Source organism: Aotus nancymaae, unplaced genomic scaffold, assembly GCF_030222135.1.
Source record: "Aotus nancymaae isolate 86718 unplaced genomic scaffold, 86718_ANA_hifiasm-v0.15.2.pri h1tg000001l, whole genome shotgun sequence".
In the NCBI taxonomy this organism is placed as follows: Eukaryota; Metazoa; Chordata; class Mammalia; order Primates; family Aotidae; genus Aotus; species Aotus nancymaae.
In genome coordinates this window covers 2248730-2320286 of record NW_026988412.1, presented here as the reverse complement: position 1 = coordinate 2320286, position 71557 = coordinate 2248730, and the positions used below count along the sequence as shown (strand labels likewise).

The window sequence follows — 71557 nt, the reverse complement described above, 5'->3', positions numbered from 1 at the left end:
GAGAGGACTCAGGGAGAAGGACCGGCCTCATGGCCTGGATCTCATCCTGAGCAGCACCAAGCGTCAGCACAGTCCCCATCCACACCTGCTGGACCCTGGGGAATGACACGGTCATGGCACAGACACAACACAAAGGCTCCTGCAGTTAAAGGAGGCCGAGGGGACAGGACAGAGCTGGGCTCATGCGCTCAAGGAGGAGGAGCGTCCTTGGACATGAAGGCCATCAGCGGACAGTCAGGGAAAGCTGAATGAGTCTGAGAATTAGATCATAAATGTGTCAGTGCTGATTTTCAAAATGGAATCGTGGTTATGTGAGATATCGCCCTTGTAATTTTAGGAAAGACACATGGAAGCGCTTACTCTCAAAAGAGTCAGGCAAAAAATGCATATACAGTACATATACACACATCCAGATTGACACGCAGAGAGTGAGCTGTGGTACCGAACAGCAAAACGCTAACATTCCCGTTAACATCTGAGGCATCTGGGTGAGGGATGTACAGGGATGCCCTGTACTATTTTTGCAGCTACTCTGTTAAGTCTGAAATTAAGTGAGAATAAAAAGTTAAGAAAAGAAAGTGCTTAAAAATTATTTGGTGAAAGAACCAGGAGGCAGCCAGATGAGGGACTGTTTTTCCCTCTCCTGCGTACTCAGCAGCGCGCCCTCAGCCCCGCGTCCCAGGAGGCCGGGACCGAGCCGCTGGCGCCGGGAAGCAGATCTCAGGCGCTGGGCGCGGACCTGGCGTGTCCGTGCGGTTCCAGGCCAGGCCAGGGTCGGGGCATCCCCGGACACGCCCGCCAAGGGCGCCGGGGTGACAGCCAAGGCCCGGAACGGAGTCCGGGTGAGAAGCCCAGGCGCCGGGGCGGGGGAGCGGCGCGGGGCGGTCGGGGGCTCGGGACCCTGGGGGCGGGACGCACCTGCTTGCGGGCGCGCACCACCTGCAGCGCGCGGCTGTGGTACATGTCGTTGCTGGCCTTGTTGTACTCGCTGACGGCGAAGTCCAGCGCGCGCCGCACGCCTTCCTCCTCCACGCTAGCGTCCATGGGGCCGCCCAACAGGTGCGGCTGCCTCCCGGGACTCGCGCCGGCCGCGGGGCTCACGGCCAGGGCCACGGCCAGGATGGCCAGCAGGAGCAGCGGGGCGCGGAGGGGCCCGGCCATGGTCGGCTCGGACGCGGGACGCGGGCGCAGGCAAGAGACTGAAGCTGCAAGGAGAGAACCCGCAGCGATCCCGAAGCCTTGAGTCTCGCGGGGCCGGCGGCTGCGCTTTTATCCCTTCCGGCCTCCCCCGCCCCTCTTGCCCGCCCAGCTTTTCCTTTTCCGGAACGCCTAGTCCCTCCCCACCTTCCCCGCCCCTCCCGCCCGTCCCTCCCGTCTCCCCGCCTTCCCCGCCCCTCCCGCCTCTCCCCCGTCTCCTCGCCCCTCTCCACGCCTCCTCGCCCCTCCCCACGCCTCTCCGCCCCCTCCCCACGCCTCTCCGCCCCCTCCCCACGCCTCACCCGCTCCTTCCCCTGTCCCCTCCCCGCCTCCCCGCCCCTCCCCACGCCTCCCCCACCCCGTCCCCTGTCCCCTCCCCGCCTCCCCTGCCCCCCAGGCCTCCCTTCCCCTCCCCACGCCTCCCCCGCCCCCTGCACGCCTCCCCCGCCCCTCCCCTGTCCCCTCCCCGCCTCCTCTGCCCCTCCCCCCGCCTCCCTGCTCTTCCCCCGCCTTCCCTTCCCCTCCCCCGACCTCCCCTGCCCCTCCCGCGCCTCCCTTGTCCCTCCCCCGTCCCCTGCCCCTCCCCATCCTTCCCAGTCCTTCCCCATCCTAACCAGTCCTTCCCTGTCCTTCCTCTCCCCCTCCATCCCTCCCCCCTCTCATTCCCCCCTCCCATTCCTACCCCCGCCTCCCCTCTCCCTCCCCTCCTCCCAGCCTCTCCTAGCCTCCCCATTCTTCCCTACCATTCCCTCCCCTCTGCTCTCCCTCCCTGTCTACTCTCTGCCTCCCTGCCTTCTCTGCCCCGCCTATCTTTTCCATTCCTCCCCATACATCCCAGACTCTTCCAGCCTCCCGACTCTAGGCCCCTCCATTCCTCCCCTCTCCAGGCTCTTTCTCCTCTATCCCTTTCCCCTTTCAATTCCCAACACCGGCACCCCAGCCCCTCTTCTCCCTTCTACCCACTCCTGTCCTTGCTCTCAATTCTCCCCTAAGCTCTGCCCCTACTCATCGCCCCTCCCCCATCCCAACCCTCCTCTGTCTTCCCTTTCTACTCTCTCTTGTCCTCTCCCTGTCCCTGTACGTCCTATCCTCTTTCCCCTCTTCTAACGCCACTCCTGGCCCCTCTCCCCCAACCCTTTCCTCACCCACGACCACCTGCACCCCCTCAGCTCCATCTCTCCCCAAAGACCTGTCACTCCTCCCACTCTTGGGTGACCCTGGTTTCCAGAGAGTTGTCAGGGCCTCTGGGCCCTAAAAGCATGCGACCCCTTAGCCTCATTTCCTCAGAAAAGGGAAAAATAGAGGTCTTGGCCTCCCGGAATCCTCAGAGGTCCTGAGCATCCTCGAGCATTTGGTCAAGGTCTGGAAATCACCGAGGCAGAGGTGTGATTCCAGAGGCAGCGGGAGCCTCAGGCTGTGCCCTGTGCTAGGGAACTTTTCAAACAGGAGAATTAATTTGAGTAAAAAAACTCTCGGTTCTCCTTTCACAATTCCTCATTATTCAATAAACAGACTTGTCGCCAGCTTCCTCCTGCACCAGGTGGCCTAGGAGCTAGAGGCAGAGCCTGGGTGACTCAGCCGTGGACATGACATTGCAGGGCTGCTGCCAGACAGAGAGGTGACACCACCCAGGAGCAATTTAAAACTTTCTAGGAGACACCTTTCAAAAAATAAGAAAGAGGCCGGGCGCGGTGGCTCAAGCCTGTAATCCCAGCACTTTGGGAGGCCGAGGCGGGTGGATCACGAGGTCAAGAGATCGAGACCATCCTGGTCAACATGGTGAAACCCCGTCTCTACTAATACAAAAAATTAGCTGGGCACGGTGGCGCGTGCCTGTAATCCCAGCTACTCAGGAGGCTGAGGTAGGAGAATTGCCTGAACCCAGGAGGCGGAGGTTGTGGTGAGCCGAGATTGCGCCATTGCACTCCAGCCTGGGTATCAAGAGCGAAACTCCGTCTCAAAAAAAAAAAAAAAAAAAGAAAAAGAAAAAATAAGAAAGAAACAGGTGAAGGTAATGTTTATAATATTTCTTACTTAACCTAATATATCCAAAATATTATTTAAACACATAAGAAGAATCATTAATAACATAGGTTATTTTCTTTCGGGTGTGGGTACTGAGTCTCTGAAATTCCCTGTGTATTTTTTACACTTAGAGGGGGTGTCAACTGTACTGGCCCCATTTCGAGTGCCCTGTGGCCACATGTGGCTTGTGGCTGTGGCACTGCACAGCCCAGTATTAGGGTGTGTGGGAGGATGGCGAATAGTGATCAATAATTACCATGAGGAAATGAGTCTCCCTGTTGGAAGTGAGAGTATGCCGTAGGGACAGATGGTGCCACTGGACCTGGTCAGGGAATCTCTGTGAGGCTGGAAAGGTACGAAGCCCTGCTGAGACAGGAAACAGCCCCAGGCAGCTGGAACAGCCAGTGCAAAGGCCCTGAGATGGGGCCGGGCATGCCTGCTCCAGGAAGAGGAAGCTCCTGGAGGGGATGTGAGCAGGGAAGGGGACAACCTGGAGTCTCACAGTGACTGTGGGTGGGGCTGCGTGGAAGGTGCAGGGAGACCCTCATGGGGTGTCAGGAGAGGGAGCGGCAGCTGCAGGATGAATGTGGGAGCCCACGGGCCTCTCTTGCTCCTCCCCGCTGAGAGCCATGCTGCCAGCGCTGATCCTCTGTGCACTGCTTGGAAAACTCACCTGATTTTAGAACATTGCTGTGAATGAGGTAGAATTTATGGACAACAAAATGCCTAATATGGGGAATTTCATTAATACATACACCCATGTTACCACTTTATTCAGACCTGTGACATCTGCCTTGCCCCAGACTGGGTGTCCTCCTTCCTCTGCAGCCCACCCTCGTGCCCACCCCGCCCTGGCAGACCCCATCCGGCCCTGTAGACTGCTTTGTCGCCTGTCCTTAGCTTCCCAGGAATGAGTCCTGCAGTCCGAGCCCTGGTGTGTCTTTGTTCTTTGCTCAGCGTGGCTTTCCAGCAGCCCCCGAGTTGCTTCATTGCCAGGATTGTGCTCCTTCTCCCCAGACTGAGGACGTGGACAGCTGGGTACCCTGTGGGCTGTCAGAGCCCCCAGCTCGGCAGGCTGCAGTCCTGGGCTGGAATGTGACTCCAGGAATGGAGAGTGAGGGGGCTCTGAACAGACAGCTGCTCCCCGTGTTCTCTCTACCCCACCCTGCAGGTCTGAAGGTGACCCTGTGGCAAATGCCCTTATGGTGAGGCGGCAGACTTGCCCAGAAACACCCGGAAACCATGGGCCTTTGCAGGGCACCCAGAGGACTCTCCTGGGAGTGGGGGAGGTGAGGGTTGGCCAGCGTCAGCCCCGACCCTCTGTGATCCTTGGGCTCGGCCATGGCTGGGCTGGATCGGCAGGAACTCAACAGTGGAAACAATATTACTGATGGGTTCATGTTCAGTGTTAGAATTGGGGACCTTGTTACCCGAGGCCCAGTGGTCTTCTCACCCCACTGTGAATCCAGCACCCCTAGAAAAGCCGTATACCCCACCAGACACAGCAGGTGTCCCAGGCATGGTGTTTACTGCTGGGAGAGGGAGGGAAGGTCTTCAAACAGGGCTGCACATGATGCCTCCTAGTTAAACAGAAAAGTGGGGAGAGATCCCCAGACAGGGAAAGAGAGGGAAGTCCCTGGCCAGGTGCTTGTGAGCAGAATGGTCACCTCCCAAGTGTGGGAGTTGGGTCTCCTCTGTAGCTCCCACCTTCCCTGGCCACTGGGGCTGGAGTCTCAGGAGGATGTGTTGTGCAGAGGGTAAGCTGAAAGACACACAAATCCCTTGTCTTTTGTCATTAGGAGGGAGGTGTAGGTCACTCAGATAGCAGGACCATGGTGGTGGGTGGAGTGTGGGGTGGGAGCTGGAATGCTGGCCTGTTTCCTGTGTGTGATGCCACCGCCGGTGGTCATCCTCTGTCAGGACGCTGGCACATGCTGCAGGCTTGGTCAGCAACCTCTCTAATCCTTCTAGGACAGACATCAGTGTAGGGTGCTGTCAGGAGCTGCAGGAGCCATGTCCAGTGTGCTGTAACAGGAAGTGAAAGGTTACAGTCGCTGGGCAGCTGCTCCTGATATATGGTGACCTTGAGCAAATGCTTTCCCTTTTCTGTGGTCATGCATCTGGAGAGGTGGGCTGCCTTGTAAACTGTGGTGTCTGGGCATCGGTGGTGATATTTAAACACGATTAAAAGTGACAGAGCAGCCTATAGCTTCAAAGATGTGCTAGCAGAGACACAGACCCAGGAGAGCCTGGAACCTCCAGCAGCCAGGTAACCTGGAGGAGTCCAGCTGCCCAGGAGGGGGCATGTTTCCCTTCTGCCAGGTGATGAAAGAGAAAGCCGTGTTCTCCCAGGCTGCCTTTTTGACTACTAATCCCATGATCTGAATTAGTAGAGTGAGAAATTAGGTGAATGGCAGAAATTCTCTATAATAGATAAGCAATAATAACACTAAACAATGCTATAATAAATAAATGACCAAACGTATAAACATCACCTAAAGGTACAAGTGGTTAAATCCAGTTGGCCAAGAGTTGAGATTCTGCATTTTGGATTTTGAGCAATTAGCACTTGGTGTCTACAGTAGGAGCTTGGACTGAGCAGCCACAGGATTTGGTAGCTTCTCAGAGACGAAGTCCAGGAGCCTTCTTTATGGAGTGCCTGGAGTTCTCTGGGGTCAAGCCTGTCCCTTACACACAGCCTCCCTCCTTCTCACCTCCCTATCCCCAGTGATGAAGGATGGAGGACATGCAGATGCTTCTAGACCATAGGCCAAAGTTGGTAACACATTTGGCTCCAGTAGAGATGATGCCACGCCATTGGGAAACTGATACACATGGAAAAGCCTGCTGGCAGCCTTGCAGACAGAGGCTAGAGGAGCAGAACCCAGTGTCTGTGGTCTGTTTCGCACCTCATGGGGCAATGAGAATCCTTCGGACATTTCTGCTCAGGGACCGATGTGTGCATGGCGCTCATCATTTTGGATTACAAGGCTAACATTTATTTTCTCAAGGAGTGCATCCACCAGAACAGAGGCAGTGACAGAAACCACATCTGAGTGGAAGGGACACAGAGAGGCCTCCAGGGACACAGGCTACCGGCTGGTGCTTCGGGGGTTCTCCCTGACTCCCTGGGGCTCAGCTTGCAGAGGCCTGGCCATGAGGAAAGCAGATGGCTCTGAGGGGTTTGAGCAATCCCCTTGGCATCTCTGAGTGGTCAGTTTCCTTTCTAGATCCACGTTCTTATAACACTCCCCGCTTAGTGTTTCTGCAACCTTGAATATTAGTTCCTTTAGCAGAGTTCAGTGATCTGGAAGAGTGGTTCCTTTTCCTGCCCAGGATCCTGCTACACTGGCTCACTGGGTGCCGGAGCTGGAGCCCTAGGCCCCGGCTGCATCTTGTCAGAACCCTGCTAGGTGAGTTTAGCCAGCAGTCCTTTCCTTTGATGTCTGCTTACTAACTTTCCACCTGTCAACACCACCCCCCCCACGCTGTGTTCCTTGGCTGAAAATCCCACTTCTTCTTCTTGTGTTCAGGGTTATTGCAATAGCGTTGACCCCTACTGTGACAGTCTTGAATAAGTCTTCCTTACCATTTTATTAAGTGTCTACAGAATCTATTTTTAACAGTAGAAGCCAGTCAGGACACAACTCTGTCCTACCAGAAAATCCTGTTTCCAGATAAGAGTAAAAGATTTGGGAGACTAGAAGAATGGGAGAGTGCGGATGGAGGGGCGGGGGATGGGAAAGGTGGGGCTGTGGGGGTGTGGCATGCGTTTCCCCCTGATATTTTATTATGAAAATATTTAAACATTCATCAAAGAGTAATTATTCAGCAAACACCTATCTACCCCCCACCGTGATTCTGTCATTAATATTAGACTTTACTTTTTTCTCACCTGTCTACTGCTCTGTCCCTCTAAGCATCCTCAATCTGTCGTTTTAAAAGTGCATTTTATAGTAGGTTGCAGACATTAGTATACTCCACTCCTAAACACGTGTTAGTATGCATATCATTAACTAGAACTCATCATTTATTTATACCCTTTTCATTTGTTATGAAATTCACCTACAGTGAAATGCACAAATCTGATGCGTGCATTCACTAAATTTTGGCAAAGTCACACGCTGTCGGATACAGAGCATGATCACCCCCCAGAAAGTTCCCTCGTCCCCTTTTCCAGTCAGTTGGGGGCCTCACTCCTGAGACAGCCACTGCACCAAGGCTTTATTCACTGTTGATGAGTTTTGTTTGTTGCAGAAGTGCATGCAGTCAGATTTTTACATCAAGTAGACCTTTATGCTTACCGTTTTTCACTCAGCATGATGTTTTTGAGATGTATCCACATTAAACTGTGGATTCAGACATCAGTCTTCGATTGCCGCATGTGAGGCTGCTGATACTCTCGGCAGCCCTGGATTGTAGACAGTCTTTGCCGTAGTGAGGAGGCAGCTCTTGAGCAGGAAAAGTTTTTGCCTTTCTACTGCCCTGCCTTATCCCCACTCTCCCTGCTCCCTTTCCTTCATCTCTCTCTTTCTCCTAAGGTTACTTTGACTTTTTGCTCCAAGCAGAATCTAGAAGGGGGAAAATGTGTCACCATCAATGGAGCAAAATCCGATTTTCTTTTTTTTTTTTTTTTTTTTTGAGACGGAGTCTCGCTCTTGTTACCCAGGCTGGAGTGCAATGGCACGATCTCGGCTCACCGCAACCTCCGCCTCCTGGGTTCAGGCAATTCTCCTGCCTCAGCCTCCTGAGTAGCTGGGATTACAGGCACGCGCCACCGTGCCCAGCTAATTTTTTTGTATTAATAGAGACGGGGTTTCACAATGTTGACCAGGATAGTCTCGATCTCTCGACCTCGTGATCCACCCGCCTCGGCCTCCCAAAGTGCTGGGATTACAGGCTTGAGCCACCGCGCCCGGCCCAAAATCCGATTTTCTAAGACAATGAACAGATTTCTCCAACTCTTCTCATATTTGAAAATGAAAGTTCTGAGGCAGGAGAATTGCTTGAACCCAGAAGGCGGAGGTTGTGGTGAGCTGAGATCGCGCCATTGCACTCCAGCCTGGGTAACAAGAGCAAAACTCGGTCTCAAAAAAAAAAAAAAAAAAAAAAAAATGAAAGTTCTTGGGGCCGGGCGCGGTGGCTCACGCCTGTAATCCCAGCACTTTGGGAGGCCGAGGCGGGCGGATCACGAGGTCAAGAGATCGAGACCATCCCGGTCAACATGGTGAAACCCCGTCTCTACTAAAAATACAAAAAATTAGCTGGGCACGGTGGCGCTTGCCTGTAATCCCAGCTACTCAGGAGGCTGAGGCAGGAGAATTGCCTGAACCCGGGAGGCGGAGGTTGCGGTGAGCCGAGATCGCGCCATTGCACTCCAGCCTGGGTAACAAGAGCGAAACTCCGTCTCAAAAAAAAAAAAAAAAAGAAAGAAAATGAAAGTTCTTACATTTTTAGAATCAAATTAGTACATGCTCCTTATAAAAACGAATAAGAAAGTGAATACACGTGTAAGAAAAATAAGTGACATGTATGCATGTGAATTTGTGTGCACATGCTTTTGTGCATGTGCCTGCGTGTGTACACATGTGTACATGAGTGCATGTGTCCATTTTCACCAAACTGAGATCATGTGGTGATTATAATTTCATGTTGCTTTTCTATTTAACTTTTACTATGTCATGAACATTTTTCATGTTGTTAAATTGTCTTTGAAAGTTTTATTTCCTATTCTGAGTATACCATAGTTCAGTTTTAATTTTTTTTCTTTTTTTTTTTTTTGCTAATGGTAGATTTTTAGGCTATTTCAGTTTTTTTTTTCTAGAATGAATAGTTCTGTGATACACAGAACTGTATTTCTTTCTTTTATAGAAAGAAAATATTGATGCATAGGTTGTTTTCTTTCTAAAGAGGTGAAAATTTTGAGTCCGGGGCTACAAAGTCTTTTTTTAGAATCTTGAAAAAGGATTGCCAATAGCTCTTCAGAGAGTTCAGAGAGATACACGTGCCTCAGTCAGGTCCAGCTAGCCACGAGGCAGTTCTAGTGGTCAACTGCAGCATTCTGCGCTTTCTCTTAGATGTGAATGTTGGTTGAGTGTAACTGTCCTCAGTTGTCATCCTGGGTCTGAGACCATGGGTGGTCCCACCTAAGGGCAGTGCTGTCTTTTCTAGTCAACATTTGCACCTGAATCACATCATGGTAGACCCATCTTGTTCTTACTGATCCTTTATAAAATGTGTTACCAATTCCAAGTGCATGCTATTCGTTTTTTCACTTAGTTGAGTAAATATTCCTTGAACACCTATGATGTGAGATTCTGACGTTAATGAAGGAAAAGTTCAGTTCGTGCCATCAAGAAGTCCTGGGTCTGTGAAGAGAAAGACATCTAAATGGAGATTTCAACATAGCGTGGTGCAGGTCATCACAGGACACTGAAAGCATGTAGCCAGTGCTACGGCTCCAACCCCGGGGGTCTCCCGAGGCACATCTGGGGGTTTAACAGCAACTGTGCACCCACGTCTCCCACATGGATGTCTGCAGCACAAACCCCTGATGAACCTCCAAGCCCATCTCAGTGCCCTTCTCTTGGATGGCTCCAGACACCTGAGACCACCCAGGCCTTAAGCTGCACATGGGGTCCACCCCTCCACCTCCCTCACTCCTGGCCTCTCCTGCTCAGTAAGGGCTGCTCCACCTTTCTGGTTGCTCAAGCCAAAACTTAGAATCCACCTTTCCCAACTTCTCTTCTTCCCACATCTGATTTATCAGGGAATCCTGCTGGTTCCACCTTCAAAATGTCCAGAATCTGTTCACTGCCTCTACTTCATGGCCACCACTGGGCCAGACCACCGCCAGCTGTAGGCAGCTCCTGACGGATAGCCCAGCAGCCCATGCTCACCTCTGAAGCCCAGGGCTCCTTTAACAACCTAAATCGAATCATACCACTCTTCTGTTCAAAATTCTCAGACCACACATGGCTCTTGAGCACTGAGATGTGGCTGGCACATTTGTGATTTTATTGAATATTCGTTAGCTTAAGTTTAAAATAGCCATATGAGGTCTGTGGCTGCTATGCTGAATGGTGAAGTTCTAATGGTTTCCATCTCACTCAGAGTAAAAGCCAAATACCTCCCAGTGGGTCCACAAAGCCCTCATGATGTGCCTGCCATATTCTGACCTCCTCTCTTTTTTTTTTTTGAGACAGAGTCTTGCTCTGTCGCTAGGCGCCAGGCTGGAGTGCAGTGGTGCAATCTCAGCTCACTGCAGTCTCCGCCTCCTGGGTTCAAACAATTCTCCTGCCTCAGCCTCCCATGAAGCTGGGACCACAGGCGCGCACCACCACGCCCAGCTAATTTTTGTATTTGTTTTAGTAGAGACAGGGTTTCACCATGTTGGCCAGGATGGTCTCAATCTCTTGACCTTATGATCTGCCCACCTTGGCCTCCAAAGTGCTGGGATTACAGGCGTGAGCCACCGCGCCCGGCCTCCTCTCTTACTGCTCTTCTTGCTCCTTCTGGAAGGTACAAAGCTTCCTCAGGCCTTTGCACTCACCGACTCCTATTCCCTCAGATCCGTGGTTCTCTTCCTTACCTCCTTCACTCTTTTTATAAAGCTCAGCCTCAAAACAAGGAAACATAGCACCAGTGGAAGTAGCACCGAAAGTCTCCAATGTCAAGCAGGTACTTATTAATTTATATCTAATTTAGCCAGGAAGAAGGATTTTATGAAAAGTAGAATGAGTGTTAGCTTGAGTCCCCTCCTAGACCGTGACTCTTTGCCTGTGGGGGTCCCTAAGTGGGTCAAACACCCTTGACCACAACAGTATAACACCTGCATGCTTGTGACAGGAGCAGTGGTGGCCACGTGCCTGGGCACAAAGCACTTGTGGTGATTTTCAAGGTAAAGAGGAAGTAAGTGGAAAATAGCTATTTGAGAAGGCTGAAATATGGGTCAAAGAAAACAGTATAAAATTAAAACATAGAGAAATTTTATCTGCGGGAAGAAAATGAATGTAGCATGCTAACATACGTGTCCAGTGCATTAACCTGGTTCAGATTAGCTTGCAGGAGTGAAAGAAAAATAAATGATAAAAATGAAAAATGTTATTTTACCATCATTTCTTCCTTCTCTAATGCTCTTGTTTTCTTCATGGGGAGCTAATTTTTGACTTACATTGTTTTCCTTCTTGAAGAACAACACCCACGAGTGACTCATAGGCAAGTTTGAGAAGCACTGTGTCAGGTGCCTGAGGCATGGCACTTGGTCATAAAGACTGGTAGAGAAAAATAATTCTGTTCCCTAAATTGCAGTTGTGGTAACTACAGGGACAGAATTCTGGAACAACAAGACATGGGTGGTTGGGATCCTTGCAATGTCCTTTGCTTGAGAAAGAAATGTGGTAGCAGAGTGTTCCAGACTGCATTTCTTATTTTTACCTTTTGAGACAGGATCTCACTCTGTCACCCAGGCTGGAGTGTAATGGGACCATCTCAACTCACTGCAGTCTCTACCTCCAGAACTCCAGTGATCCTCCCGCCTCAGCCTCCTGAGTAGCTGGGACTACAAGTTCACACCATCTTATCCAGCTGATTTTGTATTTTTTTGTAGAGAAGGGGTTTTTGCCATGTTGCCCAAGCTGCTCTCAGACTCCTAGGCTCAAGCAATTCACCTGCCTCAAAGTGCTGGGATTATAGGCGGGAGCCACCATGCCTGGACCCAAGACTGTATTTTGAAAGATTTCTAATTTACAGAAAAGTTGCAAAAAGAGATGGTCAGTTTTATTTGTCATCTTGGGTAGACTATAGTTCCCAGGTTTTCAGTCAAACATTAATGTAAGTGTTGTCATGAAAGTAGTTTGCAGAGTGATTAAAGTTAATAGTCAGCTGAGTTTAAGGAAGGGAGATTATCATAGATGACCTGGGTGGACTTGATACAATCAGTCCAAAGCCCCTAAAAACAGAACTCAGTTTCCCCAAGGAAGAAGAAATTGTGACTGTGGACAGCAGTGTCAGCTTGTGCCTGAGAGCCTCTGCTGCCCTTCCTCAGAACCAGCCTTTTATTTCCTGCCAGCTACTACCACTGTATGAACCAATGGCTTACAATACAGGCGTGCCTTGGAGATATTGCAGGTTCTCTTTTAGACCACCACAACAAAGTGAATTTTACAATAAAGTGAGTCACACATACTTTTTCAAGTACATGTAATAGTTATGTTTATACTATAGTCTATGAAGTTTGAAATAACATTATGTCTAAAAACTATATATATATATATATCCCTTTTTTAAAAAAGTACTTCATTGCTAAAAAATGCTAACAATTGTCCAAGCCTTCAGTGAGTTATAATCTTTCTGCTGGTGGGCAGACTTCCTTCAATCCAATAGCTGCTAACTGATCAGAGTGGTGGTTGTGAAGGTTGAGGCTGTGGCAATTTCTTAAGATAAGACAACAGTGAAGTTTGGCACATTGATTGACTCTCCCTTTCACCAAAGATTTCTCTGTAGGCCCAGCGCAGTGGGTCATGCCTGTAATCTCAGCACTTTGGGAGGCTGAGGGATTGCGGATCACCTGAAGTCAGGAGTTCGAGACCACCGTGGTCAACACGGCATGGCAAAACCCCTGTCTCTACCCAAAATACAAAAAAACAAAACAAAAATTAGCCAGGCATGATGACACAGGCCTGTAGCCCCAGCTACTTGGGAAGCCACGGCGGGAGAATCGCTTGAACCTGGGAGGGGGAGATTGTAGTGAGCTAAGATCGTGCCACTGCACTCCTGTCTGGGTGACAGAACAAGACTCTGTCTCAAACAAAAAAAAAAAAGAAAAAGAAAAAAGAAAAATTTCTCTGTAGCATGAGATGCTGTTTGATAGCATTTTCCCCACAATAGAAATTCTTTCAAAATTGGAGTCAGTCCTCTCAAACCTTGTCACTGCTTTATCATCCAGGTTTTTATAATATTTTAAATCCTTTGTTGTCATCTCGACAATGTGCACAGCATCTTCACCAGGAGTCGATTCCATCTCAAAAAACGGCTCTCTTTGCTCATCCATGGGAAGCAGCTCCTCATCTGCACAAGTGTTATCATAAGATTGCAGCAATTCAGTCTCATCTCAGGGGCCACTTTTTAAAAAATTATTCTTTATTTTTATTATTTCAATAGCTTTTGGAATACGAGAAGTTTTTGGTTGAATGAATGAATGAATGGATTGATGAATTATACAGTCATATTGTTATAAAACAATTCATGGATGAATTATATAGTGGTGATTTCTGAGATTTTAGTGCACCCATCACCTGAGTAGTGTATATTGTACCCAATATATAGTTTTTTATCCTTCACTCCCCATTCCAGCATCCCATTTCTGAGTCTCCAAAGTCCATCATATCACTCCTTATGATTTTGTGTACCCATAGCTTAGCTTCCATTTATGAGTTAGAACATGCAGTATTTGATTTTCTTTTTCTAACTTACTTCACTTAGATTAATGGCCTCCAGCTCTATCAAAGTTGCTGCGAAAGACATGATTTCATTCTTTTTTATGGCTGAGTAGTATTCTATGGTTTATATATACCACATTTTCTTTATCCACTCATTGGTCAATGGGTACTTAGGTTGGTTCCATATCTTTGCAATTATTAATTGTTCATTTCTTTTTTTTTTTTTTTTGAGACAGAATCTCACTCTCTTGCTTAGGCTGGAGGGTGGTGGCATGATCTTGGCTTACTGCAAATCTCTGCCTCCCGGATTCAAGTGATTCTCTTGCCGCAGCCTCCCAAATAGTTGGGACTACAGGTGTGAACCACCACACCCAGATAATTTTTGTATTTTTAGTAGAGACGGGGTTTTACCATATTGGTCAGGCTGGTCTTGAACTCCTGACCTCATGATCCACCTCGGCCTCCCAAAGTGCTGGGATTGCAGGTGTGAGCCACCATGCCCGGCCCTAATTGTACATTTCTAATTCTAGTTCTCTTTCTCTTTCTACCACATCTGTAATTACTTCCTCTGCTGAAGTCTTGAGTCCCACAAAGTCATTTATGAGTGTTGGAATCGACTTTTTCCAAACTACTGCTAATATTGATATTTTGACACCCTCCCATAAATCACAAATATTCTTAATAGCATCTAGAATGGCAAATCCTTTCCAGAAGATTTTCAGTTTACTTTTCCTTGATCCAGCAGAGTAATTTCTGTCTGTGCCTGCTGTAGCCATATTAAATGGATCTCTTAAATGATAAAATATGAAAATAAAAATTACTCCAGGATCTATGTGCTGCAGAATGGATGTTGTGTTAGCAGGCATGAAAACAAAGTTAATCTCCTTGTACATTTCCATTGGAGCTCTTGGATAACCAGGTGCATTGTCAATGAGCAGTGATTTTTTAAAGGATATGGTTTTTTTTTTTGAGCAGTAGGTCTCAAAAGTGGGCTTAAAATACTCAGTAAACTATGCTGTGAACAGAAATGCTATCACCCAGGCTTCATTGTTTTATCTGTAGAGCATAGATTTATCATAATTAGTAAGGGTGTGGGTAACACCCTTCATGGGCACTGAGGAAGGAGAACCGTCCAGACCCCAGACACAACTAGTGCCTGAAGAATGTCTTAGTTTACAGTGTTATTGCTCAGCTGTTTCCTTTATATAATCCTGCATATATAATCATATATTAGTTTATAGAATTAGTGCTTGAAGTATAACTTACTGCTTACATATATCTAGTTTACATAATCATACTTAATACTTATATCTACTTAGTTCTATACAATTTTTCTATATAATCACATGGGTATTGTAGTCGGAGCTGTAGTGACACATTTAGTGCTGATTTATAGAATCCTTCTATATAACCATATAGTAGGTTGTAGTAGGAGGAATGCCTAGAGCAGTCACAGAATAGAAGCAATACATGGGAAAACAGCCAGACCAGGACAAGAACCAAGGATCCAGGCGGTGGCGTCCTGCCTGAAAGGGCATACGCTGTATGGCAGGCTTGGAGCAAGAGCCTCTCCTCCTGATAAAGGAGTTGTAGTGCCTTGCATCCAGTTCCTGTGGAAAGTAGGCCTCAGGCCTGAGATCCTGGAAATAAGCCCTCTGGTGTGCCCAGTCACGGCGGCTGTACACCCTGTCAGTCTTTTCTCACTTCTGTGCTAGCTCAAATCATCCTCCCATAAATATCTTAAGAGAAGAGCACAAGTCTGTCAGCTCCCACTGCATTAAGCTTGCAGTATCCTTCTATTAGAAATCCTTTGAAGTCTCTAGCCCCCAGATAAGAAGTGTGGTGCACGACACCTGTTGCACACAGCCCACCTCCTTGCCTCAGTGACCTAATGGGGGTGGACCCCTTTTCTGTAGACTACCCTCTACTACTGTGCACAGCACAGTCCCCCCGCTGCACACGGCCCACCTCTCTGTCCAGGTGACATAATGGGGTGGTCCCCTCGCTTGAAACTCACGTAATTATGTATGCCCTATTACTAAGCCTATAGATGATGACCTCACTCATGACCCTGCCCCCTGCTTGTACCTAATAAATACAGATGCTCTTGGGCATTTGGGGGCTGCCGCTGATCTCCGCTCACAGGTAGTGTGGCCCCCACCCCCGGAGTCCAGATGCTCTTCACCAGTTCTTCAGTGTCCTGTCTCTTTACCTCTTGAATCCTGCACCTCAACACAGCATAAGGGACATCCCACGACCCTGTGGGGCCTCCACAGCCCTACAAAGGGTGGTAGGATTTTTGAAGTGGTAAATGAGCATTGGCTTCAACGTAAAGTCACCAGTTGCATTAGCTCCTAACAAGAGAGTCAGCTTATTCTTTGAAGCTTTCAAAACAGGTATTGACTCTTCCTCTCTAGCTATGAAAGAAGGTGGTAACTTCTTTCAATAGAAGGCTGGTTCTTCTACATTGAAACTCTGTTGTTCAGTGTAGACAACTTCACCAATGATCTTAGCTAGACCTTCCGGATAGCTTGCTGCAGCGTCTGCATCGGCACCTGCTGCTGCACTGTGCACTTTTACATTACGGAGATGGTTTCTGTTCTTAAACCTCATAAGCCACTCTCTGCTAGCTTCAAACTTCTGCAGCTTTCTAACCTTTCCCGGCCTTCATAGAGGAGAGTTAGGTTTTTATTTGAAGTTAGGCTTTGGCTAAACAGAATGTTGTGGTTGATCTTCTATTCATACCATTCAAACTTTCTCCATATTGGAAATAACATTATTTCAGTTTTTTTGAGACAGGGTCCTGTTTTGTCACCTAGGCTGGAGTGCAGTGGTGCCACCACAGCTCACTGCAACTTGGAACTCCTGTGCTCAACCCTACTGCCTTGACTTCGTGAGCAGCTGGGACTACAGACGCACACCACTGTGCCTGGCTAATTGCTTTTATTTTTTGTAGAGACAAAGTTTCACTTTGCTGTCCAGTTTGGTCTTGAACTCCTGGACTTACGTGATCCTCCTGCCTCAGCCTCCTAAAATGCTGTCTCTGTCACTCAGGCTGGAGTGCAATGGCTCCATCTCAGCTCACTGCAACCTCCGTCTCCTAAGCAATTCTCCTGCCTCAGCCTCCTGAGTAGCTGGGATTACAGGCGTGAGCCACCACACTCAGCTAATTTTTGTTATTTTCAATAGAGATGCGGTTTCACCATGTTGGCTAGGCTGGTCTTGACCTCCTGATCTTAAGTGATCCACCCACCTCGGCCTCCTAAAGTGCTGGGATTACAGGCGTGAGCCACAGTGCCTGGCCTAATTGGCCTAATTTTAATATTGTGTCTCAGAGAATAGAGAGGCCCAAGGAAGGGGAGAGAGATGGGGGAATGGTTGGTCAGTCAGGAGATGTACGACACATAGGTTAAGTGTGCCCTCTTATGTGTGTGTGGCTCAAGGCACCCCAAAACAATTGCAATAGTAACATCAAACATCACTGATTACAGATCATTTTAGCAGATATAATCATGACAAAATGTCGGAAATATTGTGAGAATTACGAAAGCGTAACACAGACACATAAAGTGAGCACATGCTCTTGGAAAAATGGCGCCAATAGAATTGCTTCTGCCTGGGTTGCCACAACTTCTAATTTGTAAAAAATGCAATGTCAGCAAAAAAAATAATAAAATAAAATATACCCATGTATCTCTTAATATATCTTTCTTACTAGGTCTGTAAGTTGGTATATGGCATTAATCCGACTTACACATGGATTAATACCACAAACCAACTTACAGACCCAGTAAGAGAGAGGTTGAACCCTGAGTGATACACATCCATATGCCAACTTTAGCATTTGCTTATGTCTCTTATTCCATATATACATGCATGTATTATAAATATATATATACTTATATATATGCACACACATATACATATTAGGGTGTAAGTTGTAGATATTATGGCCTTTTACCCCTGAATACTTCTGCCTAAGAAAGTTCTGGCTGGGTACGGTGACTCATGCCTATAATCCCAGTATTTTGGGAGGCCAAGGCCAGTGGATCACCTGCGGTCAGGAGTTCAAGACCAGCCTGGCCAACATGGCGAAACTCCATTTCTATTAAAAATACAAAAAGTAGCCAGGTGTGGTGGCAGGCGCCTGTAATTCCAGTTACTTGGAAGGCTGAGGCAGGAGAATCACTTGAACCCAGGAGGCAGAGGTAACAGTGAGCTGAGATCGAGCCATTGTACTCCAGCATGGGCAGCAAAGAGTGAAACTCCATCTCAAAAGAGAGAGAGAAAAAAGAAGTTCTTCTGAAGAAAAGGCTTTTTGGTAGTTGTCACATAATGATCAGATTTCGGAGATTTACCACCAATACACAGTTATTATCTAATAGTAGTTCTTTTAAAAATTTCTCCAATTATCCCCAAAATATCCATTCCAGCATGTTTCCATCTACTCCAGGATCAAATCCAGGATCTCACTTTGCATTTTGTATCATGTTGCTTTAATCAATGTGCATGGGAACACTGCTGTCCTTCATCTGTCTTCCATGTCATTGACAGTTTTTGAGGAGTACAGAACAGTTGTTTTTATAATAATATTTAATATAATTTATAACCTTATAAATTTGGGTCTTGTTGATTGTTTCTTGATGATTAGACTCCAAGTCAACACTTTTGACGGAAGCTTCACCTGGGTGAGGCTGTGTCCGCCTCAGTGCCTCACATCAGGAGACCCAGGATGTGGGTTTGTCCTGTTACTGGTGACATGATGTTGATTATTGTTTAAGGCAGTGCCTGCAGGTTTCTCCATAAGTTTCTCTGTACTTACTGTTAATAAGTAACCTTTGGGGAGATGCTGGGAGCCATTACAAAATACCCTGTGCGCCAATAACTTTCCCCAGTGGTTTTAGTGTCTATTGATGACTCCATCCAAGTAGTTATTGTTCTGTGTTTGCTTCCAGGCTTTAAAATGCTTTTCTTTGATTCAGCCTGCAGCAGGCTCTGCCTCCTTGGCTGATAGAAAGTCCCAAAACACTGGGCTTCAAGGGAGGTGGTGGTGTTTCCCTGTCCACAAAATACTTTGTGCACTTCCTTTTTCCTGAGCAAGACAGAAGGCACTCTGGCCACGTTTTGCTAGGAAACCCCTTTTTAAGACCCGAAGGTCTTGTGGAAAATGGCAGCCTTTTGTTTTAGCTGTCAAAGTCTGCAGGCTTTAGCTATGCCTGCTGGTGTCCGGAAGTAGGTCCAGGCAACAGTTCAAATTCAGATGCCTGAGATCGGTGTCTTTCAGAGGGCTGGTGGCAGCTTGTGCCTGGGCATCACAGCCCTGGAGGGGAGTCAGGAAGGAGCATGAAGGGGAGAGCCAATGGCTGACTCTGACCCAGGCCCAGGCCCGGCCTAGCTGTGGCAGCCTTGCTGCTGATGAACTCTGAGAGCCGCTGCTCCTCCAGCACCATGGTGAGGGAGGACTTGATCTTCTCCTTTTTTTTTGAGACGAGGTCTTGCTCTGCTGCCCAGGCTGGAGTGCCATGGGGTGATCTCGGCTCACTGCAACCTCCTGGGTTCAAGCGATTCTCCTGCTTCAGCCTCCTGAGTAGCTGGGACAATAGGCGCCCACCACCATGCCTGGCTAACTTTTGCATTTTAGAGAAGGGGTTCACCATGTTGGCCAGGCTGCTCTCAAACTCCTGGCCTCAGGACTTGATCTTCTTAGGCACTGTGGGCCTCTGTTCCCTCCCTCTCTCCCCTTCCCTTCTGGCTCTCATCCATTCTCTGCCGTCTGTGATCAATTATCCGGCAGCGATGGAAACAATGGCCACCCTTCCTCCACTCAGTGGCCCGGAACCTCTCCTTCCTCTCCTCCAGTGTCAGATCAGGGGAGGCTTCACAGAGACTGCTCAAGGCTGACCATGCCCGAGAGGGTCTCACACGAGTCACAGAGCAGACTCCTGTGGGAGGCAATTCCAGGTCAGGCACCTACCCCAGAGTTCCTGGTTTAACTCCTTGCAGGGAGGCCCAGGCATTCATCATTTTCAACCTGCACAGGTGATTTTAGAGTCAGTAAGTGTCAAGGGCCATGGGTTAAAGGTCAAAGCACGTGCTCCATGAACAAGGGGACTAAGCCTTCCTCAGTCAAAAAGTCACATCAAAGATTTAGCAGTCAAGGATGGGGTGGGGGAGGAAATTCTGCTGTGCATTTATTTTAATTCCCTGCCAGGGTGGACCTGGAGGTTTTCTCTGGGATCCCACCAAGCCCTGGTTAAGGTGAAAAGCAAGAAGCACGGGTAGCAGGTAAATTCAGGTGCTCCTTGGAGCAGGGGTTAAGCTGGGGCTATGAGCCACTGCCTGGACCCAAGTCTCTACAACAGAACAGTCGCTACTAAGATACTAGGAATGCACATATCCACATCTTACCAAATGTTTTCATTTTCACAAGAAAACACCACGTGCTGAGTCTTAGCTGCAAATCCTGTGAAAATCCCAGAAGGCATGGCTCACAAGTTCAGACTCGCATCACATGCGTATTTCAGAAGGTAAGGCTTCCCTAAGCCCCAGGGCAGGGAGGTAATAAGAGACCAGCATGGCTGGAAATTCCAACATGCGTCCAATCACGGTCTCAGTTGGCTACCTGGCTGTGTTGAGAAGTCAAACTCTCGGGTAAATGTTACTCATAATTTGCAAGTCAGAAGTCTCCGTTCCCACCCTCTGGTTGTGCTGACCCAAATCCCACTGGTTAGGCAAAAGAGTCCAAGGGCCGTGGAGATATGGGGCCAGGAAAACTGTGGCAGAAAGGTCATCCTATTTCTATGTCAGTTTCTTTCTAAAATAGCCACCATAGGGTTCAGGAAATTTAATTCCATATCACCCCGAGGCTGTGAGAACTAGTGAAAAGAGGTACTGATGCAGGGCAAGGGAGTGGGGATGATGTGGGTGGAGCAAGGCTGGGAATAAAGAGGCAGGAATGGAGAGTGGGGCAGAAAAACAAAGGTTTTTTTTTTTTTTTTTTTTTTTTTTAATTGAGACGGAGTCTCGCTCTGTTGCCCACGCTGGAGTGCAATGGCGCATTCTCGGCTCACCTCAACCTCTGCCTCCTGGGTTCAAGCGATTCTCCTGCCTCAACCTCCCAAGTAGCTGGGATTACAGCTTTGTGGCACCATGCCCAGCTAATTTTTGTATTTTTAGTAGAGACGGGGTTTCACCATGTTGGTCAGGCTGGTCTCGAACACCTGACTTCGTGATCCACCTGTCTCAGCCTCCCAAAGCGCTGGGATTACGGCTTGAGCCACTGCGCCCAGCCAAAAACAAAGGTTTTTCAGCCAACTTGCTGTTTATCTGCACCAGGTGCTCTTATATGTGCTTCCTCATTTAACCTTCAAACAACCCCGGGAGACATTTCCCCTGTCTTATAAATATTAAAACAGAAAACTGAAGATAAACACATCCTTCACAGTCAGGCAGAAAGGGGATGCAAACCAAGGCTGTTCCTTTTCTGCAGAAGTGGGAAGTATGCCAAGTGCAGAGTCAAGGGGTCTAGAAGACCAAGGAGGAGGCAGATAGGGGAATGGGGAAGGGAGGGACCCTTGCAAAATCAGGAACCCCACATGCACCACGCCGGAGCCTGAGCAGTGAGGGGAGCCCTCGTCCTTGCTTTGTCAACAGCGGTGCAAATAACAGGAAAATAACCTGGCCTATCTTTCTTGTTAAGTGCCAGGCATTCTGGCAATCGTTTATGTAGCCTTCGGCCTACACTTGCTTCTCAGTGACATTAAGAAACTCAAGCCCTAAGATCAGAAGAGCTAAATCATTGATAAAACATGCTTAAGGTTTTGGTGGGATACTCCAAGGTGAAGAAAAAGTTAGTGCAGGGAATACACTTTTTAATAATATAATCAGTGGTGGGAATAAAAATGTTATCCTGAAGGAGTTTATTAAAACAGAACAAGTAACTGATGTTAGAAAATGTTCTTTCTGGCTCCTTGTAGAATCCTTTGGGGATTCTGAGGCAAATTTCTTAAGCAGTCTGAATTCTCAACCTTTAGTCCAACATTTTCCATTAACAGGCCGGGGTAAATGCAAGCTTCCTCCCTTCCAGAATTTAAATTTCTCCTTATGAGAACACAAGAGGGTAGAATAAAGATTTTATTGTCAGCCAGCACTCTTGTACTTAAGACTCAGGGCAGGAATCTCAGGCTGGCAGCATTGCCCCACTCACTTGGATGAAGAGCAGCGTCTGGAACGCGTTAGAAAAGTCCTTCCTGTGCTGCGGAAACTGGAACAGGGGCCTCGGTCTGGAATTGGCTAAATACACAACCCTTTTGTGAGACGGCATTGCCATAGGCTTTTGTTTCGCCTCTGCTTCAAACCCCAGGCACGCAGGGCCATCTGGGGCCCAGCCCTGACCCCACCCCCGCACCCCCACATGGCTGATGAGGATGCAGAGCAGCAGGTCACAGGCAGGGCTCCCCCTGAGGACGGCGCGGGGCGCGGGGCGCGGGGCGCGGGGCGCGGGGCGCGGGGCGCGGGGCGCGGGGCGCGGGGCGCGGGGCGCGGGGCGAAGCTCTTCAGCCCCCTCACTTCCCTGGCTTCCTGGGCTGCGTTTAGAGGGCCCGTGTCGCCTTTTTTTTCACTTCCTCCCTGAGGGACTGGAAAAGGGCCAGACCGCTCCCACCGCGCCAGAGGAAGTCCAGCTCTTCTTCCTTTTTTCATTTCCCGCTGCCGAGCCTGGAGCGTGCGCGGCCGACCCGCAGAGGATCGGGGTGGCGCCGCCCTGCGCTCACCAGTGGCAGGATAGTCTGGGATGGGATGGCACCGGCAGGAAAGGGGTCCTACAACTCAGAGTTGGGCAGAAAGGCCTGCCCGGGAGGGGCTGGGAGATCGCCCAGCAAGGGCAGGAACTTTCCCACCCTTTGGCCACCTGCCCCTGGAGGGTTTCTTTGGAGATAAATCCCAGAGAAGAGGAGAGGAAATTATGTAATTCAATGAAAGGCCCTATGTGGAGTCCCGGTGTACTCACAATCTCACTGGAGGAAACTAGGCCTCATCGTCACAAGGTGACAAGGAAATGTCCTAACCCCAGGCTGCCAGCAGTACGGGTCAGGGAACCCAGGGAGAAACAAGCTCTGGGCTGAGGGGTGTGTCACTGCAGGTTGTGATTCGGTAGCTGCAGAAGCCCAGCGGGAGCTGGGCCTGAGCTCTGCATTTCTGACGCTCCCAGGGAGGCTGATGTTGCTGGCCTGGGGGCCGCTCTGAGGGCCAGGGCCTGGAGGGCAGGCGCCAGGGTGAGCAGTGTGAGCAGTGGCACCGCTGGTGCTGAGTCAGCTCCTCCCCTCAGCCCTTGAGGTCTGGAGTCCTTCCCGTTGGAAGATTTACTAGTTTTCTTGCTCGGCTACCCTGGCACTACCGGGCACGTGGAATAATGGGAATACACGGCTACAGATGAGTTCCAGTGGGCAAAATGCCCAGTTCCATGTTACCTGCAACCCTTAACAAGCAGAAGTGAAGAATCTGTTTGGCTACTCCACAACACAAAATGTGTGCATACGTTTCGTATGGCAGCATGAAAGTCATGCCTTAGAATTACTAATGACTCTGAAGGCTCCAGTTGTTTTCAATGTAGCCGTCCTAGTTACCTCTTGGAAATGCATTGAGAAAAAATAATCCTTTCCGAGTAGCCCAGTGACCTTTCTACAAACTTATGCTTGTGAGGCAATCTTTAATATTTTAGATCCTTAGCCAGATGAAATATTTTATTTTGATTTTCTGAACTGGACATTTGCAGCTTTAGTGTTCAATTTTGGGGGGCCAGTGTCATGTCTAAACAGGTTTCTTCTTTCAGATGCCCCCTTTTGCTTGTTGTGGAAAAAGTCAGAGCTTCCCCTTTAAGGAAGCTGAGGAAGCCAGACACTTGTCTTCCTGGTCCCAGAAGGTGGGGCATGACACCTGTCTTTGGGTCAACCAATCAGATGTTCCAATTCTGGATTTTAAATTGGATATCAGTTATATAAAGAGACAGGACAGTGTGCCAGGAAAGGGAAAACGCCATGTCCAGGTGTGAGGCAGTGGTGTTGGAAGGCCTGGTGGCTGTTCCTCACCCATGTCGCTGGTGGCAGGGCTGCAGCTTGCTCACCAGAGAGGTGTTCGGTGTGACCTCAATCCTGCTGCAGTGGCACGCCCACTCAGTCTGCGCTGACTTACCAAGGCTCCTCATCTAGGTTCCCATAGGCTTGTGAACCACCTTACTTCCTTTCAAATGAATCTTTTTCTCTCCAAAGGCAATTAGACTTGGTTTCAGTTACTTGTAGTCAAGCACCCTGGAATGTACTCTGCTTCTCACCCTAAAAAAAATTCCATTACAAGCATAAAAGACAGCACTGATTAATTTCCTTTCTTTTTCAATTCCTAACTGCTGATTCGGGAACTTGTGGGATTCCCAATAATTTTTAGTATAATCAAATAACATTACTGCCATCATAAGTATCTACTTAGAACACAACTTCATGCCATTTGGTGTGTGATTCCTAGAGCATTATTTATGAGTGTGTATTACATAATCTAACAAGTATCTTTTCCAATGAAGTATTACTTTGCTGGATGTCATATGTCCAGGAAAGAGTGGCTCTGTCTGCTTGAGACCCAGATATACTAAGTCCAAGAGGGTAGCTGTGCAAGGAGAATCTGTGTCTTCAAATGTTAGCCCTAGTGTGCTTTCATTAACAGAAGATCATGAATACCGCCAAGTTAGCTGCTGGGCATACTGGTAATTCATCAGGATTTCCTTTGCAGATAGTATGGGGCATACCAACCAATCAAATCATCACAACATTCTCTGATGTGTGATCAGGTATATCTAAGGAAACTTACCTGCTCACTGACATTGACAAATAGATGCCACAGAAATGCCCAAAGATTTTAGAGCTAACAAACGAAAGGGGAGAGGAGATTTCCCTGGCACTTACTGCACGTTTTACATTTCCAACTCATCACTTTGGTGCAAGGATTGCATTAATAGTACCAGCAGCAGGGGCCAAATGATCTTGTCATAAAAGTGAACAGCTACGAACCACTTACTGGAACTTGTGTGGAAATAAAAATTTTACCTGGAACTTACTTGTGTAAAAATAAAAATAAAAAAAAATAAAAAATCAATGCCAAAATCCAACATGGAATGGCTCCATTGCTTGATGAGAACTTCCCACAGTCCTGTTATAATTAATGGTTTAGGAAATGCGGGTTGGGCAGGAAGTTAAGGTCACACAGACACACACACAGACACACACACACACAGATATACACACACACAGACACATACACACACAGACATACACACACACACAGTCACATACACACACAGACATACAAACAGACACACACACATGTTCCCGGATCAAGCTAAGGGTGGGGCTGTTCTTTCTCTCAGCCCAGTAACCAGATGCAGATGAAATGAGAAAGAAGAGAGTTTATTTCTGTAACCGGGTACAGGGAGAAGGCCTGGAAAATATCCAGACCCACTCAACATTGCAAAGTTTTCCAGAGCTTACATAACTTCTAAGCTCTATGTCTGTGTGTAAGTGTGCATTTATCTAAAGACATAAGTGATTAACTTCTAATCTGTAACTGAGGTCTGAGCTCTGAAGACCTTCCTCTGGAGCCTCAGGACATTTACTTAATCTAGATGGGTCCTGGTGCTGGGTGATTACCCTTATCTTGTCTCCTGCTAAATCATGGAGGTTTGGGGAGTTCTTTCAGACCCCAATATACCTGTTTGTGGAAGTCTGGGAAGTTTTTTCAGACCCCAATAAAAACTTGTTTAATCCTAAACGGGTTCTGTTAAGAATTCCTTCGTTATCTTGTCATGCTTCAAGGCCCAGGAAAGGCCTGAGCAAAACTCTTGGTGGGTTTTTGTTACTGTCCATCCTTTGTATAAGGGCACTGGCTCTCTTAGCTTTTAATATTTAACTTACCCACTCAGTCAGTGCTGAAACAGTTGTTATGGAGGCCTGCCTATTCAGCTGCTAGTGAGACCTGGCCTGCCACACACATACACACACACATACACACATACACACACAAACATACAGATACACACATATATACACACATACACACACAAACCACATACATACACATTGTATTAGGGTTCTCTAGAGAGACAGAACTGATAGGATAGATGTATACATATAGGGGAGCTTATTAAGGAGTATTGAATCACATGATCACGAAGTGAAGCCCCACAATAGGCCGTCTGCAAGCTGAGGAGCAAGAAAGTCAGTCGGAGTCCAAAACCTCAAAAGTAGGGAAGCCGACAGTTCAGCCTTCAGTCTGGGGTCGAAGTGTCAGGTTTGTTAAGTTCTTGCCGAGTTTAAAAGGAAGAAACTGAGCCCAGCACAAGAAGATCGAATGCGAAGGGTTTATTCAGGCTCCCGGGCGAAATTCTGTGGTCCGACAGGAGGGGCCGGAGAAGTCGCATGGACTCCTCTCAGATGTGGTGTTTTGTAGGGAGTGGAGGCGTTCTATTGGTTGTGGGAGAGCAGGGTGTGGGAAAGACAGGACTGCTATTGGGTAGGATTGCAAGCCTTTGTTTGCATACAGGACTCGACTGCTATTGGCTAGAGTTACAAGACTTCGTTTGCATACAAGACTTGACCGCTATTGGCTAGAGTTAAAAGACTTCATTTGCATACTGGCGGTTTTTTTTTTTTTTTTTAAGGGAAGGCTAGGCTGTGCAAGGGGGTGGATGTGTCCAAGCTCTCGGGAAAAAAAAGGGGGAGATGTGCTTCCGAGCTCCCTGTGAGGCGACCGGCCTTACACGAAGGTCCAAGAGTCCCAGAGCTGAAGCACTTTGGGTCCAATGTTTGAGGGCAGGAAGCATCCAGCATGAGAGAAATACGTAGGCCGGGAGGCTAAGCCAGTCTGGTCTTTCCATGTTCTTCTGCCTGCTTTTATTCCGGCCAAGCTGGCAGCTGATTAGATGGTGCCCACTCAGATTAAGGGTGGGTCTGCCTTTCCCAATCCACCCACTCAAAAGTTAATCTCCCTCGGCAACATCCTCACAGACACACCCAAGAACATTACTTTGCATCCTTCAATTCAATCAAGTTGATACTCAATATTAACCATCACACACACATAGACATAGACATACAGACACACACATACACACACACAGACACATCATACACACACACACACACACACACAGAGACATACATGCCCTCATAAAAGGCTGGTTGGCCTGGGTCTTCTCAGTGTGGATTTGTTCCCCGCGGGGGTGAGGCCTTTTATGTAGCCTTTTCCAGCTGGCCTGCCCTCCTCCATTCTCTGGCCTCTGGCTTCCTGCTTATCTTTATATAAATGTCTGAATGTTAGGCTTGGGCAATGCAAGTCCTTGGAGGAGCTTGGATTGTGGGAATGAAGAAACTGAGCAAGACAGGGGCTTAGGAAAACTGTGGAAGCTTTGGGATTTGTCTCCGTTGTGAGCTGGATGGACAGAGGCTTCACAGAGTCTTCGGAATTCAGGACTTGTTAGAATTGGCTGCCTTGAGACCTAACGTGAACCCTGAACTTGATCATTCCATGTGATCTAATTAGAATCCAGCTGTGGCTCAGCCCCACGGTGAGTTATGATCACAACATCCTTGGCAAGCCAAAGGTGGGGACGGAAAAGAAAAAACCCAGCCAAAATTAATGTAAGTAGAACATTTATATGGGCCAAATGTGAAGACTGCAACTTAGTAGCAGAGATTCGAGCTGCCCTGAAGATGTGCTCCAATTAGCAGCGGTTGCAAGTGAGTTTTTAAAGAAAACAGAGGCCATTTCTAAATTGTTTACCAAGAATTTACATTAAGATAACATATGCTATAGATTGGCCACACTTATTCCGGGATTGGGAAGATAATGGGTGAGAGAGGTTATCAGGAATAGAATGCCTTTGAACAACTGCCCCCAGCCGTGGGTAGGGAGGACCTGGCTGAAGTCCCTTACTCACATCTCCCTGGGTCTGATGTGTCTTGCATACCGCACATAGCCCACTCTGCTCTGGCTATTTTTCTGTCGTCTCCCAGGCATTGGAACAGTGGAAAGCAAATCTCCGGCCCATCTCTGTTTATCCCAGACAGTTGCAATTGCGGAGGGACCCTCCAACAGCGTTGGACACTGGAAGCCCAGAGAAGGAAGTAAGCAGAGCCAAGAAGGGTGTGTTTCTGGTTTGCAATTTCATTTTAATTTCTGTTATCTCTGATCTGGCTTACACGTTACGTGATTTTAAATGGTGACTTTAAACACTCCTCTGCAACAGCCCTGCTATGGGATTCTTATTCTTGCAATCCTGGTAAAAATCAACTTTTTTTCTTGGTTTCATTTTTTCAAAACTCAAGTTCTTTTCCCCATTTGTTATCTCCTAAACACTCAGGTCCTCTGAAGAGAATAAAACATTTAAAGCAACACCAGAATTCTCTTGGGATATGTGAGGACAACAGCTGCCTGCGTGTGCTGGAGACCTTGGACAAAGTTCCCAAGTCCTATCCATAGCTGCAGGTGTCAGAAGAAAATAGTACAATGCATCCCGTTTAGAGCTAGAGTCTAGAATCCGGCAATTCATCATCCGTAAAACAAAGAGTGTTTGATGAGTGGAGCAGAGGTAGTGGCGGACTGAGGAAAGCACAGGTGTTCATTCATCTGCCTGGAGAGAGTTAAATGCTGTCCTCTGAATCTGAGAGATGCGCATTTGGGATTTGCCAAAAGGAAACTGTTTATCTGGAGAGGGGCTCGCTCTGCCTCCTGGGCTGGAGTGCAGTGACGCAATCACAGCTCACTGCAGCCTTGACCTCCCGGACTTAAGTGATCCTCCCGTCTCAGCTTCCCTAGTAGCTGGAGCTAGAGGGGTGGACTACCATGCCGGACTAATTTTTTAAATTTTTAGTAAAAACAGTGTCTTGCTCTGTTTCCCAGGCTGATCTCAAACTGCTGGGCTCAAGCCGTCCTTCCACCTCTGCCTCCCAAAGTGCTGGGATTACAGGCATGAGCCATTTCATCCTCAGCCTCTGCCTCTGCATTCTCTCCAGTGCCTGAGCAGAAGGAAATATTTAAAGCTCTTGTTTCTAGTGCTGGTAACAACCATCTTAAGTACTTGCTATGGAACACAGATTGTTACGGGTGCAGCCAAGGGCTCACTTGGTTAACAGTAGCGGAGATGTACCATGGAAAATGGGATAACTCATGTGTTAGTCAGCTGCTGTTCCTTAGGAAAAACCTTAGCATCCTGGGGGCTGACAGCAACAAGCTATCCCTGTCACGCTCTGCAGCCTGCACCTGGGCTGGGGTCAGCGGGTCTGGTGCTGGCTTGGCTTCTGTCTTCATACTGGGGCCTATGCTGCAAGGGCGGTGCCTGTCTGGGCCAGGTTTTTCTCACAGAGGCTCAGAGGGCACCAGGCTCTCACACATGCAGGGTTAAGGTCAGAGTGCTTGTCACATGCGTTAACATTCTATGAGCCAAGCGAGACCCGTGACCATGTCCAACGGCAATGGGGGTCTACTCTGCGTTTTCTGGAGAGGCGCTGCTAGCCGCGTGGCAGGGGGCGTGGATGTATACTTCAGTTCCAGCGAGGGAGCCAGTGGTCCGTCCATCCTGCCATACCTTTCTAAATCTTGGAAAAACAGTGCTGTGACATGGCACATGGGCGCCCAGGAAGCCTGTGGATTTCGTGCGGCTGTGGTTGGCTGAACTCCTGTTATCAAGGCTGACATTTCTCTGTCTCCTTCGTTCCATCGTGGGATGTCTGGGAAGTGTTGGCTTCTAAGAAGGAGTCCTCCAAGTGCAGGCATCTCCCTTTCCGGGACCTCTCTTTCTTCTCTATAAAAATGAGCAGGCCAAAGGCCATGGCTTCAGAAAGTCCATTTTAGGCCTATAGTTTGTGATCCATTGATTACTGTGTTATTCCCGATGAAGAATTTACCCCCTTCTACCTCCATTCCCGCCTCTACCCATTGCTGGCAATGTGGTACCAGCCCTGTCCTGATGGGGCTGTGCATGTATGGGAGGCGGCTTCTGTGAAAACCCAGGAGGAAACTGAAGAAGGGGGCTGGGAAACAGCAGTGACCTCCCCTGCATTGCAGACGGAGGTGCAGGCAGAGTGAGGGGTGGGGAACGTGGCTGTCCCTTGTGAGGCAACATGTCTGGGGGAAGTGGAGGGCCCTTCATCCTCAGCCTCTGCGCCTGCATTCTCTCCAGTGCCCCAGTCCCTGCCGGCTCACACCCCGTCTCTCTGCTCCAAGGAACAGTGAAGGCTGTGGACACCGCTGAAGTGCATCCTTAGTAAACAGCTGGCCTGCAGCTTCATGGTGCTGTGGCTTGGCTGGGAAATCCATGTTGGGCTGGGAAGCGTGAGCCATGACCTCCCAACCGGCTGAGCCCACAGGCCTGTGCATGCCGGGTGGGGCTGGGGTCTCAGTGCTGAGGCAGCACTTTGCTGTATTTCTAATTTTTTGTAAAAGATCAAAAGGTGATGAAAGTATGTCAGGAGGACACAGAAAGCAGCTGAAAGGGGCTCTCACTAGCCAGCTGAGATAATTTAAACATTCAAATAAACAATAGTAACAGATTACAACTCATTGAATAAAATAAGTAACCACGAGTCATATAGCTCTATGGAGAAATGGATGACTAACAGATAGATGGATAGATAGATATAGATAAAGGAGAAAGATTCTTCCTTGCAGTAAAAAGATGCCATTAATAAATATAGAAAAATGAAGTAATTTTATTTTTTTATAATCATTAGAAGAGAAGTAATACTAAGCTTTTTTAATTGTAGTTTTGAGTGACTTCAAACTTCTGAAAAGCAGCAAGAGTGATCTAAAGAGCTTCTGGACACACCCAGGCCCTCCCGCTCTTCACGTTCTGGCTCATGGGCTTTCCCCTCTCTTTCTGTATATGAACACACTGTTATGGGGTTTCCTGGGCCATTTCAGAGCAAGTTGCAGGCATGACTCCCTTGGTCCTTAGGTGTTCTCTTGTGTGTCCCCCGAGGCCAAGGACATTCTCTAGCACAGCCTCAGTGCAGCGAGCAGAATCACGGCACTAGCATGGGTACACACCGTGGTCTAATGTGTCGTCTGCAGTTCACCAATGGCGAGTCCTTGCCAGGCCACCTCTGTCTCTTCTCATCGGAAACAGTTTATCAGTCTTTCTTATTGTTGCGATCTTGTCATTTTTGAAGATAACTGGCTATTTCGTAAAATGTCCTTAATGGGGTTTGTCAATGGATTAGATTCCGGCTATGCAGATTTTCAGAGAACTATAGATGCGATGCTGTGTTTCTCAGTGCCTCATACCAGGAGGCCATAACATCGCTCTCCCACTGCTGATAGACACTAACTTTGATCTCTAGGTTCAGATGGCATCTGGCAGGTCTCTCCACTACAGTTTACTTCCCCCGCTTTATTTTATTTTATTTGAGACCGAGTTTCGCTCTTGTTACCCAGGCTGGAGCGCAATGGCGCGATCTCGGCTCACCGCAACCTCCGCCTCCTGGGTTCAGGCAATTCTCCTGCCTCAGCCTCCTGAGTAGCTGGGATTACAGGCACGCGCCACCATGCCCAGCTAATTTTTTTGTATTAGTAGAGACGGGGTTTCACCATGTTGACCAGGATGGTCTCGATCTCTTGACCTCGTGATCCACCCGCCTCGGCCTCCCTTCCCCGCCTTTATAATTAATAAGTATGTCTTGGAACAATACTTTGAAATATATATTTATGTCTGTCTTATCAGATTTTCACTTTCGCTTTCTAGCTTTAGCATACAATAGTAATTTCTGTTTGACTCAATCGTTATTATGATTGCTTGCAAATTGTATCCCTAACTTCATTTTTTTAGTACTTATAAATGGCATTCATTCTACTGCAAGGAAAAGCTTTTCTCTTTTATCTGTCTATCCGTCTCTCTGTTAGTCATCTGTTTTTCCGTAGATCTATGTGACTTGTAGTTTCTGATTTTACTCAGTGAGTTAGAATCTATTGCGTTGTTTATTAGAAAGTTAAAATTACCTCAGAGTAGGCTAGCGGGAGCCCCTTCAAGCTGCTTCCTTTGTCCTCTTGCCATATTTCCATCATTATTTGAGCCTGTACTTACTTTCTGATATAACCAGAAGTTCCAGATTTATGTTTCACTTTCCCTGATCCAATCCTAAAATCAGTGGCTGGAATCTGCAGTGAATTTAGAAAGCGATGCCCGCGTGCCGCCTGTGCTCTCTGTGTTCCTGGAATGCTGCCAGGCCTTGGTCAGTGGTTCTCAACCTGGGGCAACTTTGCTTCCCAGGGCACATCTGGTCATGTCTGGGGATGTTTCTGATTGTTCCAGTTTGTGAGGCAGGTGCTACTGGCGTTTAGGGAGAGGGCAGGGGTGCTGATCAGCATTCTGCAATGCACAGGACAATTTCCAGAAAACAAATTCTTACGTCTCAAATGACCACAGTGCGGAAGTTGAGGAACTTTGTTCTTAGCCTTGTCAGTTGGACAGTGCTACAAAATACACACAAAAACATACCCTCATGTAGACAGCTATTGTTATTTTACCTATTCATGTGTTAAAAACTCTGAGTTAATATTGACCCCAAATCCAATGCAATGAGATTCTCTCTAGTCCTCTCCTTTCTGTATTTGTGACTCCTTTCTTTGACAATTATAAACCTTAGTTCCATTATCATCAATACATTTACTTGTTTTCTCTGTATTAGAACTCACAGAAAGTGAAACATTATTCTAGATTGGTGTTTCCCAATTTATCTTCACAGACACTCTTTCTCATGGTTGCTGATACGCGTTAACCCTTCCCCGCAAAACACAAAGGGGACGAGGAGCAGAATCATCTAGGAAAGTTGGAAGAGAATTAATGAGATTTTAATTGCACGTATTTTATGTTTTAATGAATATTCTAATGTACATTTGTATCTCTGAATGGAGGCTTTTGTATAACAGAATAATTTCAATGTATTTTCAGGGAATCTTTGAAAATTTAATTAGGAACATATATTAATTCACAGCCACATTTGTGCTGTGTGCAGGTTTGGAAACACTGTTTTACATCTTTGGCATCCTGCAAAGAGTTTTTCTAGATTTTTTCATAAACATAAAGAGTTCCGTGCTTTTGAGGAAATTCATTACTGGGAAATATTTATACAGCAGGTTTTCTCTGTACTATACACTCTTGCATGAGACTGTGTATGTGTGTTTGAGACTGTGCATGCATCTGGACAAGGCACCAATCCCTCAGGAGCCTGAGAGCTGCCCACTACGGGTCCCCTGATGAGCCTGGCGCACTCCATTCAGCAGCTCTTGCGTTCCCCTGGAGCCCCTCATTGCTGTTTTGGGAGGTCTCTGGGTTTCCACGGCAGCATCTGTAATGACTGTGGGAGCTCAGCAGCATTGTGGCATTTTCCTAGGGTGGCATCACATTGGTGATGCACTCGCTTTACCTCCTACGCTTCCTACCAGTGGGCACACCCTACTCCAAGGCACCCTCTTGTCATGAGACTCACAGGCCGAGAAGGAAAGAAGGGGGTGTCTATCAGCTGCCCTGCCTGTGCCTCTCTGCTTCCTTTGGTCCCGGCCCTAGCACAGCGCTCAGTAAGGAATTAGTTGAATGAATGAATGGATTCTCCAACAATCTTTATGAAATGTGTTTTTCATGTTTTTCAGACAAGGAGCCTGGAACAAAGAGTGTCAGACCCCACACTGTGATCTCATCTCTGCCGAGCTCTGCCTGGGATCTCGGAACTCTCTAGCTACCTCCTCTCCTTAAGAGTGAACGTGGGACACCTCCGTACATTCAGTCAAAATAAGGTTGTGGTGTGCCCGTTGTATGCCAGGAATTATCTTCTTATCAGCAAAAGACTCTATATTTTGGGGATATGTGAAGAACAAAACGATGATGTGTACGAGGTTCTTGCCGAACTGCTTGGCGCAGAGAAGCCCTGGAGAAAGGGTGACAGTGTTGCTCTGGAGGCTGTGCTGGTTGCGTTCCAGGACTCTTCCTCTGGGACACCCTGTGCTTCCTGCCACCCCTCCCCCAGGGTCATTTCTTATCTCTCCCCAGTTGCATTTTGATATTCCCTTTTTAAGATTTTACTATATTTCAGAAGATCCAAAGGTAATTAAAACTCTAGCCATTGGAAATGGCAGTTCTAACAAGTAGTCCTAGAGTCATCATAACCTCATGGGTGCTGCCAGCAAGCTATCCACATGGAACCATCCTATCCACAGTGGGAAAGTCCCTGACGCACCCATAAAGGCCTGTTCAGCCGGTGTGCACACTGAGTGTCCTCCACATTCCGAGGACTGTGAGAAGCACAGACACATTACAGAGAACGAGATGAAAACAATACTGCCTTCAACGAACTGCTGGCCAGGTAAAATCCTAACTACAGAGAATGGTCAGGAACGATCAATTGGAGGAGATAACATGTGAGCTGGACTTTCAAGGAGGAGAAAGAGCCAGCTTTGGAAAGCTAACAAGAGGGGTGTTTAATGCAAAGAAAATCATAAACCCACCCTTAGGTAGAAATGATCCTAACCTGTGGAAGCTCCTGAATTGAGTGAGGGACCAGCAAGCGTAAGCAGACGGGGATGGTCGGTTCCTGCCAGACCTTACACACTGTGCTGAAGAATTTCTATTTTACTCCAAGTGAAATGGGAAGCCTTTGAAAGGTTTTTACCAGGACAGGACCAGAACACCTTTTATATTATTAGAAGGCTGGCATGGCCACAGGGAAGGAACAGGGTTTTAGTCAGTGAGAATGGGAGGGTGGAGAGCAGTCAGAAGGACATTGCAGTTGTCCAGGAAAGGGAGGACAGTGACCTGACCCTGTGCAGTGGCCGGGAGGTGGCTCACAGGAGACTCAGGATGCCTGCGAGAGGTGAGGCAGGACTTGCTGAGGGCTGGGGTGAGGCCGCAGTGGGGAGGAAAGAACAGAACTCCAACCCAGGCCTGAGTAAGTCTGGATGGTTACTCAGCCAAAGTAGAGGTGAGGATGAGCAGACTGTCAGGGCTGGGGCTTTGGGGAGGAACCCAGAGCTGTCCTAACAGAGTCTTGGGATGTCACACGTGTAGGACTGTGGATCTCAAATGTCACTCCCTGGATTCAGCCTGGAGGGTCAGGTTTTACAAGAGTGCTACAGAGGGCACCTCTCAATTTTGATCACGGCCTTCATTTGGAGCAGTGTCACCTGGCTTTCTATTATGAAATAGTGATAGCGGGTTTTAATCTTTGCCAACCATATTTGGAAAATCAACATTAGCAATTCTTAATCTAAAAATTTACGGATTACAGGAACCCAGAGTCTATACCCCATGGCATGGGAGGTGTCTGAGAGGGATTCTGGGCTGTGTCAGAGTTGGCAGGAAGAATGGGTGGCTGATCTCTGAGAGATAGAGGGTGTCTGACAGGAACTAAGAAGGGAAGAGGCTCGTAGAGTGACAATCATCCTATCCCATGATAAAGAAGAGGACGATATATTGAAATATGACATGTGAAGATGAAGACATCATGAAGAGAATCCTTCAGGGTGGCAGACAAACCACAAAGCTACAGGGCAATTCCTGTGCCCACAGCCACTTGCCCTGTGAATGCTGCTCAGTTCATGAGTTTGCAGAGAACCTCTAAGGTGGGGCCTGCATCCCTCACTTCACCGCAGTGACCACCAGAGGGAAGCATTCACCCACGGATGACCAGCCCCTCAGTTGCCTTCCATTCCTGCTTCACGGTGGGGAGCTGGCTCTGAAGGTGGCCCTGGGGTAGACTTAAGGTCTGCCTTGAAGGAAGGAGCTCTGTAAACTCAGCACTCCCTGAGTGCTGTATGGGTTCTGCAGAGGCCCCTCTGCTTGGCTCTGTCCATGCTGCTCTGGGCGACCTGAGTGTGCAGGGTTTTATTGATTAGAGCACTGACAATAGATGGCACAGCCTCCTGTTCCTGCAGCTCTCCCCACTGTCCCTGCTAGACCTTTCCAGGAAGGGAAGACGGGCCCAGAACAGACCCTCTCAGAAGACAGGGACCCTCTCAAGGTGGTGATGAGCATGTGGACATGTCTGGTTTCTTTCCTCTCTTTCACTCTTCCCCGCTCCCCAATCTTGCTGTTCACTCTCTTCCTCCCCTCCCCCTTTACTGAAGCTACTCATCTCCCATCTCCTCCTTGTTCATGGTCCCTTCTGGAGGTCAGAGGCATGAATGTCAGGGTAATTCTACTTTTGTTCCTCTGGTTAACAAGAACACGTGATCCATGTGATAGACACAGTTTTCCATCCACGATGAGGTATCTAAGGAGAAGATTCACTTGGGTTCTGATCTGATAAATCTCTAGAAGGTAGAACTCTCTTACTGGTACTTGCTCAGGCCTGGTGCTTACATTCTGCTCCAAACAGCTTCATCCTCTACCATAAAACATAAAATCACCACCATCTCCATCCAAGCCATCAACATTATCATCGCTACAATCACCACTGTCCCATCACCATCACTGTTATCACCACTGCTGCAACCATCATCATTAGTGTCACCATCACTGTCCCCACCAAGACCACTATCAACACCATCAGTATCATCATCACCATTATCCCTATTATCAACACCCCCATCACCACCATTACCATCACTGCCAACCACCATCACCATCAGCATCAACACTATTGTCATTATCATCACTATTACCACTAACGTCACCATCACCACAACCATCACCATTACCATCACCTCTATCATCACTACCATCACCACATCATTACCATCACCACCATCACCATCATCGTCAACATCATTGCCATTATCATCACTATTACCACTAACATCACCATCACCACAACCATCACCATTACCATCACCACCATCATCACTGCCTTCACTACCACCATTATCATTATCACCATCACCATCATCAGCATCAACACCATTGCCATTATCATCACTATTGCCACTAACATCACCATCACTACAACCACCACCATTACCATCACCACCGTCATCACTGCCTTCACCACCATTACCATCACTACCATCATCACTGCCTTCACCACCACCATTACCATCACCACCACCATCATCATCATCAACACTATTGCCATTATCATCACTATTACCACTAACATCACCATCACCACAACCACCACCATTACCATCACCACCACAGTCATCATGGTAATCGTCATCATAACACCATCATCACCACAACCACCATTACTAGTATCAACATGACCACCATAACCACCGTCATCACTATCTTTATTACCATCAACATCACCATCACTCTCATTACCATCCTCACTACCTTCTCCAATATCACCACCATCACCATTACTGCCACCAACATCCCCACTTTTGCCTCATCATACTACCATCACTATCACCAACATTATCACCACCATCATCACTACCATCACTATGCTATGACCATTATCACCAACATGACCACTACAATTCCCATCATCATCATCACTATCTCCACCATTACTATCATCATCATCACCATCACCATCACTGCTATAGCATCATCATTAGCACTTTCACCACCGTCACCATCTGCATCTCCACAATACCATCATCATCACCATCACCATCACTGCTATGACATCATCATTAGCATGTTCATCACCTTCATCTCCACAATACCATCATCATCACCATCACCATCACTGCTATAGCATCATCATTAGTATCTTCACCACATTCATCTCCACAATACCATCATCATCACCATCACCATCACCGCTATAGCATCATCATTAACATCTTCACCACCGTCACCATCTCCGTCTCCACAATACCATCATCATCACCATCACCATCACTGCTATAGCATCATCATTAGTATCTTCACCACATTCATCTCCACAATACCATCATCATCGCCATCATCATTATCACTGTCACTGCCAGGTGTCAGCAGTTACTCTGCATTGGACATTGTGTCCTGCCCTTTATCAACCTGATGTGGTTATATAGTCACTCTGATTCTATATTTTATACAGAAAAAGAAGGTGGTAGTTGGCTTTATAACATGATAGAAGAGTATGATAACCTGCCTTCTATTTTCAGAACTATCTTGAAATCAGTGAAAGACAAGACTTATTTTATTTCTCATCTCCCACATTGCTGGATCCTGTTTAGATAGATCTGGTCTAGATATCCACAGTGAAGTCGTTACTTGTCCACTGGTCCCCACCCTCAGATTCTGTTTCCCTGGTTCTCAAATGTTCTGAAAGTCACATCCCCTGCCAGATGAGGCCCTGGAAATTTGCCCTCTCTGGCTGCCCCCCAGTTTTTGCCCATGATGTAGCCTGGCCTCTAGAGAAACTGGACTTCCTTGATGTTCTCACACACATCCTGTTCAAGCTTATATGAATTTGCCCTTCTGGAAAGTGCACCTGTAGCTCCCCATCTACCATAGATCTTTGCCTCTTCAAATATAACCTGCTTCTCAGCTTCAGGTCTATACGAACCTTTTCTATGAATCCTTCTCTGGTCCATGTCACCAGGTGTGAACCTTCTGCTTTGGGTCTCCTACAACACTTTTATGTTCGCTGTAGGCATTTATCATCCTCCTCTCACTGTCTTTCCTACTTATGTGCTTATTTCTAGTCCATGAGGTGCTGGAGAGCAAGGACTGAGTCTCCTTCTCCATGTGATTTGCCTTTCAGAGATCACTGAGATAATCACCAACAAAAACTAGCTAATAATAAAACAGTCACCTTAAATGAACGTAACATTCAATAATTTATTATAGCATCACATAACTACTTAGTAGTTACTATTACTCTCTCCATTTTACAGATGAAGAAATTGAACCACAGAGAGGCAAGTATCACAAAGTTGCACAGCTTGCGAGTGGAAGAACCAGGCTTTAACTCATGTCATCTGGTTTCATGCGCTTGGTGTGAGGTTAGATGTCCCAGCAGCCCCCAGGCCTCAACGCCTTTGGATACTTGCCAAGTTCTGCGGTGGGCCCAGTTTGACAACTTTTGAGCTGGAGCTCAGTGATTGAAGCCCCTTAAACTCCAGGGTCATGCCTTCTCATATGGAACTGTACACTTACTCACACCCGTGTGTCTTGGCCCAGACTTTCCTTCTTTTTGGGATATTCCTCCCCTATGTCACCTCAATGATTCCTCTTCAACTTTTGTGATTCCACAGAAATTACATTCTTCATGAAGATGACGGTCTAGATTGGGCCACCCAGAAGGAGACCTTGTAACCAGAATTCCGTTGCAAGTGGTTTATTTGGAAGGTATTCCCAGGGTGCACTCCTGGGACAGTGAGCAAACGAGACAGGGATGAGAAGGTGGTCAGTACAGTGAGTGTGAGCTGTCAGACTACTGCTATGCGGCTCATTTCTGCTGCAAACTCCTGGGAAGTTGTGTAGAGCATGTCAGCTGGTGTCAGTCCTTGTTGGAGAATGTGTCAGAGCACTAGTTATGTTGGACTTACTCGGGCTATTTGTACAGGTAAATGGGTACAGATGCTGGCAATTGGAAGGTGGGCTGCTAGGTGCCGAGGCAGAGAGGACCCAGGGATGTGGGTAGCTTGTCCTCCCCCCGAGCAAGCCCCCTCGCTGTGAGTTCAATGACCTTCTCTGTGCTCTCCAGTGCCCTATTCTCTCCTCTGATTTCCACTTCCCTGTCTAGAAGATCTGACATGCATTGAGCGTGGAAGACTCGGATCTTCCTCTTTTGAGGAAGCACTCAATCGAGTGTCCACTACAGAACACATGCTCAAGAATACAGGAGGAGGACACAATTAGGCCATTTTATGACAAGCCTGAAAATTTTCCATAAAACTTTATTTAGCAACTTTAATTTATGGGCAAATACTCTTGAATAATTAAAAGAGAAACATTTTATAAACGTTGCAGGAACAAAAAGCAAATAGCTCTCTGTCACTTAAAAAAATTACACAGAAAAGTTAAAATGTCTATAGAGGAAATGAGAGACAAGGAAAATTCTAATCGTTAGCTTGGAGGCTGAAAGGTAAAATATGGAAAAGGTGAAAATGAGAAGCTCATTCTCTTCCACAAAACAAGGAATTGGGTAAGAGAGGCAACCAGAAGCCGCGTGCCAGCACCCAGGCAGTTCCAAGTGGATTCGGGGTGAAGTAATCTTGGAATCTTGGTGAACTTGATGGGTAAAATACACAAATGCTCATCAAGGTACTCTGCCCATATGATGCTTGACTGCCCAAAGATGGTTAAAATGTTTTTCTGTTTACTTTAAGACATTTTTAAGATATCTTTTCTTTTTTCTGAGGTGGAGTCTCTTTTTTTTTTTGCCCAGGCTGCAGTGCACTGGCACGACCTCAGCTCACTGCAACCTCTGCCTCCTGGATTCAAGTGATTCTCCTCCCTCACCCTCCCAAGTAGCTGGGACCACAGGGGCGTGCTACCACATCTGGCTAATTTTTGTATATTTAGTAGAGGCAGGGTTTCACTATGTTGGCCAGGCTGGTCTCAAACTCCTGACATCAAGTGATCCACCCACTTCGGCCTCTCAAAGTACTGTGATTACATGCTTGAGCCATGGTGCCCGGCAGGATCCTGTATTTTATTATACTTCTATAATGTGGTTTCAGGGTTGCTATGTCCAAAATGTCTGGGGAAGTGGAGGCGGTGAGCAGGGACAAAGTGGGGTCTGCGCTGTGCTACTGATTGCCTGGTAGCATAATTTTATTCACTTTGGGCTGAAGAGTATTCCATGGTATATATCAACCAGATAGTTCTATTCAATCAGAAGCACAGGCATCTGCCTGGTGTGATTGGGTGGGCACTTGCGGTAGTCATTAGAGCTGTCCCTTGAGTGCTTCTGTTTCTTATGGCTGCAAGCCAGGACTGTCCTTCCACTTCCTTTGAGTTCGTTGTAGTTATGACCTGCTTTGGTAAACATAATAGAAGAATAAGTGACATCTGTTACTCCCAGTTGCGCTTGGGGAGAGCAGGTGCTCACTGCCTTGGCCCCTGCTACTGTTGTGAAGGTGTCTTGTCCATTATCTTGGGATCCAGAGTGAGCACAACATGGCCCAGCACCCCCAACACACATGCACTGCATCCATACAAATAGCAGTCACGATAATGGAATGGTATGTTGCTGTCTTAAGTCCTTGATATATTTTTTTGGAACCACAGCATAACCCAGGTCATCCTGACTGATGCCACCATTTCAAGCTAAGAGAAATGAGACTGAGAAAGATTAAGATACTTTCCCAAGATTGGACATGGTGTTCCTACCCATTGTGCTTGCCTAATAGGTATGTGTTCTGGTTTTGACAATCAATATATAGACAGAATGAGAGCAGAAACATTTGATTATTTACCAAGAGCAGGAAAAGGAGAAAGAATTAAACAGAGGGGAAGAAGATATGTAAAGAGGAAAAGAATAAAATAGGAACCAAGTACATGCAATCTTTATAATTTCTTTAAAATTTTCTTCTCTTTTAAACTTCGTTATTTTAAAAAAGGAATGAGGATCTTTCATTAATTTTGTAGGGCATCCCATGCTTTTTGTAAAACAGAAATTCATTCATTTTCCCACTAAATACAAATATGTATTGCCCATCTACTATAGGCTATACATTAAGCTTTTGTTCTGCACAATTCTCTTTATTTAAAAAGGTATAATTTGTCAACATTTATTTCGTAGATTTATAGCCAAGTGTTGTTCATATAGCTATTGGTTTCACTTTGATCTCCTCTATTCAGAAAAACAGAACAATCAAGGAGACACTTTAATAACTAATTATAAGATAAACATTAAGATCCTTGCTTTAGGTTTCTGTGCGCACTGTACAGTTTGTTTTGAAATTATTTTTGTATTCATTCATTTCTCTTAATTTTTGTTCCAGTTGAGAGAGAGTTTATTTAAGCACAGAGATCAAGGACAGAGTGGAGTTCAGGACACACTTTCCAGTTGCCTTGGGGACTGCTCTGTAGAACAAAAGAGAAACTCAAGATTTTAAGGAAGAAAAGTACAAATGAAGAGAAGATGTGGATGCAAAAGTTGTTAATCAGTAATTCTCATTGGTTTCCTGAAATAACTTTGACTCATGATTGGCTATACATTATTGAATTATAGGGTGTATGACATTTGAAAATGTATTTATTTGAAATTAATTTGTTTAGATTTTTATGGATTTAGGGGTCCAGGTGTAGTTCTGTTACATGTATCTACATATATTTTGTAGAGGTAAAATCTGGGCTTTTAGTGAGCCATTTCGCAAATAATATAGATTTTACACGATAGGCGACATTTCACTTTCACCCTCATTCCATCCTTCCACTGTTTGGAGCCTCCAATGTCCATCATTCCACTCAGTATGTCCATGACCATGGTGTAGCCCCCACGTGTAAGTGGGAACATGTAGTTCTTGATTTTCTGTTTCTGAGTCATTTCACTACGGGTAATGACCTCCAGTTCCATACACATTGTTGCAAAAGTCATAATTTTATTTGCTTTTATGGCTGAATAGTATTCCATGGTACATAGCAACCAGATTGTTTTATTCAATCATGTGTTGATGGACACTTAGGTTGACTTCACAATTTTGCTATTCTGAATTGTGCTACAATAAACATACAAATGCAGAAATCTTTTTTATATAATGATTTCTTTCTTTTTGGGGGTACCTGTGCAGTAGTGGAATTGCTGGATTGAAGGGTAGTTCTATTTTTCATTTTCTAGAAATTATCACACTGTTTTCCATAGAGGTCACACTAATTACACAGCCACCAACACATCTTTTCCAATATCTTGCTTTGTGACTTTTTCTGAGACAGGGTCTCCCTTCGTTGCCCGGGCTGGAGTGCAGTGGAATGATGATAGGTCACTGCAGCCCCAACCTCCTGGGCTCCAGGTCTCCCGGCTCTGCTTCCTGAGTAGCAAGGCCCACACTACCACACCTGGCTATTTTTTTTTTTTTTTTTTTGGAGACGGAGTTTCGCTCTTGTTACCCAGGCTGGAGTGCAACGGCGCGATCGCGGCTCACCGCAACCTCCGCCTCCTGGGTTCAGGCAATTCTCCTGCCTCAGCCTCCTGAGTAGCTGGGACTACAGGCACGCGCCACCGTGCCCAGCTAATTTTTTTTTTGTATCTTTTAGTAGAGACGGGGTTTCACCATGTTGACCAGGATGGTCTCAATCTCTTGACCTCGTGATCCACCCGCCTCGGCCTCCCAAAGTGCTGGGATTACAGGCGTGAGCCACCGCGCCCGGCCCTATTTTTTTCTTGTTTGTTGAGACAAGGTCTCACTCTGCTGCCCAGGCTTGTCCTGAATGCATGGGCTACCCACTTTGGCCTCTCAAAATTTTACAAGCATGAACCACTGCACCTGGCCATTTTTGACTGTTTAATAACAGCCATTCTGACTAGTATGAGATAATATCTCATAGTGGCTTTAATTTTCATGTTATAAACAATAATTTTCACAAGTAGGGTTGATTGTTGTATTTGATAATTTTGGACAATTGTAGTATTTATCAATATTTTAAAGTGATCAAACTTGGTGGGAAGACTGGTTTATTTTTCTCCTATATTTATAGAAAATTCTATTATAAAATCAATGTCATGTAATGAGGCAAATAGTGACTCAACAGTTGAGTATGAAAACATAGAAATAACTTATTACACTGTTGTGTCAAGTGGGTAATTAATAAAAACATTATATTAGCAAGTAAAAAGAGCATAAATTAAGGAAGAACAAATCTGCCCTTCCATCTGCAGGGTGGTTGGATGGACTGATGGGGTCAAAGCCAGTGGCATCATGAGCAGGAAACAACGTGTCTCTCAAGCTGCAGCTTTGAAATGTCACGCCGCCTCCTGCTTGGCTGATGGCTTCTTTCTGCCTCAATGGAAGACCCTCTTCTCTAGTGTCAGGGGCTGTCAGAAACTTGTTTATGAGTAAGAATATCCCACTGCCTGGAGGATCTATTTCCACCTTTACACAGAAGCACACAGCTACACAGAAGAGGTTTTGGGACAGAACGTCCCACATCTGGCTGGACTTCATGGGTTCTGAGGACATAGGGCCTAGGTCCACTTTGCAGACCAGACTCGACACTGGGAGCTTGACACAGAGGCCCGCCGTGCTCTGGGTCTGTGACTCCAGCCTCGAATCCCGCCCCACAGTCTTATAATAAACTCTTTTCTTAGTTTTTGTGAGTCATTCCAGGTTTCTTGAAGCGAGTTTTTTCCCTTTTTGCTACAAGCTAATAATCCTGAGTGTGTTGACTGCAAAATCTGTTTAGGTGACTGATTGCACTAGGATTTATATTATTTTCCTGAAATTTCAGATGATTGTAGAATTATTCGGGATTTTAAAATGAGTAATCTGTTGTGACTTATTTCTTCTAAATAAACACCAACGTTTGTGCTTAGTTTCGAATGGTTATGTTACGCTATTTTCACGCAGATAAGCCCGTGAGTCATGTAAGCGTCAGACCTCACAGAACTGGGGTCACCGTGGTCATGGTGCTGAGAATCCACCTGCCCAAGGAATGACTGCACTGGGTCTTGCTTCCCAGGCCTCCAACGGACTAGGCTCTCTCTCCAGAGTGATTTGTCTATGCTGGAAGACTGAACCTCTGTGGTTTTAGTCTTTAAGCAAGAATTTGTGGCATTATTTTTGCTAAAGGAACTCTTAGAAGAGGTGTAGAATTTCCAAAACGTGACCCTCAGGAGACTCCTTCCTACTCCAAACACCGGGTAGCTTCCCGACACAGCCCAGCCCCTCAGCTTGGTCCAGAAGACCGAAGTCCCACCTGCTCACCTTCAGCCTCCCTGTGCCCTGCTCCCCTCCTAGGGAACAGGCACACAGGGAGAGGGCGGAAGGAGCCCACTACAGAGCCCGACTTCACCCTCCACTTCCCCGAGGAGGAGAGATGTCAGAAAAGTTGCTGCTTTACACAGAGTCACCTGTTCCTGTGTGCTTGGATGGCGGTTGCTTATATCAAGACAGAACCTTCACCAGGTAGAGAACCATGAGGGTCTCCATGCAGGGAGGGCTTCATCCCTGGCCACCACTCCTGGGCACCTTCCGTTCTGCTCTCGGCCCTTCCCTTTCAACAGAAGCGTGAATCACTGTGTGCACTCACCCACTCCCCCGATACCGGGTGAGCCTCAGACTCAACTCTCCCCAGCTCATGGCCTTCTGTCTGCAGCTTCACTTCCTTCAACCCAAAACCTTGGTTAAATCCCGTGGGGGTGGAGAGGAAACGGAAGCAGCTGCTCTGCACTCTCCTTGCCAGAACATTCTCCTCCTGGCTTTCTGGGTGTAGCACATGGGGTACTGGCCTCCGGGCTTTTTGGACAGTTCCCCCTTTGTCATTTCCCCCGGCTCTTCACGGTAGCCACCCTTGGTCAGTGCCGCTCTAGGTGTGGAAGATGTCTGAGAACCCCACCCCGGAGGCACCTGCCCCGAGGGCTGCACCCCTCTGTCCTGAAATGGCAAAGGGGAGGGCTGCGCAGGGCGTCCTGAGTCTTAGGACTGCAGCCTTTTCTTCAGAGCGAAGCTACCCACTGTTCTACAGAATAGTTTTGACACTAAGGGGATGTCATCTATTAATTAAAACATCCTCTTTATGTAAAACAAGAGTTCACTGCATGTCACTTTCATTTGTGTTTTACTTTTCCATCCCTACCAAGAAGCCTGACCTGAGTGCTTGTTTTAAATCCAAGTCCAGAGAAAGAGCTGCCAGGTGTGAACATGTAAAACTCTCCCAGGGCACAGCGTCCCAGCATAGGAAACAACCTCCCAGCCTGGGGCACACCTCCCAGGAAGGATGACAGCCGGCGATGCTTTCTCTGTGTGATCTTGCCGGTCTTTGGTCCGCTTGGCATTTCTCATTTCTCCCCATCAGTACACACACACACACACACACACACACACACTCTTTTGGACTTTGTTTGCATGTAAAGTCCCAGTCTCCTGTGGAAAGAAGCAGACATCGATCGCTATGTATTTAGTGTCTAGGGGACGGGATGAGAGAAGCAGAGTCCCTGGAGTCTGCTCAACTCTGCAGGCACAGATGGAATCTACAGCCTGGCCAGTTCCACTGAGGCATCGGCCCTGCCTGTGGACACAGCCAGCCCCTCCTCCTGGTCTCACCAGGAATTCAGACCAAAGCAGCAGCCCAGCTTCCAGGGCAGCAGCCTGGGCGCCTGTCTCTCCCTGACCTCCTCACCAGGGGCTGCTGAGGCTGAAGGCCTGGGTTTCCAGCCCCTGGCTGCTCTCTCCCTGTTCTGAGGCTCAGGTCTCCTAAAGCCACAGCAGGTCCTCAGATGGCCTTGCTGTGGCCGTATCAGCTCCCAGATGCTCCTCTAATCTGCACACCAGCAGAATGAGGAGGCTTCATGAAGGAACTGCAGAAACCCCGCCTGTGTGCACATCCCCAGACAGCCAAGAACTCAGAGGGAGGCGATGCTACTGTTTTATTGCAGGAGGTTGGGGGGGAGGTGTGAGCTGCACACAGGGGCTGTGAGAAGTAAGGAGGAAGGAGGGAGGGCAGCGCCCCCTGCCGAGCAACAAAGGCCTCCTGCCGCCTTCTCTGTCTCCTGGTGCAGGCCCATGGGGAGACCTTCCTCAGGGTGGGGATCACCAGTCCAGGGGTGACAGCACTACAGGGGTGGGAGTAGGATGTGGTCGGTGTGGCTGGCCTGGCACAGACCCCTAGGCTTTCTGACACCTGGATTTCACCAGGGACATTGTGTTCTCCCAGGGAACTTCGTAGATCTGGAAAGAGCAGAACTCTTTCTGTGAAAGGGAAGAGAGAGGGACAATCAGTGTGGGTCACAGTTAAAGGGGAAGACACCTGGGCATGAGATGTCAGAAGCTGCGTGAGGATCAATGGAGGTGAGACACTGGGCCCCCACCCCACCCTGCTGAGTCCCCGAGCACCGAGCTAGAATAAATAGTGGCTGTTCCATTGCCCCACACCAGCCTGCAGGATTCCTGCCCCAGCACAGCCCTGGGAGGAGCAGCTTGTGCAAGGCCTCCAGAGCTCCAAGGGTGCAGGGAGGGGGAGGCGGCTCACTGCACCCAGCTCCTTCTACCTTCAGCACCCAGGCCAGCACCAACAGGGGCCAGAGAGAAGAACCCAGGGCAGCGGAACTCCCCCTCAAATAACTGGGACATGGGGAGGCGGCAACATGGGGACTGTGGCTCTCCCCTGAGAGGAGACCTCATGAGAACCAGCAGGTCCTTGGAGAGGCTGGTGTCGGGTGAGTGGGGCAGGGCTGAGGGTTTGGTGACTAACAGGCTTCTAGTTCCCTCTAATCTGCTCAGTGTGGCCATGGCTGCAGGCAGGTGCCTGAGGCTGGGATTAGACAGAGCCCCTTCTCCTTGCCCAGCACCCAGCCCTGCAGCTGCTTCCTTCAGGTCGGCAGGCAATACCCCAATGCAGGCTGACTTGATCTCCCAGTAACCATTCCTAAGGAAAAGGCTTTCTAGCAAGTCAAATTCACCACCGGCATCCCTCCCCACCTCATCTGCACACGCATAGGCAACTACATAAACTTACTTGAACCCTTCACCCACACGGATCTGTGTAGAAACTCCTATACTCCCCCGTCACATCCACACACACGCACACATGCCCCTATCCACCTCCCCACACAAGGGCACATGTGTGTACAGACATGTACCTTTCCACATGCACACCTACACCTATCCACACCCCTAGGTACACATCCATGGCTCCCACAAACACACTTGGATACACACATGCCCTCCAAATGTGTGTAGGGCAGAGGCTGACACACACACACCCCTCTGCAGTGCACGCTGTCCTGGGACCCATATCGGGAACGTACCTTCTGCAGTTCCGGCTGTTCACGGAACGGACAGGTGTCCAAATCGGGCAGGGACTTGGTACATGTGGTTCGGCCAATCTCTACGTCGAAAAAGTAGTTGGTCCCGGCCACGGTCTACACACACGAGAAAACAGGACACACGAACGGTGCTCTCCATCAGTGACAGGCACCCACAAGCACTTCACTGTGACTGAGACACTGGACTTGCCTGGGGCTAGGTGAGCTGCCCACACTGTCACCACAAGGCCCACAAGCCCCTGCTCCTGTCAGCTGTCGGGGTGCTGGGCCTCATGCCCTCTCTTAAACATTGTGTTCTCTGTGCCGGGTAAAGGATTCATTGAATTCTGCTACCTGTGGCTGAGGGGCGAGGGGACACTGAATGTTTTCTATTAAGGCTGTCATCTGATGACAAAATTTCAGCTAACTTCCTAAAATCTCACACGCTTCATAGAACCCAGATTCATCTATTACTTCATTTAATTGTAGGAAATGAGACGCTTCACACGCCCAGATATTTGGGGCCAATAAGAACTGCTTTCTGGATGCCTCCTTTTTAAGTGTGAACTTCCATCAACATTTCTAAAATCAGCAGCACACCTGCGTGTCTTACAATTGCAGAAAAGAATTGAGCCGTTTCCCTACACTGGGCCTCTCCCAGACCAACTTGTCAGAACCGTGGAGAAACCTGGGATGAGGGACCCTGAGGCCAGGGTGCTGGATCTTGCCCCTTGAAACCAGGAAAACTGCTGAGCTCCTTCGAGTCTCAGGTTACCCATGTATACAATAGGGTTCTGGGGCTGATGGTCTGCAATGCCCTGTGCTTCACTCCAAGTTACCGTTACACTTGAGAGGGAGGTGCAGGACTGCGGGGACCTCAGCAACAGAGAGTGCACCCCATGTGCAGGGAGAGGGCCCCAGCTGAGGGCTGCAGGAGGAGAAACGGGGCTGGTCTGGACTCCTCTGAATCTCCAGGAGAAGGTGGAGGAACTATAAAGCCTGCCTCACTGTTTGTTGCTCTGCCATGGGATGCAGGTCAAGCTGGGACCTGGGTCAGCCTAAGAGGCTGTGCTCAAGGGTGTGACTCGGGGAGGGAAGCAAGGCTCTGCAGGACAAAGAGCCAGGCTCCCACGTGGTCCCTGCGGAGAGGACTCAGGGAGGAGGACCGGCCTCATGGCCTGGATCTCATCCTGAGCAGCGCCAAGCCCACCCCGAGTCAGCACAGTCCCATCTACACCTGCTGAACCCTGGGGAATGCCACGGTCACGGCACAGACACAGCGGCTCCTGCAGGTTAAAGGAGGTGAAAGGGCAGGACCGTGGCTACAGTGCATGTCCTGGGACCGACCTTGGACATGAAGGCCATCAGCAGAGAGTCAGGGAAAGCCCAATGAGTCTGAGCATTAGATCATGAATGTGTCAGTGTTGATTTGCTGGGAATGCTATTGCGAGTGGAGTGAAAAACCAGGCTGGGACTCAGGACCCCTCGGGTGGTGGCAGCACGCACCTGCTCTCTGGCTCGCAGTACCCGCAGCGGGCGTCTGTAGTAGGCATCTTTGGTGGCCTCATTGTACTTGCTGACGGCGAAGTGAAGGGCACGCTGTACCCACTCATCATTGAGGTCTGCATCATAGATGCCACTCACAAAATTCTGATTCTCCTTCTGGGAGCTCAAAAGTATCGTATCCTCCTCCTCCGGACTCGGAAGTATCCTGTCCTCCTCCGCCGCCAGGGCCACAGGCAGAGCGGCCAGCAGGAGCAGTGGGATGCAGAGCGGCAGGGCCATGGGCTCCTCAGAGGCAGAGCACAGAGCTGGAGCTGCAGGAGAGGACGCGGAGAGCCTGAGGTGGGATACCCAGAGGAGCAGCAGCCAGGCATTTATCCTGCTGGGGCATCCCAGCCCCACCCCTTCCATGCCCGCCCCTCACTCCTCCTCCTCTTTCTGTCCACCCCTCTCTTCCTCCATCTCTCCTTTCACTGCCCCACCCCCCAACAAGCTCCATCTCTGCCTAAGTTCCTCCTGTCCATATCCAGCCTCCGCCTCCATCTCCCCTCCTCCCCACTCCTGTCCTCACTGCAGCCTCCCCCGAGCAGTGCCCCTCTTCCCCAGTGCTCCCCACTTGGAGTGACCCTGATCTCCACAGAGGGAACATTGCTCCTTTGGCTGTGAAAGCAACGTGACATCCTGTTTACTCAGAAAAGGAAAAAAAAAAAACAGGGTTTGGCCTCCTGGGGTCTTCAGATGTCAGGGGCATCCAGGAGCACTTAGACACAGCCTCGGAATCTCTGGAGCAGGGAGGTTATTTCAGAAAGTTCCAGAAGACTCTGCCCACACCCTACTGTGGATAATTTCTTTGTAAAATTTAAGGGAATTAACCTTTTGGGAAAAGGTCACTGGCTTGTGTTTTCATAACTCATTATTCAGTAAACAAACCTGTCACCAGCTACTCCCCGTGCCAGGAGTCCTAGGGCTTGAAGATTGAACCTGGATAATGAGCCATAGAGGTGACGTGCAGAGCTGCCACCAACAGAGATGTGACCCGGACCCATGAGCAATTTCACATTTCTAGTAGATGCTTTGCAAAGATAAGAATAAATGGGTGAAAGTCATGTTAAAATATGTATTTAACCTAATATAGCCGTAATATTATTTCAGCCCATTGGAACAATTATTGAGATACTTTATGGAGTTTTTTTTTTTTTTTGGTTTCGTAAGTCATTGAAATTCCCTGTGTATTTTTTACTCTTAGACCAGGAGTCATTTTGGACCGGCCCCAGTTCAAGTGTCCCGTGGCACATGTGGCTGGTGGCTGTGGAACTGCACAGTCCGTTCCTACACAGTGTGTGTAGGGATGGTAGGTTATGATTACCAATTATTATCAGGGAGTTAGAATCGCTCTGTTGGAGTGAAATAGAACAGGGGCTGCAGAGAGACCGTAGGACTCTGGTCAGCAGGGTGGTCTCTACCAGACTGGACGGGTTGAGAAGCCCCAGGCAGCGGGGGAATAGCCAGTGCAAAGCCCTGAGGTGGGGCTGGGTGGGCCTGCTCCAAGAGGAAGCTCCTGGAGGGGGTGTGAGCAGGGAAGGGAATGACCTGGAATCTCACCATAACTGTGAGTGGGGCCGAGTAGAAAGTGCAGGGAGACCTCCGTGGGGGTGTCAGGAGAGGGAGCAGCTGCCTCACGATGAATGTGGGAGCCCAAAAGCCTCTCTTGCTCCAGTCCTAGGGAAGACATGCTTTGGACTCCTTTCCTGGGTGCACTGCGTGGCAGACTCGCCCGATATTTAAAAATTGCCTTGAATGAGGTAGAATTTACATACAGTAAAGTGCCTAATTGTATGTGCGCAATCTGGAGGATTTCATAAATGCATACACCCGTGTTACCACTTTGTCCAGACCCGTTTCTGCCTTGCCCCAGATGGTGTCCTCCTTCCTCTGCAGCCCACCCTCGTGCCCACCCCGCCCTGGCAGCCCTCATCCGGCCCTGTAGACTGCTTTGTCGCCTGTCCTTAGCTTCCCAGGAATGAGTCCTGCAGTCCGAGCCCCGGTGTGTCTTTGCTCTTTGCTCAGCGTGGCTTTCCAGCAGCCCCCGAGTTGCTTCATTGCCAGGATTGTGAGTTCTCCTTCTCCCCAGACTGAGGACGTGGACAGCTGGTTGCCCTGTGGGCTGTCAGAGCCCCCAGCTCGGCAGGCTGCAGTCCTGGGCTGGAATGTGACTCCAGGAATGGAGAGTGAGGGGGCTCTGGGCAGTCAGCTGCTCCTCGTGTTGTCTCAACCAGACCCTGCGTGTCTGAAGGTGACCCTGTGGCAAATGCCCTTATGGTGAGGTGGCAGACTTGCCCAGAAACACTTGGAAACCCTTGGCCTCTGCAGGGCACCCAGAGGACTCTCCTGGGAGTTGGGGAGGTGAGGGTCAGCCAGCATCAGCCCCGACCCTCTGTGATCCTTGGGCCCGGCCATGGCTGGGCTGGATCGGCAGGAACTCAATAGTGGAAACAACATTACTGATGGGTTCATGTTCAGTGTTAGAATTGGGGACCTTGTTACCCGAGGCCCAGTGGTCTTCTCACCCCACTGTGAATCCAGCACCCCTAGAAAAGCTGTATACCCCACCAGACACAGCAGGTGTCCCAGGCATGGTGTTTATTGCTGGGAGAGGGAGGGAAGGTCTTCAAACAGGGTTACACATGATGCCTCCTAGTTAGACAGGAAAGTGTGGAGAGATCCCTAGACAGGGAAAGAGAGGGAAGTCCCTTACCAGGCAGGTATTGAGAGCAGAATGGTCATCTCCAAAGGTAGGAGTTAATTTTCTGCTGTGGCTCCCACCTTCCTTGGACACCTAGGAGTAAGGACTCAGGAAGATGTGCTGTTCAGAGGGTAAGCTGAGAGTCAGGCAACCTTCTTTTCTTTATCACTGGAAAGGAGATGGTGGTCACCCAAACAGCGAGAATGTGCTGGTGGGTGAAGTGAGAGGGAGGGGTCAGAGTGCTGTCCTGTGCCCCGTATGTGATGACACCACAGGTAGTCATCCTCTGTCTGGATGCTGGCATGCACGGCAGGGAGGGTCAGCTGTCCTGATGCAGCACCCTCTCTAATCTCAGTAGGAAACACACCAGTGTAGGCTGCTCTTAGGAGGAGGTACAGGTGTGGTGTCCAGTGTGGAGTGATAGGAAGTGGCAGGTTAGGGTAGGTGGCCAGCGGCTCCAGATGTTTGATGACCTTAGGTAAATGTGTCTGTCGTGTATCTGTAGAAAGAGGCTCCTTTGTAAAGCGTAGTGTCTGGGGGTTCAGACAAGCACAGATGGACAGACTTCAGCAGTGATGTGTCAACACGGTTGAAAATGATGGAGTAGGCAGGTGTGGTGGTGCACCTGTAATCCTAGCTAATTAGGAGGCTGAGGCAGGAAGATTCCTTGAATCCAAGAGTTCAATTCCAGCCTGTACAACACAGTAAAACCCCCATCTCAAAAAAAAGTTGACAGAACACTTTGTTCCCTGATTTCCATAGTCCACAGTTTTAAGGACACATTAGGAGAGGCCCAGATAGCAATCATGGACTGAGGACCAAGCCTGGGGCATCCAGCACCCATGTAACCTGGAGGAGTCCAGCTGCCCAGGAGGGGGCATGTTTCCCTTCTGCCAGGTGACAAGAGAAAGCCGTGTTCCTCCAGGCTGCCTGGGTGACTACTGATCCCATGATCTGAATTAGTAGGATGAGAAATTAGGTGAGTGGTAGAAGTTCTCTGTAATGAATGAGCAATCATAAGTGAACACTGAACAATACTATAATTAACGAATGACCAAGCACAGAAAGCATCACCTGAAGGGGCCAGTGGTGAGGACAAGTTGGCCAAGGGTTGAGATTCTGCACATTTGGATTTTGAGCAACTAACACTTTGGTCTGTGGTAGGAGCTGAGACTGAGCAGCCACAGAATTTGGTGGCTTCTCAAACGGGAGCCTCCTTTATGGAGTGCCTGGAAGTCTCTGGGGTCAAGCTCATCTCTTACACACTCCCTCCCTCCTTCTTTTCTCCCTCTCCTCTAACATTGCGGCTACGTGGATGCTTCTAAGCTGTGAGCCAATGTTGGGAACACATTTGGCTCTGCTAGGACATATGGATGCTTCTAAACTATGGGCCAGTGTTGGTAACACATTTGGCTCTCCTAGGACATGTGGATGCTTCTAAACTATGGGCCAGTGTTGGTAACACATTTGGCTCTGTCACATCATTAGGAAACTGTGATACTCATGAGGAATCCTGCTGGAAGCCCCTGCAAGAAAAAGCGAGAGAGGGCAGAGCCCAGTGTCTGAGGTCTCACTGTTTTGCACTCCATGGAGGGAAAGCAAAACCTTTGTCTCAGGGACCAGCTTATGAACAGCTTTCATGGCTTTGGAATGCAAGTTGACATTTATTTTTCAAAAAGAGCATTTGCCACGGCAAATTCAGTGACTGAAGAACCACATATGAATGGAGGGGACGCGGGAGGCCTCTGGGACCTCAGGCTGCCAGCTGGTGCAGTCAGGGCTCCATCTGATTTCTTGGGCTGCAGCCTGCTGAGGACTGGCCATGAGGAAAACTGATGACTCTGAGGAGGTGAGTCATCTCCTTGATATCTATGGATGGACACATTTTCTAATTCTGTTTGGGTCACTGCTGAGACTTCCCTGTCACTGTTTGTGTAGCCTTAAATTTCAATTCATTTAGCAAAGTGCAGTGACTGTCGAGAGTGGTTCCTGTTCCTGCTTGGAATCCTGTTCAACCCAGTCGCTGAGTGCTGGAGGTCATCGGGACAGGCCTGCCCCCTCCGTGACCCTGACTGCCCTCTCCTCCCTGTCACAGAGGAGCTGGATCCAGAGACAAGACTCACCTTGACCAAACCTCAGTTAAGCTCCCCCGAGCCTTCTCCCCTAGGCCTCAACTACTCCCAGCCCGGGACCTCCTGTCCCTGCCAGGGCCACGATGCCCTGTTTTAGGAAAGAATCCTGCTAAGTCAGTTTAGAAAGAATCCCTCACCGTTGGTATCTGATCACCCTCAACATCCGATCACGTTCTTCATTCTTCAACTTTGATGTCTAAGGCTTTGTCCTGCCTTTAGCAAGAATTCTGTCAGGTCAGTTTATCTAGAAACTTCTACCTTTGATGTCTCTGCTTTATCCATTAACCCTACCACCCCCATCCTTGGCTATAAACACTCGCTTCCCACTTCCCCTCGTCTCTGGAGTTGAGCTCACTCTCGTTCTTACTGTGAGAGTGTTGACACCTACTGCCATCATCCTGAATCATCTCAAGCAAGCTCAGGCTTCAAGCAGTAAAGCTGCTCATCCTCTTGCCCATGACATCATCACTGGACATCCTGCAGGCTCCAATCATTCATCATGTCCCGTGTTAAGATCATTTTGGCCCACACCCCTGCCTCCCATCCTGTATCCCCCTGTTAGATAATAACCCCACTGTTATCCATGGTTCTGCCCAGAGATTGGCTGTGACCACCGGCAAGTTGTTAAATCTCCCACTGCTTTAGTCTCATCATTTTAAAATCAGGGATATAATGATTCCCAGTATCAGTGAGTTATTATGATGGTGGACTCTGTAATAAGATGCTGCATGATCTCATTGGCCTATGGCATTGACCGGTTAGTTATTTTGTTCACATCTGCCGTCATACTGGTAGTCACTCACCTAGGATGGGATTGTCTGGGCTGGCTCTGCTCCACGTCTATCATCCTTCTCCAGGGACCAATGGCCGACATTTTTCATATTCTCACATGGCAAGAGCAGTGCACAAGAAGGCAAGGTGAACTGCGCAAAAGTATCTGAAGCTTCTGGTGACTTCACACCTGCAACTCTCCCTTGGCTAAAGCAAGTCACATGGTCCAGCCCGAAGGAAAGTGATGGGGATGTGCACTCTGCCATAGAGGGTAGAAAACAGGGAGTTACTATTTTGAAGAATAATCTAATATGTCCCAGTAGTGTACCACACTGACTCATAGGGGCATCAGGATAATTTAATGAAATACTTCTGAAGTGCTTAGTACAGTGCCTGGCATATCTATGTTTCCAGCTATCAATCTCTCAATTAATCTAATCTGCCTAATTAATTTAGGTATGCAGGTGTGAAAGGAAAATACATCTCGGGATCCCTAAATCACTAAGCCAAAGGGAAAAGTCAAGCTGGAAACTGCATCGGGCAAACCTGCCTCTCATTCTGTTCCTAAATAAGATAGCTACAAAGATTGAAAAAACTGTCTACCTCCAGCACAGCTTGCCCACAAGGAAATTCCTTGTGCACAAAAGACAGACAGAACTCAGTCATCCCTCTGCTTACATGAGACAAATGCATATCTGATTGCTTCCTTTGCCCTATTGTTTCATTCAATATTATTCCTGTAAATTGCTTATTCAGTTAAAGGCTAATCAGAAACTCAAATGAATGCAACCGTTTGTCTTTTATCTACCTATGACCTGGATGCCCCCTCCCTACTTCCAGTTGTCCTTCCTTTCTGGACTGAACCAGTATATACTGATTGATGTCTCGTGACTCTCAAATGTGTGAAACAAGGTGTAACCCAGCCACCTTGTGTTACATCTTTTAGACTGACTGACCATGCCATGTGTGGTGTGGTAACCTCTGTGACCTGCACATACACTCCAGATGAGTTCCTGGAACTAGAAAGTCTGAAGTAACTGGACAATCACAAAAAGGGGAAGAAGGATCAATGTTTGTGGCACCTAATTAACTTTGAGAGATTCTTCTATTGTTCCTATTCTTGCCTCAACTGATAAGGCAATTGGACTTTGTAACTGACCTCGGGCAACCTCCTGACTCCAGGTCCTATGACCCCCTCCCAGCTTGTAAAAACTGCCCTAAATTGTAACTTCTGTAACTTTCCTCTGCCTACCTCAAACTTATAAAACCAACTCCTATCCCACCACCCTGCACTGACTCTCTTTTAGGTGGGTTCTGGACTCAACCTGCCCATGGCTTCCAAGTGTCCTTAAATTGAAACTCTGATGTGTACTTTGCATCTAAACCGGTCCCTGCCTGTCCCTGGCCTCCTTGGGGCTTCCTGCAGGCCAAGTGGGCTCTGTCTTGGCCTTTGGGTGAGTGTTTCGACAGTTCTGCCTCTGGAAATTTCTGTGGAATTCTAAGTGCACCTGGTCCTGGACCTATTTAAGACTTTTTGGAAGGCTGATCCTCGAGGGGAAGCTTGATGGGTTTAACAGTTGTAGTGCTATGGAAAGAGGATGCAAGTCAGTGAGAAGGCAGATGGAGATCATGGAATATAGGCTGGATTTGGAAGGAAAGGGCTGAGCCCCACGAGCCCCTTTTGGTTCCATATGAAGTTTAAGTTGGATTTTCCTGTTCTGTGAAGAAGGTCATTGGTAGCTTGATGGGGATAGCACTGAATCTATAAATTACTTTGGGCAATATGGCCTTTTCATAATATTGACTCTTCCTAATCATAAGCATGGAATGATTTTCCATCTGTTTGTGTCCTCTCTTATTTCCTTGAGTAGTGGTTTGTAGTTCTCCTTAAAGAGGTCCTTTACATCCTTTATTAGTAGTATTCCTAGATATTTTATTCTCTTTGTAGAAATTGTGAATGGCATTTTGTTCTTGATTTGGCTCTCTTTAAGTCTGTTATTGGTGTATAGGAATGCTTGTGATTTCTGCACATTGATTTTGTATCCTGAGACTTTGCTGAAGTTGCTTATCAGTTTAAGCAGATTTTGGGCTGAGATGATGGGTTCTTCTAAATATACAATCATGTCATCTGCAAATAGAGACCATTTGACTTCTTCTTTTCCTAATTGAATACGCTTTATTTCTTTTCGTTGCCTGATTGCTCTGGCTAGAACTTCCAATACTATATTGAATAGGAGTGGTGAGAGAGGGCATCCTTGTCTAGTGCCAGTTTTCAAAGGGAATGTTTCCGGTTTTTTCCATTCAGTATGATACTGGCTATGGGTTTGTCATAAATAGATTTTATTATTTTTAGATATGTTCCATCAATACTTAGTTTACTGAAAATTTTTAGCATAAAGCGCTGTTGAATTTTGTCAAAGGCCTTCTCTGTGTCTATTGAGATAATCATGTGGTTTTTGTCTTTGGTTCTGTTTATGTGGTGGATTACGTTTATAGACTTGTGTATATTGAACCAGCCTTGCATCCATGGGATGAAGCCTACTTGATCGTGATGGATAAGCTTTTTGATGTGCTGTTGCAATCAGTTTGCCAGTATTTAATTGAAGATTTTTGCATCGATGTTCAACATGGATATTGGCCTGAAGTTTTCTTTTTTTGTTGAGTCTGCCGGGTTTTAGTATCAGGATGATGTTGGTCTCATAAAATGATTTGGGAAGGATTTCCACTTTTTGTATTGTTTGGAATAGTTTCAGAAGAACTGGTACCAGCTCATCTTTATACGTCTGGTAGAATTCAGCTGTGAACTCGTCTGGTCCTGGGCTTTTTTTGGTTGGTAGGCTATTAATTGCTGCCTCAACTTCAGCCCTTGTTATTGGTCTATTCAGGGTTTCAACTTCTTCCTGGTTTAGGCTTGGGAGGGTCCAAGTGTCCAGGAATGTATCAATTTCTTTCACGTTTACTGGTTTATGTGCATAGAGTTATTTGTAGTAATCTCTGATGGTAGTTTGTATTTCTGTGAAATCAGTGGTGATATCCCCTTTATTGCTTTTTATTGCATCTATTTGATTCTCCTCTCTTTTCTTTTTTTATTATTCTGGCTACCAGTCTGTCTATTTTGTTGTTCTTCTCAAAAAAATCAGCTTCTGGGTTTATTGATTTTTTGAAGGGTTTTCGTGTCTCTATCTCCTTTACTTCTGTTCTGATATTAGTTATTTCTTGCCTTCTACTAGCTATTGAGTTTTTTTGATCTTGCTCCTCTAGCTCTTTCAATTTTGACCATAGGATGTCGATTTTAGATTTTTCCTTGCTTCTCATATGGGCATTTATTGCTACAAATTTCCCTCTAGACACTGCTTTAAATGTGTCCCAGAGATTCTGGTATATTGTGTCTTCATTCTGGTTGCTTTTATTTCTGCCTTCATTTCATTGTTTATCCGGTCAACATTCAGGAGCCAGTTGTTCAGTTTCCATGTAGTTATGTGGTTCTGAGTTAGTTTCTTAATCCTGAGTTCTAATTTGACTGCACTGTGGTCTGAGAGACTGTTAGTTATGATTTCCGTTCTTTTGCATTTGCTGTGGAGTGATTTACTTCCAATTAAGTGGTCAATTTTAGAGTAGGTGTTATGTGGTGCTGAGAAGAATGTATATTCTGTGGATTTGGGGTGGAGAGTTCTGTAAATATCTATTAAGTTTGCTTGGTCCAGATCTGCATTCAAGTCCTGGATTTCCTTGTTGATTTTCTGTCTCATTGATCTGTCTAATATTGACAGTGCAGTGTTAAAGTCTCCCACTATTTTTGTGTGGGAGTCTAAGTCTCTTTGTAGGTCATTAAGGACTTGCTTTATATGTCCTGGTGCTCCTGCGTTGGGTGCATATATATTTAGGATCGTTAGCTCTTCTTGATGCATTGATCCTTTTAGCATTATTTAATGCCCTTCTTTGTCTCTTTTCATCTTTCTTAGTTTAAAGTCCACTTTATCAGAGACTAGGATTGCAACCCCTGCTTTTTTTTTCTTTTTCTTTTTTTCTTTTCTTTTCTTTTTTTTTTGCTCTCCTTTTGCTTGGTAAATCTTCCTCCATCCCTTTATTTTGAGCCTATGTGTGTCCTTGAATGTGAGATGGGTTTCCTGAATACAGCACACTGACAGGTCTTGACTTTTTATCCAATTTGTCAGTCTATGTCTTTTGATTGGGGCATTTAGCCCATTTACATTTACAGTTCATATTGTTATGTGTGGATCTGATCCTGCCATTTTTGATGCTAGCTGGTTGTTTTGCCCATTAGTTGATGCAGTTTCTTCATTGTGTCAATGCTTTCTACCACTTGATATGTTTTTGGAGTGGCTGGTACTGGTTGCTCCTTTCCATATTTAGTGGTTCTTTCAGGAGCTCTTGTAAGGCAGGCCTGGTGGTGACAAACTCTCTCAGCATTTGCTTGTCCATAAAATATTTTATTACTCCTTCACTTATGAAGCTTAGTTTGGCTGGATATGAGATTCTAGATTGAAAGTTCTTTTCTTTAAGGTTGTTGAATATCGACCCCCGCTCTCTTCTGACTTGTAGGGTTTCTGCCAAAAGATCCACTGTGGGTTTGATGGGCTTCCCTTTGTGGGTTACCCGACCTTTCTCTCTGGTTGCCCTTAGCATTTTTTCCCTTGATTTCAACCCTGGTGAATCTGACGATTATGTGCCTTGGGGTTGCTCTTCTTGAGGAATATCTTTGTGGTGTTCTCTGTATTTACTGGACTTGAATGTTGGCCTGCCTTGCTAGGTTGGGAAAGTTTTCCTGGATAATATCCTGCAGAGTGTTTTCCAGCTTGGAGTCATTCTCCCCATCACATTCTGGTACATCTATCAAACGTGGATTAGGTCTTTTCACATGATCCCATATTTACTGAAGCTTTGTTTATTTCTTTTTACTCTTTTTTCTCTAATCTTGCCTTCTCATTTTATTTCATTGAGTTGATCTTAAATCTCTGATATTCTTTCTTTGGCTTGGTAGATTCGGCTATTTAAACTTGTATATGCTTCATGACGTTTTCATGCTGTGTTTTTCAGCTCCATCAAGTCATTTATTTTAGTTGGCATTTTGTCTAACATTTTTTGCAGGTTCTTAGTTTCTTTTTTTTTTTTTTTTTTTTTTTTTTTGTGGAAATTGAGGCACAGAAAGGTTAAGTAACTTCTCCAAGATCACACAGCACTGGTAGAACTGAGATTTTTTTTTTTTTTTTTTTTTTTTTAAGGTGTCCTTGTTTTTTTTTTTCTTTTTTTAGAGAAAGAGAGAGAGAGAATAGGAAGGAGAAAAAAGGAAGAGAAAGAGAGAGAGAGAATGGGGAGGAGGGAGAAGGAAAAGAAAGAGGGAGAGAGAATGGGAGTATTGCTTTCTTGCCCAGGCTAGAATGCAATTTAGTAATGGGTATTGAAAACCTCTTTTATACTGATAATTATACTTAATGATGTAATCAGGAAGGAGTAAGGGAAGAAGATAACAAACAAACAGCCAACCAATATTTAATTTAAACCTATGAAATGCTATGCGATTACTGAGGAGTGATTTACTTCCAATTATATAGTCACCTTTGGAATAGGTGTGAGGTGGTAATGTATGTTTTGTGTATTTGAAGTGGAGAGTACTATAAATATTTATTAAGTTTACTTGTTCCGGGTCTGAGTTCAAGTTCTGAATATCCTTGTTAATTTTCTATCTCGTTGATCTATAGAATCGTTAGCTCTTCTTGTTGCATTGATCCTTTTGCCATTATGTAATGTCATTCCTCGCCTCTTTTGATCTTTGTTGCTTTAAAGTCTACTTTATCAGAGGTGAGAATTGCATCTCCCGCTTTTTGTTTATTAGTTTATTTTTACTCTCTGTTCAATTGGTAAATCTTCCTCCTTCTCTCTGAGTCTTTGTGTATTGTTTCATGTAAGATGGGCCCGGATGCAGCATACCGATGGGTTTTGGCTTTTTATCCAATTAAAATATATGTAAGTTTAATACCAGCATTTGATGCTAGCTGGCTGTTTTGCCCATTAGTTGATGTGAATTTTTTATTGTGTTAAAGTTCTTTGCTTTTTGATATATTTTTGGAAAGGCTGATATTGGTTGTTCCTTTATATGTATAGTGCTTCTTTCAGAAGCTCTTGTAAAGCAGGCCTGGTGGTGGTGAACTCTCTAAGTACTTGTTTGTTCGCAAAAGATTTAATTTTTCCTTCGCACATAAAGCTTAGTTTGGCTGGATAGGAAATTCTGGGTTGAAAGTTCTTTTCTTTAAGGATGTTAAATATTGGTCCCCACTCTTTTCTGGCTTGTAGGGTTTCTGCTGAGAGATCTGCTGTAAGTCTGATAGGTTTCCCTTTATGGGTAACCTGAACTTTCTCTCTAGCTGCCCTTAGTATTTTCTCCTTCATTTCAACCCTAATAAATCTGGCAATTATGTGCCTTGGGGTTGGTCTTCTTGAAGAATATCTTTGTGGTGTTCTCTGTATTACCTGGAGTTGAATATTACCCTGCCTTGCCAGGTTGGGAAAATTTTCCTGAATGATATCCTGAAGAGTATTTTCCAACTTGGATTCATTCTCTTCATCACATTCAGGTACACCTATCAAACGTAAATTAGGTCTTTTCACATAGTCCCATATTTCCTGGAGACTTTGCTCATTCCTTTTCATCCTTTTTTCTGCATTCTTGTCTTCTCGTTTCATTTCACTGAGCTGGTCCTCGACTTCTGATATCCTTCCTTCTGCTTGATCAATTCGACTGTTTAAACTTGTGCATGCTTCGCGAAGTTCTCGTGTTGTGTTTTTCAGCTCCATCAATTCACTTATATTCTTCTCTAAATTGTCCATTCTCATTAACATTTCGTTAAACCTTTTTTCAAGGTTCTTAGTTTCTTTGCATTGGGTTAGAATAAGTTCTTTTAATTCACAGAAGTTTCTTATCACCCACGTTTGGAAACCTGCTTCTGTTATTGGAATACCGGTGTAATCTATTAAGCCTTGTTCCGTTACTGATGAGGAATTGCAATCCCCTGTAGAGGGAGAGGCATTCTGATTTTGAGTATTCTCTACCTTTTTACGCTGGTTTCTTCCCTTCATTATATATTTGTCCGTCTGTCGTCTTTATAATTACCGACTTTCTAACTGGGTCTCTGACGTCCAACTTGTTGATTCCCTGCGCCGAAATCTGAGCAATCCACTGAGCCGGCCAAAAGAGCGGTGTTAAGATTGATGGTGCTTTTCTGCCCGGGAATATCCGGACTCTGCACCAAGAACTGGCGTGCTAAGGCACCAGCAAAACCGCCACGCCGGCCACAAGAGTCGCCCTGGCGACCCGTGGAGCTCCTCCACTGGGAATCTCGTGGTCCGTGAGCAACTAATATTCGTCTGAAAGTGTGGCGTCCTCTCGTTCTTTGCGCTTTCACTGGGAGGTACGTGCCCGAGCTGCTAATCATCAGCCATCTTGGATCTCTCTAGTTTCTTTGCATTGAAATAGAACATGTTCTTTTAGCTCAGAGAAGTTTGTTATTACCCACCTTCTGAAGCCTGCTTTTGTCAATTCGTCAGACTCATTCTCCATCCAGCTTTGTTCCCTTGCTGGTGAGGAGTTGTGCTCCCTTGGAGGAGAAGAGGTGTTCTCATTTTTGGTGTTTTTATCTTTTTTGTCTGGTTTATTCCCATCTTCATGGATTTATCTACTTGTGGTCTTTAAAGTTGGTGACTTTTGAATGAGGTCTCTGAGTGGATGTCCTTTTTGTTAATGTTGAAGCTATTTCTTTCTGTTTTTTAGTTTTCCTTCTAACAGTCAGGCCCCTTTGCTGCAGTACGGCTGGAGGTCCACTCCAGACCCTGCTTGCCTGGGAATCACCTGCAGCGGCTGCACAACAGCCAGGGTTGCTGCCAGTTTCTCCTTCTGTTATCTTCATCCTAGAAGGGTACCCACCAGATGTCAGCCTGAGCTCTCCTTTATGAGGTGCTTCTTTGGCTACACAGGGGTTGGGGAGCTGCTTAAGGAGACAGTCTGTCCGTTATCAGAGCTCAGGTGCTATGCTGGGAGCTCTGTTGTTCCATTCAGAGCTGCTGGGCAGGTACAATTAAATCTGCTGCAACGTAACTCATAACTGCCTCTTTTCCCAGGTGCTCTGTCCTGGGAAGGTGGGGCTTTATTATAAGTTCCTGAGGTCCTGCTGCCTTTTGTCAGATATGCCCTGCCCAGCAAGGAGATTGTCTAGTCACGGTGTGCCAGCAGAGGCGTTGCTGAGCTTCCTCAGGCCCTGCCCAGCTGCTGTGGTTTTCTTCACAGAGGTATAATTAAAACTGCCTCAGTAATGGTGGGCTGCCTCAGTAATGGTGGACTGCCTCAGTAATGGCGGACTGCCTCAGTAATGATGAACTGCCTTGGTAATGGTGGACTGCCTCTGTAGTGGTGGTCTGCCTCAGTAATGGTGGACTGCCTCAGTGATGGCGGACTGCCTCAGTAATGGTGAACTGCCTTGGTAATGGTGGACTGCCTCCGTAGTGGTGGTCTGCCTCAGTAATGGTGGACTGCCTCAGTGATGGTGGACTGCCTCAGTAATGGCGGACTGCCTCAGTAATGATGAACTGCCTCGGTAATGGTGGACTGCCTCTGTAGTGGTGGTCTGCCTCAGTAATGGTGGACGCCCTTCCCCCACCAAGCTGGATTGTCCTGGGTCCAGCTGCGTTTGCTGCGAAATGTTTCAGATTGCTGGTCTTTGTGGCGGAGCGGGGCCCACCGAGCCAGATCACCTGGCTCCCTGCTTTTGGCCCCCTCTTTTGTTGTTGAGTGGGTGGCTCTGTCCCCCCAGGAATGCCATTCAACCAAATGGCGCCAGTTGAAATGGCCGCCCAGTTTTGTGTGAATTTTGTGAGGAAACCAGTGGTGCTGGCTGAAACAGCCATGCTGGAAACTTATAGAGCTTTTCGCTGGGGAATATTCCGGTCTGTGGGTGGTAAAAACTGCAGGAGTGATGCAGTTTCTGAACTGGCATGCTGGAGTGGATGGAAAAGCCCCCGATGGCCTCCGTTGGGTAGGGAGGGGGGTCCTTCAGAGATTGCACTTTCTGGGTGAGGCAGTGCCCCACCCTGCCTCGGCTCGCCCTTCCTGGGCTACACCCACTGTGCCACCAGTCCCATTAAGATGGTCCTGGTACCTCATTTGAAAATGCAGAGGTAACTCATCCTCTGCACAGATCTTGCTGGGAACTGTGCTCCTGAGTTGTTCCTATGCGGTCATCTTGCTGCGTTTCTTTCTTTTACCTGATTGCTCCTGCTAGCACTTCCAGTACTCTGTTGAATAGGAGTGGACAGTGAGACTCCTTGTCCTGTTCTGGTTCTGAGGTGAAATGCTTTCAACTTAAACCCGATCAGTATGATGTTGGCTGTGGGTTCATTACATATGACCTTTATTATTTTTAGCTATGTACCATCTATGCCTAATTTGGTAAGGAATTTTATCATGAAGAGATGCTGTATTTTGTCAAATACTTTTTAGACATCTATTGATATGATCATATGATTTTAATTTTAAAGTCTGTTTATGTGGTGAATCATATTTATTTATTTACATATGTTAAAACAATCTTGCATCCCTTGAATCAAACCCACTTGATTGTAGTGTATTATCTTTGTGATGTGCTGCTGGACCAGTGTGCCATTTTTTAGTTGAGGAATTTTGCATCTATGTTCATCAGGGATATTGGTCTGTAGTTTTCTATTTTTGTTGTGTCCTTGCCAGGTCCTGGTATCAGGTTGATGCTGGCTTTGTAGGATGTTAGGGATGATTCCTTTCTTTTCAAATTTTTGGAATGATTTCAGTAAAGTCACTATCACTTCCTTTTTGTATGTCTCATAGGAGTCACCTGTGAACCTGTTTGGTCCTGGGCTTTGTTTTGTTGAGAGTTTGTTTTTTTTTCTTAAATACTCATTCAATTTTACTCTTTGTTATTGGTCTGTTCAGGATTTCTGTTTCTTCCTGGTTCAATCCTAGAAGAATGTATGTTTTCAGGAATTTATCCATTTCTTCTCTATTTTCTTTTTTTTTCTTTTGAGACAGAGTCTTGCCGAGACCATCTCGGTTGCAGAGACCCCAACCCAGGCGGTGCTGAAGGAATTAAGAAACAGACACAGAGATAAAGAGCAAAGCGGTATGGGACAGACAGGGGGCCGCAGCATTCCCAGCAAGAGCCTCAAACAGAGTCTGATCCACACATTTAGTGACAGCAAGCAAGTGATAATTATCACTTAACTAAAAGTATTCTTCCAAGGGAACAAAGCATTCTTTACTGGTGGCAAGAAACAGGCTCTGGATGCTTAGCTACTGCAGCTGGAACATGTCATTAAGGCGTGTGTCACTCATGCTATTGTCTATGGTTCAGAAGCCCCCCAGAGCAGTCTTCCACGCAAGAGCGGGTTAGGTCTTTCTTTCCCTGGCTCCAGTAAACCAACACCTCTAGTAATGTCCACCACTGCCATCACGAGGATGTCACAGTGCTATAGATGTTCTGTTTATGTCCAGTTTCTTTAAGGCCTGTTTATACCAGGCTTAGGGCCTGCTCTCAAATGCTCCCAACAGAGTCTCACTCTGTCACGCAGGCTGGAGTGCAGTGGCGTGATCTCAGCTCACTGCAAAGTCTATCTTCTGGGTCTATTTTCTTGCATGCACTACTGTGACCTAATTTTTGCATTTTTAGTAGAGATGGGGTTTCACCATGTTGGCCAGCCTGGTCAGGAACTCCTGACCTCAAATGATCTGCCTGCCTCAGCCTCCCAAAGTGCTTGGGTTGTGGTGAAAGCCACTGTGTCCAGTCCATTTTCTCTACGTTTTCTAGATTGTGCACCAAAAATTTATTCTTCCTTCCCCACAACTCAGAGTGTTTTGCATTTTGCTTTCCTGTCTTTTAAAGGCGTCTTTTATGTAGATATTATATATATTATCTTTATTTATATATAATGTATTATATGTATATATATGATATAGTATGTATACATATGGCCCAACTTCTTCTAATTTCACATCTGTACTTCCAGCTCTTTGGGAAGCTTAAATCAAGTTCAAGGCCTCCACAAACGAACTCACTATCTCATGTGATAAGCTCACCAGCAGCCAGGCACCCAGGATGGAAGCTCTGTCACTTAGTTCTCACACTCAGTTGGTAACTTCAGATTCCAAAAGCCTCTTGCAGCTCTGAGACCCCATGCTCTTTCCCAGTCACTGGGGTATATATTTCCACAGTTCCCATTGCTCTGTCCTAATGCACCCCGACTCTTGGCTCTCTTTAAGACTGTCGGTTTCCATTTTTTATAACAAATGTATAAAGAACGTGTATAACAAATGCTCTTGCATTCACCCAAAAATCAGTGGGGTTAGTGTATATTGAAGTTTATAACAAACATTTGTAAAGTGATTGTGTAGCAGGAAAGGCCACAGGAAACGGATCTCCCAAACAGTGAATACAGGAGGAAAGAGTTTATTACAGCCAGGAGCTGAGGAAATGATTTATCCAAGTTCAGCTCTTCTAACAAAGGAAGGCTCTGCCTTTATATAGGCTTATACTTTAGATATTACACGTGGAAGTATCTTAGGTTTATAGCTTTAGAAATCACATATGAAAAAGGTCTCAGTTTACAGCTTCAGGAATCACATATGAAAAGGGTTTTGGTTTAGTTTCAGGAATCACATATGAAAGGGTTCCGGTTTACAGTTTTAGGACTCACATGTGAAAAGGTTTCTGGTTTGACCTTGTTTTAGGTAAAAAGTGTCTTCCGGAGAGTTTCCCCAAGACCAAGCCTGCCACCTACAGGAAGGTGAAACAGGAGGCGCCAGTCAGGCTTTTCTTCTATTGAAGTGCAGTGTGGTAGTCAAAGGGGAAGTTGGTCTCAGATGCCTGGGTCTCCCTCTTCACCTGCACCATCTTACACTCCCACCAAGGTATGAAAGTCCCACTGGCTCCACAGCCTTGCCTCTGAAGCTGTCAGGTCTTTTTTGCCCCTCATATCCAGAAATAATCATTGTTAACATTTTCTTGTCTTTCTCTCTCTCTTTTTATAGATCAGGTAATGCCAAATCGATTATTTCTTATCTTTTCTTTCTAATATATCATAATGTTCTTCTATATCAAGAAATACAGATGTGTTGGCCAATATCTCCTCAGCGTTTCCCCTGCTCCATCCCCTGGTCATCACCATTCTCCCACCATTCTACTCTCGGTTTCTATAAATCGACTTTTTAGAGTCCACATAAAATGAGATGATGTGATATTTGTCTTTCCCTGTCTGGCTTAACGTAATGTCCTCCAGGTTCATCTGTGTTGTCACAATTGACAGAATAACCCGTGACCTTCTCTGATGCATTTCCCCCAACTCTCCAAGTGCTATCTCTCAAACACTCCTTTCAATATTTTGTTCTCTGCTGAAAACGTCTATAGGGCAACCATCCTCGACCTTACTAGAGTGGCTCACAGGCCCTGCTGGGCACAAAGCATTGCCCCCTCCAGCCTACACTTTCCACACCAAACCCTCCACAAGGGAGTCCTGCAGACCCCTGCCAGACTGTGCCCTCCCAGCCTCTTTTCTAGTCCTCATTCTGAAACTCCTGCCTCGAGTCTCTTCCTCATTCTCATTCCTCATCCACAATCTAAGCACAGGTGCCATCACTCACAGGAAGCCCCCTTCCCTTAGACCTCCATCCTCCTAGGCTGGGGCAGGCTCCTTCTTGGTGGTGCCTGGCATGACAGCCACCCACCCCTGGGAATTGTTGCTGTCTGCAGCCTCCTCAGCACCCAGCACCATGAGGGCACTCAGCACGTGGTGCTTCTTCAAACAGGCTATGAACTGATGGCCACGACAGGCAATGAGCAACAGATTTGTGTGCAGTGTTTATTTCACATCATCATCACATTCTTTTAACTCTAGAATATTTTTTAATATGAGGCATCAGTAAGGAAAGAGACCCAAGCATCTAGGATCACCTCCCTCCAGACTTCCACACTGCATTTCAGTAGAAGGAAAGGCTGGACTACTGGCACCTCCTTAACCGCCTTCCTATAGATCAGATTGCAGGTGTAGTATGGGGGAATCTTTCTGGAAGGCATTGTCTTTACTTAAACAAGATCAAACCCCCATCCCATGCCTACATCATTGACCCTTTCACATGTAATTCCTTTCTCTTTTTTTTTTTTTTAGACAGAGTCTTGCTCTGTTGCCAGGCACCAGGCTGGAGTGCAATGATGTGATCTCGGCTCACTACAACCTCCGCCTCCTGGGTTCAAGCAATGCTCCTGCCTCAGCCTTCCGAGTAGCTGAGACTACAGGCACAAGCCACCATGCCCAGCTAATTTTTGTATTTTTACTAGAGACGGGGTTTCACCATGTTGGCCAGGATGGTCTTGATCTCTTGACCTCGTGATCCGCCCACCTCGGCCTCCCGAAGTGCTGGGATTACAGGTGTGAGCCACTGCACTGGACCTCACATTGCAATTTTTAAAACTGTAAACCCAAGACCCTTTCACATGTAATATCTAGAGTTATAAGCCTATATAAAGGCAGAGCTTCGCTTTGTTAGGCGAGCTTGGCTGTTAGACAACTATGTCTCCTTGCTCCCGGCTGAATAAATCACCTCTTCCTTCCTAGTTTGGTATCTGAGAGGTCTGTTTCTTGTGGCCGCTCCTGCTTCATCATGAGTAATCTTCCAGATATTTTTGGTTATTCTTGTTTATTTTTCCAAATGACTTTTAGTATCTTCAAAATTATTATCATGTATTTTGAATGGAACACAATTAACTATAGATTCATTTGAAACTAATCACCGTCTTCACCTTACTTGTTCTTCCCATACAAAAAAATAAGCTCTGTTCATATAATTTATTTTATCTCTCTTCTCAGTAAATTTTTCCTATTTTCACAAAGAACTTGCTCATCTCTTTAAAAATATTTTATTATGATAAAATATATCTAACATGAAAATTGCCATTTTAGCTGTATTTAATTGTAGAGTTTTGTGGCATTAAGTACATCACATCAGTGTGCAAACATCCGCATTCTTCAATTATAGAGTTTTTTTCCCCTGCTCAGACTGAAACTTTGTATCCATTAAACATTAACTACCCATTTCCCTATTTCCTAAGCCCTGGTAACCACCATTCTCCTCTAAGTCTCTGTGAATGTGGCTACTGAAGGTAGCTGGTATAAGTTGGATTACATGGTATTTGTCCTTTTCTTGTCTGATTTATTTTACCTCTGCATAATTTCCTCAAGGTTCATTCATATCATGGCATGTGTCATAATTTCCTTTCTCTTTAAGGTGGAAGAATATTTCCTTGTATGGGTATATCAGAGTTTCTTTTTCCATTTATCTATCAAAGGATATCCAAGTTGCTTCTACCTTTTGGCTATAGTGAATAACATTGTTCTGCATATTATGAACATTATTTTACAAAGTACCTTTCTCTTTAAAAATATTGCTGTCCATTTTCTTGCCTCTAGAAGCAAGATTTTGTTCTTCACACATTCCAATTACTTTCTGCTAGCTTCTAGGAAAACTATTGATGTCTGGATTTTTGCCAGGCATTCAGTCATGTTGCCAAACACCGGTATTGGTTTTCATAACATTTAACTTGATTCTTCTGAGCTTTCTAGACACACAAAGAAATCTTCTACAAATAAGAATAACCTTGTCTTTTTCTTCCCCATGTTTTTAGCTAACTCAGTAATACACCTCTTGGCATTTGCAGGACGTCATGTCTTATGTGTCTTTTTATTCCCAGGACTCAGCACGACACAAGGCATCTTAGAGTTGGTTACAAGGCACTTGCTGAGTAACAATTTGTGCTCCACATGGGGGCATGTGAAATGCTGCCAGGTGTCACTCATTCTATCCCCTTTACTGTATGCATATCTTACTAGCCAATAATTACGTAACATAATGCAGGGTTCAATGTCACTTTTCAAATACAGTTTTTCATTTATTTCTTAAATGACCATGTGCAATAATGGTTATAATTCTTCCCATTGGACACACGAGTTAACTGAGTGTCCTAGAGATGACTGCATCCCTTGCTCTCTCAGTGGGACTCCCTCCCCTAGTTTTCCCTTCACCAGTGAGACTTCATTCTCTCAGCTGCTGGGAGTGTGGCCACTGAGGGCTCACAGCTGAGTCCTTCTGTGGGCATTGATCTGAGTGGAAGGAATGTCCTTTGTCCAAGTTCATGCCCCTCCTGGAATTGCCTATTTTGAATAGGTCTATGTGGGGGTACGAAGTGTTGACTCTTTTGCCCATTACCACTCTGAGGCCATCCCCATTGCAGAGCTCTCTATAGGCCTGGCTGTGGCCTCTGCTGAGCTGCATCACGGCCTGACTTCTCCCTCTGCTCCGCCCCACATCCCTGCTTCCCCAGCACATGCCTCAGGGAGCCTCTTGCCCGTGAATCTCCCTCTGAGTCTGTTTCCAGTAACGCTAACCTAGAGCTGGTGGAATCAGGACCCACACCACAAATATCCTGCCTTTTTAACTGCAGTGAGTCTCAGGTCTGTGAACATTTGGAACATTTTTGTTTAGAGATTGGATATCTCCCTTCAACAGACGATCCAGATATTCTCACACCTGAGACCTGCTGAAGAAAACCAGTGCTTCATCTGGAAAGTCACTTGATCTCAAAAATATCTTACTCAGTTGGGTATCTTTTCCCCTTCTCATCCTTAGTGAAACACAAATCAAAGTGTCCATCTGTATTGGACTTACTGAAATATTTTCACGCACATAATTTTCTTTGATCCACCTGATGAAGAAGGTTGGGGAGGTACCAGAAACCCCTTGCACTCTTAAGTAAATAAGTAGGAGGTAGCTTGGGGATAAGGTGTCAAGCCATGTAATTTTCAGCTAAATTATGTTCTTGTCACACAGTAAGCTTCATTTGCCACCCTGGCTCTGGGACTGACACTTAGTGATGTGTCAGCTCCATCGTTCCTAGGAGCATCCTGGCTGCAGGTAGCTGGAGTCCTCAGAAACAGTGGCCTTAGTAGTAACCTGCCAAGTGATTGGCAGTCGTTGGCTGGACCTGAGCTGTATTTCCCCAGGGGTGAGGAAGGCTGGGAAGTTCATTCCCTGATACTTTTAGTCTTTGCACTCAGGGGCAGGCAGGAGGAAGGGAATTGACAACGGCTGGTCAGGTTTCCAGAACAAAGTCCCTTAATATGCGAGTTCATCGAGAGCTTGTAGAAACTCCATTGTTCTCTGAAGCTTATGCATGTGTTCATGTAGGAGTGTGCATGCACGCACACCATTTCCAGGATTTTCATCAGATTCCTAATGACATCAGTGGCTGCACATCGTTTCAATGTTTAAGTGTGGGTGCTGACATGTGGATGCAATGCCCGGGGCTTGTGCCGAAGTTAAATATATACCAACCTCTTCATGGTTGTTTCTTACTTTCCATGTAACTGAGCAGCAGGCTACCTCCTCCTTACATTCAGTGGGAGTAGAATACAGGAGAATGAAAGGGATGGAGCACTCTAAAGCCAGCTGGAGTCCCTCTGCTAATTGCAATCATTGTGTCCACAGGAATGGTGAACTCTTTGCTAGTAAATGCTCCTTAGGGAATGTGAACGAACACACATTCTCTTCTCCCCAGGAGCTCACAGTTTAGCTGGGAGAGGATCTACCATTCAGTGTCATGAAAAACAAGGAAAAATGTGTTGAATACCAATTGGCTGTTGCAGCTCAGAGAGCAGGGGGAAACCCCTTATGCTGAAAATCACCTCCTGATTCACTTGAAGTTAATGTGCTATTAAGCATATGCAGGCATATCAACCACATCAGCAGACATTCAGCCATAGCATTTGTTAGTTTTTAAAATGCAGACATAGGGAGGAGACAATGAAAACAACCTGGCTGAAAAACTACTGTGGTCGTGGAGAGGA

General features: G+C 46.7%; 2 protein-coding genes across 2 annotated transcripts in view; both read right to left on the bottom strand.

Moving 5' to 3' along the window:
* The window catches only part of CST3 (cystatin C), a 4113-nt gene extending 2874 nt beyond the window's left edge, over window positions 1-1239 (bottom strand). Inside the window, exon 1 of the mRNA XM_012438548.3 lies at window positions 919-1239. Within this exon, the coding sequence (XP_012293971.1) occupies window positions 919-1161 (243 nt within the window). The 5' untranslated portion in view covers window positions 1162-1239. The remainder of the gene's footprint in view (window positions 1-918) is intronic.
* Window positions 1240-46087: 44848 nt separating this feature from the next.
* LOC135276065 (cystatin-S-like) lies at window positions 46088-49351 on the bottom strand. The gene is made up of 3 exons (XM_064379443.1): window positions 48986-49351; window positions 47483-47596; window positions 46088-46424 (listed from the first exon to the last, which is right to left on the bottom strand). Exons 1-3 carry the CDS (start codon window positions 49262-49264, stop codon window positions 46341-46343), a joined length of 477 nt encoding a protein of 158 aa, XP_064235513.1. The 5' UTR covers window positions 49265-49351; the 3' UTR covers window positions 46088-46340.
* Window positions 49352-71557: the final 22206 nt, after the last annotated feature.

What these genes read in the sequence shown, in the direction of transcription:
- LOC135276065 (XM_064379443.1), bottom strand. Translation starts at nt 49,264, where the DNA reads ATGGCCCTGCCGCTCTGCATCCCACTGCTCCTGCTGGCCGCTCTGCCT. An exon ending in TACTGCGAGCCAGAGAGCAG is followed by an intron (nt 47,597 to 48,985) that starts GTGCGTGCTGCC and finishes TCGTGTGTGTAG; the next exon opens with ACCGTGGCCGGGACCAACTA. An exon ending in AACAGCCGGAACTGCAGAAG is followed by an intron (nt 46,425 to 47,482) that starts GTACGTTCCCGA and finishes TCCCTTTCACAG; the next exon opens with AAAGAGTTCTGCTCTTTCCA.